Genomic DNA, 70,784 nt, shown 5'->3' with positions numbered 1-70,784 from the left:
CCAAATTCTTTTGGATCTCGACAAACTGCATTCTTTTAGGTCCTTAATCTCTTAACAGCCCTGTTCAGCACCGTATGAAGCCTCCACTTGTTCTTTGAGCACCTGGGTTTAGTCATTACTAACTGCTTATGAACAATGGTACTGCAGCCCACAAGGGAATTGACTCGTTGCATTGCGACCATCAGTGTTGCTTCAGAAATGTTTGCAAAGCACACCCTAAACCAACCGGGTTCAGAACAATGACACGAAGAAGCTCGTTTTCAGCTTCAAAAGTGTTGGACCTCAAAAGGTGCCTCATGTCCACCCAGCAAAATAACCCAGCATTGCTTTCCAAACACCTAAGCCCTGCCCCTCTGAACCCACACACAAGCATCTCCTTCCTCTTTTTAAGACGCTTTTGATTCTCCTCCATGTAATTGGTTCTGAATTTCTTGTCTTTCAGCATCTCACAAAGCATATATTGAGTTTGTGAGGAGATAAGTCCAAAGCTTGACATCTTTGTAGCTGCGGACACAACTGTTAAATTGTTGGAGTAAAGCATACCTACTCGGAAACCTGGCAAACCAAAATCCTTAGAGAGGCTGCATACAATGTGAGATCAATTCCATATTTCGGCGTCTTCTAGGTTTCTTTTGGATAAAGCATCTACGATGCTTACAAAACTGGGGTAGTTGAAAGTGGTTCCTGAGTATATTTCGTCGCTAATTATGTGTACTTCTTTTGCAATGGCAAAATCGATGATGTGGTTGAGCTCAAGTCGAGTCATTGTTGTGCCTAAAGGGTTCGAAGGATTCGTGAACAATACTCCTTTAACTTTTAATTTTAATTTCTGGGCACGTTGGCAGGCCTCCTGCAATGCAGACTCGGTGATTTTGAATCCATTTGCACTTGTGCAATGTATTGGAACGATTTCAACTCCGGTACACCACTTAAGATCTCTATCAAACCTGCCGAAAAGTAGAAGTGATCAATAACAGTTCAGATTAATTGGCAAACAAAAGGTCATCAAGAATACATAACGAGATAAAGAAATGTACGGCATAAATACTAGGGCACACAGATTATGATCAATACCCTGGGTAGTATGGAGTGGGGATGAGGAAGGCTTCGCCAGGATCGGCAAGGCAAAACATAAGAGTCTCATTGGCAGGAGTTGAACCCGCCGTGAGCACAAGCTTGCTCGGATCAAATTTTACTTTGTTTCCTCTCATTTCCGCCAAGAACTCAACCAACGCCTGTATATACAAGTGAATTTTAGTCTGCAATATATATATATACACACACACTTACTTGCACACGTCTAAATATGTTTTCATCCAGATCAAAATTAGAAGTAATTACATTCTTGAAAGCAGGGAAGCCGGTGTAGTCTTGAAAGAGAGCCAGTCTCTGAAAACGGATTCTTCATTTCTTTTCAGCTCCAGAGCATGTGGATTGCTTTCAAGCCATGGCTCAATAAGGTCAAACGAGAGCTGCAAAAATTAATCAGAACTAATCTTAAAATGCATATTCATATAATTAAAGGGAAACTAACCAAAAGAGCTTCAAAATTTTGAATTTTAACCAATGAATGATGAGATGGAATGGATGGATGAAATAAATTAATTTTAAAATGATAAGATGGAATGGATGGATGAAATAAATTATTTTTAAAATATTTCATTGGAAAGGAAAACGTGATAGTGAAGCTTCAATAACTCTTTTTTCTTTTAGAGAGGGAGAGAGAGAAATCTGTTTACGTATAGAAAGAAAGAAAGAAAAGCAAGGTAGTAATTTTCAACAAAAAATCAACAGTGCAAAAGCGGCACCTAAATTACTTTTTAAATATTTCATCGGGAAGGAAGGGAGAGAGTGTGTAAGGAAGAGAGATTGTGAGGGTAGAGCCAACCAAATCCTTTCAAACTGACATCAACAAACTCCAAAAAATTTAAAAAGAGAGAAATTTGAGATAAAAAAATATATTGCTGACATCAATACATGACAGTATTAGTGCTAGTGTTCGATTTTAAGAAATAGTCAGTGTTTAGTTTACGAAATAGTTAGCTTTTTGTTTAAGAAATAGTCAGTACTTAGTTTACGAAATAGTAACAGTACTAGTTTACGAAACAGTGATAATACTAGTGTTTGGTTTGAAAAATAGTCAGTGCTTAGTTTACAAAATGGTGATAGTACTATTACTTGGTTTAATATATATAGTCTATTGTGTTTGGTTTAAGAAATAGTCAGTGTTTAGTTTACGAAATAGTAATAGTACTAGCGTTTAGTTTAAGAAATAGTCAGTATTCAATTTACGAAATAGTCAGTGTTTAGTTCAAGAAGTAATGATAATATTAGTGTTTCGTTTAAGATATGGTTTAGTTTAAGAATACTATTCGGTTTAAGAATTAGTCAATGTTTAGTTTACAAAATAGTGTTTGGTTTAAGAAGTAGTCAATGTTCAGTTTAAGAAATAGTGTTCAGTTTAAGAAGTAATCAATGTTCTGTTTAAGAAATATTCACAGTATTAATGTTCATAAAACTAAATAATGAAAATTTTCTTTATTTTTGATTTTGTAATATTATTACTTAGTTTATTCTAAAACAATTGAAAGAATATTCAAATAAACAAATAATAAAATAAAAATAAAATGTTTATGGAGTGAGGTGAAAGGAGAGAGAAGAGTGAGGAGAGGTGAAAAATTAAAAATTAAAAAATAAAAGAAAAAGTTGATGTGGACAGGTGAGGTGAAAGGAGAAAAAAAAATGGATGTGAACATGCGAAAGAGGGAGAGAGAGAAAGAGGTTGCACGGTTAAGTGAGGAAGAAAGTGTGTGTGTGTGTGTGATGCGACACGCAATCCCGCGCATCAGTATATGTTTTTTATTTGTTTTTTTCTGTTTTGTTGTTATTTAAAACTTTTGTCTTTTTCATTAAAATTTGAATCATTTTTATTAAAGTTTAAGCCTTTTTTATTAAATAAAGTTAGTATATGATTTTTGGTTAATTAAAAGTTTTAAGAAGCCCTTTTCATTAAAGTTCCTTATAATTAATGGCATTACCATAGTTTTCCTAGAAAAAATTGCATACTAAGCAATAATAATCTTATATATGATAGCTATGGACTGTCACCTGGTTCTCTGCAAGTCCCATCTGAATGATGCCGTTTGGATTTTTATCTTGGTCGTAAGGGTTCTTTTTGTATTCTATCCACCCTTGCAATATCGAATACTCCTAACTTTATTAAAAAAAAGTTATTATGTAAAATGGTCTTTGAGATTTGCATGATTAATAGAAATGATCACTGATATTAAAAATCAATAGAAATGGTCCTTGAGATTGTCCACCATCCATAATTTTGGTCATTTCGTTAAAAACAATTTTGAGCAATTTTTAAAGCTTTGTAACTCAATTGTTTATCAACCAAATTCGACCCATAATATATTAAAATGAAGATAGGAAAGTGTAGAATAAAATTATACCTATTTGGAAGCCCAAAGGTTGCCGGAGATGACCGGAAAATAGCTTGAAAGGTGACTGGTCAGTGAGAAAATTGAAAAACTCGCCGAAAACTGGGTAAATTTTAAACATAACTTCTTCAATACTCAACCAAATCGAGTGATTCAAAACGAAAATAATACTTCTTGACGACACGAAGAGAATGGTACCTTTTTCGAAGGCTAACTCACCATGGTTTGGTCGAAAAACAGCTCAAAAGTGGCTAACCATTTTTGAGTTAGCCACTTTCGAGCAGTTTTCTAGCCAAACCACGGCGAGTTGACCTTAAAAAAAGAAACATTCTCTTTATCTCCTCGATAAGTAAGATTTTCATTTTTGAATCACTTGATTTCGTTAAGTATTGAAGAAGTTATGAAAGTTTAAAGTTTACCCAGTTTCTGACGAGTTTTTCCAATTTTCCCACGGACCAGTCACTTTTCAGGCTATTTTCCGGCCATCTCTGGCAACCATTGGACTTCAAAATAGGTATAATTTTATTCTACACTTTCCTATCTTCATTTTGATATATTATGGGTCAAATTTGGTTTAAAAAACGATTGAATTACAAAGCTTTGAAAATTGCTCAAAATTGTTTTTAACGGAAGAACCAAAATTATGGATGGTGGACAATCTCATAGACCATTTCTATTGATTTTCAATCTCAGATACCACTTCTATTGATTATACAAATCTCTTAGACTTTTTGTATAATAACCCTTAAAAAATTAAAATCTGTGAACATCTCAATTGAATGCAACCTGCAGGACTAGACTACACTTTGATTTGTTCGATGAAAAGAAAAACTCATTGTTCATCAAATGGAATGGAGGTTTATCTTTTATTCAGTGAATCACTCTGTAAAAGTAAAACATGCAAATTCACTGAATCTATTTACCACAAAATAACTTGTTTTGGAAACCTCGAAATTGCACTTTGTAGACAAAGCTCCAATTAGGACAAAATTAAAAGACAATTGTTCCAATTTCGTTTTTCATGGATTAAGAGAATAGGGTTACAAAGCAGATAAATGGGTACCAATTTTCTTTTGTTCCGAGCATTAGCTATTTTAATTGGTTCATTTCAGTTTAGTACTAGTTAATCTGAATCTCTCATGATAATTTGTGTTCAACAGACCATATCCTCATGTGGATTTTTTTACTCGACAGAGTGGATGCAAATTCATGAACCTGTATGTTAGCTATTTCGTTGTCGTATTCTTGCACTATTTGTTTAATATCTAAAAAAAATTCATATCACTGTATTGTCGTGCCCGTACTCCGTATGCATGCAACACCGGTTAATTAGACTCTAATTTCCACCGAGGCTAGTTGATAGGATTTTTTACCACATGCAAAAGTAGGGATAAAAATATTTAAAAATACTTGCAAGAGTACAAGGTTATCGAAGTATAACAGCTCAAGCAAGATTGTTTTCCATAGGGATTGAATGAATAATTTGTAATTAAATCAACTCTTAATTAATTATTAAAACAGATTTTATCAAATATTTGAGATTTATGAATTTGAAGAGATTAAATTAACAATAAAAGAAATTTGAAAGTTTGGAAACAGTAGCAGCAAAGAAGAAAAATGTTTTTTAAATTAAAATCAATTTCGAGAAATTCTAAAGTTTAGCCATCACCGTTACAATCTTATGCAACTCTATTATTTACTTATGAATTTCCACATACATGTTTTGAAGGTTAGGTTTTCCTAATGCATATTTTCCTCATGATGTTCAAGCGAAACATATATCTAACATGCAACCCGTCTACGATGTTCAGATCAAAAATAAACATGTAAGACTCATTAAGTTTTGTGAAAACCCTTTGAAAAACCATGCAACCTTTAAGATTGTGATGTTCGTCTTAATTGAACTAACAATTACTAATCGCAAGAAGCCATCTTCAATTTCAGGATGATGTTCCAACATAAATTGCATCAAATTACTTGTCTAAAAACCCTAATGGTCGTGAATCACTAAGACAATTAGATAGTTTAATCGCGGTGATTATAATTCAAATAAAGCATGCATCCATGCATAAACAAATTAATAAAATCAGATATTCATGCTAAGGCTCATGACTTCGCCCTAGCAAAAGGACTAGTTACGAACTTACAAACAATCATAATAAAAACTAAAGAAAATATATTAGCTAGAAAAATGATTGAAAACACCTTATAGGTAAAAAGTCTGAAGTTCTCCAAAATAATGTGTCTTTTCCCAATGTTGCGTCCCCCAAACCTAATGGCTAAAAAGCCTTATTTATACTACTCCAAATTAAAACCCTCATATAAAAAGTTTTCTAAAAACTAGGAAATAAAATAATAAAAGGATAACTATGAATTACATTCGTATTCTGACTAGGAAATCTGCCCAGCATAGAAATAGCCACGTTTTTAGACCTTTAGAATTCCAAAACAGGCCCAAAACAACCAGAATTAAAGATTAGGACCTCCTCTTTAAGTTGCAAGAAGAGCCCAAGTCCAAAATCCTTCATCTTCTAGCCCTAAAGTCGCAAATAAGCTCTGCAACCCAATCTGCCAGCACTGCATGCTGACATAAATTAATTCGCCACAATCAGATGCTTAGGGATAAAATTATGAAATTTTGATGCAACCTTCTTGACAGATTCACGAACCCGCTTCAATTGGAATCACTCAAAAATTCCACCGTTTGAATACTTTATGCTCAAAACAAGTTTGCATGTCCTATATTAAAAATACATAACAAAACATCAAAATCTCATCAAAATAAAATATACCAAAAGTAAAGAATAATATATAGTATAAAATCGGCCCATCACTAGTGAATGGAAGTTGCTGGAAATGCTAAGGGTTTAGAGTTTAGGGAAAATTGTTTTGCATGTATTCGAAGATGCCTTCAAGCAATACAGTGACAAGTTCAATTACTTATACTTCAATACATACCAAAACAAATTGTATGACTAATGACTGGGGTGTTTTTCGGCTGGAATATGACCGGCAAGGCTTTCTTTGTCCAATCGAGCGACAACATCCATCGGGCCTAGGTAAGCCCAAAACAGAGGGTTTTTCTAAGGAAAAAGTACAGTATTCATCTCACATATGTATATGCGCACACGAGACCACAACATTTTTATTTTGTTACAATAATATATGCCATGGACCATCATTCTTACTGGTAAAAATTACCACACAAAATACAATGAATGAATAAATACAATAATTAACTAACATTTTATGGTGATGAAAACATAATCTGCAAGCATCACCCGATTATCTCTACCTTAATCAGCAAAACAAATAAATTCAATATGTCACACAGGATTAGGTAATTAATTAACGGCCTGGTTCACGCTCATATGAAGCCAATTGGAAAACCCACTTGTTCTTTAACCACCTGGATTTAGACAGTCCTGTTTGCTGAGGAACGAGGGTGGATTCAACGAGGGCCTTGATACGTTGCATTGCAACCATTAGGGTTTCTTCTGACATGTTTGCAAAGCACATTCTGAACCAACCGGGTTCAGAGCAATGGCAAGAAGAACCGGGAGAGATATTCAATCCGAATTCACAAACCACTTTCTTCCAAAGCTTCTTTTCAGCTTCAAAAGTGTTGGACTCCAAAAGGTGCCTCATGTCCACCCAGCAAAACAACCCAGCATTGCTTTCCAAACACCTAATACCTGCACCTTTGAGCCCACAAACAAGCATCTCCTTCCTTCTTTTAAGCCTTTTTTGATTCTCCTCCATGTAGTTGGCGGTAAATTTCTTGTCTTTGAGCATTTGGGAAAGCGTGTACTGAGTTTGTGCAGAGACAAGTCCGAAGCTTGACATCTTTGTAGCTGCGGACACAACGGCTTGATTGTTGGAGTAAATCATGCCTACTCGAAAACCTGGCAGCCCCAGATCCTTAGAGAGGCTGTACACAATGTGACAACGATTCCATACTTCGGCATCTTCTAGGTTTCTCTCAGTTAGAGCTTCTGCAATGCTTACGAAACTTGGGGAGTTGAAGACGGTGCCCGAGTATATTTCGTCGCTTATTATGTGTATTTCTTTTTCAATGGCAAAGTCTATGAGGTGATTGAGTTCAAGCCGAGTCATTGTTGTGCCTAAAGGGTTTGAAGGATTTGTGGCCAATACTCCTTTAACTTTTAGGTTGAATTTTTGGGCTTGTTGGTAGGCTTCTTCCAATGCAGTCTCAGTGATTTTGTATCCATTTGCACTTGTGCATTTTATTGGAACAATTTCAACTTCGGTACGCCACTTCAGATCTCTATCAAACCTGCCAAAAAGAAGTGATCAACAACAATAGTTGAGTTATATTGTCAAACAAAATATAAGTACTAATTAAGAATTATATGTGGGGGAAAATCATTGTATGCACCGATTATTTATGCGTGCGAAACTCACATATATCCGTCAGATTGATCACTATTGTGTGGTGAGTTTTACATGCATGCATGTCGTGAGAGAAAAGTTTATATGTAACTGTGCATACAAAAGTCCTCGAGAATAATTAGGAAGAACAATACGTTTGGATGTAAACATAATGTAGCGCACAAAGATTATGATCAATACCCTGGGTAGTATGGAATCGGGAGGAGGAAGGCCTCGCCACGATCAGCAAGGCAAAACATAAGAGTCTCGTTGGCAGAAGTTGAACCGGCGGTGAGCACAAGCTTGTTAGGATCAAATTTTACTTTGTTTCCTCTCATGCTTGCCATGAAATCTACCATCTCCTGTATATACAAGTGCGTATTAGTTCAGAAAATATATATATTCGTATACTTACATACACACATAAGTATATACATGTGTATATATATATATATATATATATATATATCCACGATCAAAAAATTTCTAAATGTTTACATTTAGAAGTAATTACGTACATTCTTGAAAGCAGGGAAGCCGTTGTAGTCTTGAAAGAGAGCCAACTCTTTGAAAACAGATTCTCCATTTCTTTTCAACTCCAGTGCATCGGGATTGCTTGCAAGCCATGACTCAATAAGGTCAAATGAAAGCTGCAAAGGGTAGGTACATATTAATAAGCTTGTCACCGGAAGTAGAGACCAAAGCATGTACAAAATATTAACACTAAACTAATTGTAAAAATTAATTAAAAATTATATAAACAGGTATAAGACCATGCACACGTACGCAAAATCACCAACCAACTTAGAGATTGTCACTTTGAACAACGATGGACCATCTAATTGATTACATTATTATTTCTTATCATGATAGCTTGAGGCTTGACCGCGCCATGAGATCTTTTCAAAATATTTTGTGACAAAGTAAGTTAGGTAGGATTTAGTATCTCTTTCTTTTCGTTACATTAGAGAGTTTCGAACCTTGGACTTAAATCAACTAATCCCGATGGACTTTAGTAGTGATAATAGATTAAATTTTCATGATGACTGATTCTCACCTGATTTTCTGCAAGTCCCATCTGAATGATACCATTTGGATTTTGAACTTGATCATAAGGGTTCTTCTCGTATTCCTGCCATCCCAAGAAGTAGGATGAGTCTTGGCCATGCGAGTCACAACTTGCTTTCTTTGACAACATTTTCAGTTCAACCAAGCTAGCTGGCCTCTGATTAAGTACTTGTGAAATGACAAGAACCTTTTCTTAAAAAGCTTTGAGAGTGAGAGAGAGAGAGAGAGAGAGAGAGAGAGAGAGAGAGAGTAGAGAAGTTGGTCGACTTGGTCCGTAAGGAAGGAGGGTTTGCTCTGTGGAAAATAGAGCGCTGCATGCATATAAATAGGGAGCCTCAAGAGGCTCAGGATACAGGAGGGAACAAACGGGAAAGACACTAGTCCGACACTATGAATAATGAACTGACGGTGATGATTCTTTGACCAGTGTTTACATATTATATACATATTTTTAGATGATAATAATATACAAAATTGTTATTGGCACTCCAAAAATCTCATTCTACACTCCAAACTTTCTATATTTTGAAAGAAAAATACACTTGTGAGGAGTGTAGAATGAGATTTTTGAAATGCCAATAACATTTCTCATAATATAAAACAATTATAATTAGTAATCATACTATAAGTACTAGCATTTTTTGTTAATTAGGTATAATTATAAGTACAAGTCGCTTTATGGATATTGACATTATTATTAAAATTTTGCACGTACGTAATGATATCCACTTATAATTAATTTGTGTATACAACAGCTCCAGCTAAGTGTTAATGTGTCATTTAGAAGTGCTGCTTCCGAGATATAGGCATAGATTCTTATATTATACTAGGGTTTGGTACCGAATCATAATTTCGGGCTTAAAAAAAGTATATAAAATGCACAAGTATTTTCTGTCAAATTAAAACTGCAAAATTTTAATTTTGTAAATTTAATTATCTAATTTACTGTTTCATCCCATATATACCTGAGCATTATAAAATTTTCGTACACTTGCACCCGTAAATATAACATATACAAAATTGTTACAAATCCATCTTATTTAAACGCAAACTAAAATTCTTATCCATCTTTTTGTTAATTATTTCTTTATTTTTTTTTGAACAAGTATTTCATTTTTATTTTTAAGAAAAGTAGAAGAAGATGGGAGATCAAGAAAAATAGCTCATACTAATACATATTCATGCAGCTAAATTACATACAAATGAAGAGAATAATGACTACGCATAAATGGTACCTTTTGCTGCAATTTTTTACATATTGTTTAATTAATTAAATAATATATTTTTAGTTGTTGTTATAGGTGGATAGGGTTATTGGGAGAAATTTTTCATTGTGATTAGAATACGAGTGACACATTATGTGTTTTTATATAAGTAGTGAAAATTTTTATATTTTAAGTTATTAACATTTTAACACACATATCTTATAATTTGTATTATAACATATGGTATATTACTCGTGTTCTCATCACAAAAATCTCTGGGATTATTGGATGTCCAAGAGAGAAGGCACTCAACTCCGACTTCCAGTGAAGCACCGACACGCTACCGTCATCTCTTTTGGTCTGAAAGCGAACATCCCTCTATTTTCAATTACCAATGTCTTTTGCGTCATCGGCTTCTAGTTAACCAAGTTTTTTAGTTTTCAATTTCATAATATACAATCAAGTGTCTTATGGTAGGGATATGTAACCACGTTAAGTTTTGCGGTAGGAGTAAAGTTATGTTTTCAGTTTATACATTCAAAGTTCGTTAAAACAGAAAATATTGCTTGAAATGCAAGATAAATAAGCTAGCTAAATTTTGAATTGTTTACTAACTAAATGAGCAAAATGTTGTAGTAATTCTTGGATATGCTTTTATACTTCAAACTAAATTGCACGAGGGGGGGATTCGAACTCAAATTTGCAATGTTGTGTTGTTTCAAAAACATACTATTTAAATCAATGGCTTATTTATATTTCTTATGAGCAAGATTTGTCTTTTTGGAGTGATAATAAGTATGATTCCATTTTTTTATTAAACTCAAATATCTCCCAAAGATGCAGATGTATGTTTACTGGCTATAATAATGTATGTTACTTTACATCTGAGTTGAATTATCTTATTATAAATCTGAATAGTGTAAAATATCAAATAACATAACTAGCCCTAGAAATTTATGAAAGTAGTGTAGAATATCAAATAACATAATAAAAAAAAAAAATTGTCACGCCCCATGTTACATATAAGTCGGTTTGGTATTTCGTAACCTAGAAAAAGAAAATTGATATATTTGCATGATTGCACCTTTGGAGAAGAGGTTGTGAAATATTACTGTTATTTACAGTGTCCTAAGTAGTTGTAGTCAATCATGGAACCCATGAAGTCTATTCTACTTCTGCAGACCCTCAAATCTGGTAACCCAATTTGGGAACATTTGGGAATTGCTTGTGAGTTCCTCTTTGTTTTCATTTCTCAGAGAGATAGAGAGCACTCTGCAAAGCTTGACATATGATGCCATGCCAGCCACCCCCACGATCAATATTTTCTCCATACAGCGATTCTATCCAAAGGTTAGCACAACCTATCTAGGTGGTCCATAGGTGCACAAATGCTAGAGAAAAGTTTCTGGTTGTGGGCTGTTGCCACGTGTTGGGTTTTCAATTCGGACCTCGGGTGGTCCATGGTCACCTCCTTATTGCCGATCTTGTTGTCTACTTGTCTTGTTGATGAGAATTGAGAATCTCACTAGAAAGTGTGTAGGGTTCGGAAATGGGCTATCAGTATCATGGTCAAATCCAAATGATATATGGGTCCTAGCTTATGGAACATGTTTATTGTAACGTGATATTTAGTCTAATAATGTATCATTGTGTATAAAAAAATTCAAATGACAATGCTTATTAAATTGGGTTTAGTCTAATAAATTTATTTCATATAAGTTGTTCACCTTAGTCACTTAGCCATTTTCGATTGCCTTCTCCCTTCTCAGTTTTAAAGCATTATCTCTCACCTTAAAAATCTCGTGAAGTTAAATTTCTTGTATAATAAATACTTTTTCAATCAATCGCATCGGTATTTTTTTTGTGTGTGTGCATAAAATCAGCCCCACACTTATTGGACTATATAACTGATTAAGTTAACGATAGTATCAGAGTTAGTGTTAATTGGTAACGAATCTTTGACCCTTCTCGGAAACTCCGACACCCATTTAAAAAAAAATACGACTTGCCTTGTATTCTGGATGAGTTTCTGAGAACCAACTGAAGTCTTATCCCATATCTCAACTAAACACTACTAATTAATTTATTTATTTATAGAGCTAGCTAGCTGCCACTGCTTTTGCTTATTCGTTTTAAGGATTGACTTGTATAGCTATTGGTAATGATCATAGAGATTCAAATTCACACGTGCCCGATCCTTCATTAGGAAATCTATTTATTCTTACATTTGCATGATTTCATTTCATCAATCGTCTGTCAATTTTTATGTTCTATTTCTGATACTGGTGATTATACAATGGTGGTTAAGGAGATTGAAATGTCTCTGTAAGTCTTTCCGACCTCTAGAATGGGAAACTGATGTAACGAAACCATCAACTGGTCCCTTTTCAAAAAAAAAAAAAAAAAAAAAAAAAAACAACAACAACAACAACACAAAACAATCTGTTAACATCTTAATGTTAAGTGACTTCCTTACAATAAGATGCTAATTATTTTCCTCTTTTTAAACAATAGCACTTCCTTTGTTCAAAAAAAAAAAAAAAAAAAAAAAAAAAAAAAAAAACCATAGCACTTCCACTCTTCGACTAGTTAGTCTCGTAATTGAATCAACCAAGGGAGGAGATGAACTAGCGAATTAGGAGCAAAAACCAAGTGAATTACTTTATTTGGATCTGTTTTTAGCTATATTTCAACCTTTTCTCCGATGGCTTTTGTTTTAACCTAAATATTTAAGTGCAAATTTAATTTTGACTTGCAGAAAAGTTATACGTCTGATTTTCCGAACACTAATACAACAAAAAGCAGCAGATTAGCTAGATTGATTATTTAAAACAAGTGATTAAAGGGCAGTGACGGAAAGGGGTTGGTGTGTGGTTTATTTTCCATCCAATTAAGCTTGTTTTGTTTAGCATCATCACACGCGTTATAGAGTGATGTACAGCTCAATTGCAAGATTTGTTCTTGATTCTGCAATTATTTTCCACATTCCGTCTTAGCAAAATAATCTAAAACTACAACTCGTGAGTTTAATATTTATATTTTATTTAAATTGACCACACACCTAAAAAAAAAAAAAAAAAATTAATTATTCATCTAAGAAATTAATTTAATTTTTGAAATAGTAACCATCATGCTGAGCTGCCTGAAAACGAACTAGATAGTGATGAATTAACGCGGTTTTGTAAAATGCCAAAAACCCAGTTTCTGCTGGATGAGACCTTGGGAAGTTGATTGTACTTGAATTTTATTTATATTTCTAATTTCTTCAGAAGTGCGTTTTTATCTTGTTTTTCTTGAGAGGCCAAAGTCGTGCTCTCACTTCGCACGACATGGATATGAGTTTGTCTTTGACTACTTGAGAGATTTTTTTTCAATGTGCAATTTACTTTAATTTAGTAATTTAGTTATTTAATACAATTATCATCTCAACGACTAAATGGTGATTGTATAAAATATAGATATTCATATAATTACATCTGATTGTTAGATAGTGATTGAATTATAATTAACGCATTAGTGGCGTAGTTAGGATTTTCAAATAATGAGGTCATAATATCAACCAAAAAGCTTCACTGAATGGCCTTCAAGCACCTACTAGGCACTTATCAATATATACTGAAAGTTTATGCCTAACATATATCAACAACTACTATTACTTGTAGATTCTTGTCCAGGGTTGATGCAGGATACTATGAAGTAATGTTGAAGATTGTTAATGCTTTTCAATTGAAGTATTTCATACAAGAAAAAAGAAAAGGAAGACAAATATGATAGAAGAAAATAGAAGTAGGAAGAGAATGTTATAATTTAGTTTGCCTTAACTGTTTATAAATTCATATACAATAGGGTGAATTTCCAATTTAGTCCTTGAATTATCACCTGAGTGAAAATTAGATCCCTAAACTATCTTTTTTTCTTCAGAAAAATCAGTCTTTAAATTATAAAAATCTACCAATTACATCCCAATATTAGATTCGAAGCTACTATATTCAATTTTTCTTTAATTTAAGTCACGTTACTTGCATATGATACACATTGGATAGTAGATTGGTAATTTTCCATAAAGAAATAGTGTATAAAGTTAACTTTGGAGGGTAAATTAGACGTTATGTTCACAACTCATATTAAATGTTAAGGGTTTATAGGCGAGAAAATAACGTTATTATACTCTAAAGCGTGTCAAGTGACTTAAGTTGATGAAAAATTGGATAAAATAGTTTTGAATATAACAGTATGGATGAAATTAGCAAATTTTAATGACTTTAGGGACTTATTTTACCAAAAAAAATAATTCAGAGACCTAATTTTCACTGAGATGATAGTTCAAGGACTAAATCGATACTTTACCCTATACTATATAGTATATACAAACAAATATACATGGGGTTTTTGAGGTTATTATGGTCAAGGACAACCAATGATCTCATCCTGGCTCTGCCACTGCGCATTGTAGTCACTCTAAAAATATATAAAGTGTTTATATAGTATGTTGAGCAATTTTATTTGTGAATCTCATACATAGGCACGTAGCATTATTGTTTCACTTATATATATATATATATATATAACCATAATTTTTTATTATTAATATAATCTAGAATTAGAACATATTAATTATGTCATTCATCATTATTATAACACAAATATAATAGTACACTGCGTGAGTTGTGCTTGTGATACTTAAACAAAAATTATTACGTACGCACCTTTCGGAATTTGTCAGTTGAATGCTTTCTAATTAACAAAGTTGTTCTTTACCTATTACGATGCTTCTTCCCCATTCCTACCGAACGGCACATTTGATGGTAACAAGTAGTACTTTAGTTTTACCCATTTCAATTTGGGTCTACAGATATAATAGAAAATTTACTTACAGAAGTCACTCTGCTCAATTCCAACCCTGGAAGATTATGTGCCTTGAAAGGTTTGTGGCAAAAGAAGTCATGGATTCATATACACTCACTGTTTTTAATTTGTGTACCAATAAATGTGAGTAATATAAGTTAGTGTCTTAAGTACAATATTTAGCTTATATTGTTACACTGTCACATGATGTTATTAATTTGTCTCTTATATTAACGTTCTTGATATACTATTAATAAAATTATGTACATGCGCATCATAAATAACATAAACAAAATAATAACACTATGTGACAATATGATGGTAACATCGAAAATTCTCTCTAAATAAAGATGGTTTTGTAGAATGCCCGTAGGAATATACTTGGCGAAGCCTGATTGTGACGAGTGCGGTCCAGTGGCCCCTAGTAACAAAGTTTTTTCCATTATTTTGGGCCAGCAACTTGGCTTATCCATTGATAATGTCCTTAAGGTGTTCGATTCAACCACATTAAGGTAGCAACTAGTTTCAAATTATGAGGGACTATAGCATATGTGTGTGAGGGAAACAGAGAAACAGGGATATAATAAGTGGGTAAAAGAGAGAAGTGAAAGGGTAGGGGGCACGTGGTTTTGTAGTACAAGATGATAGAGGTCCTTTGTCTAAAAGCTCTGACCGAAATTTGTGTGACTTTGGACGTATACTCAGAAAAGACCCCAATATATGCTCAGTGACAACCAGCATGTCTACCACGTTACTCTCACTGATATGCCCTCATGCAGATGCAGCATATATATACACACACACACACACACACACTTTCATCTTATATATCTTGTGATCTTTCTCGACCTCTCTCGTAACTCATTTCGTAGATTAAACAAGCCAATTTGTTTATCTTAATTAGCAAGATTTTTCATGCAGTTACGTCTGCTAATTAGTACTTAATTATTAGAAAATTATTAGAAATGAGCCAAATGATTGGTAATATAAGTAGAAAAGGGTCAGGTCATCGACTCATCGTAGACAAGGACTTTATACGTATACTAGTTTTTTAGTTGTTTGATTAAGAGCATACTAGTTTTTTAGTTGTTTGATTAAGAGTATACGAAAGAACATGTACATGATATGTTTTGTAGGTATTCCTACATTTCTCACAATGATAATACAAATGTGCATAGGTTTTTTTTTATATGCTTTTATGAGATTTCTGCATATATGTTAAATTGTAACTTGCAGGAAAGATGAATCACTTATTTCAGAAAATGAGCTATAGCAGTGGGAAGAATGAAATTGTACAAAAGTAGAATATGTTTTCATATTTATATACAAAGATTTGGAGCTTCAAAATACTGAAACTGATGATGATGATCATTTTAGACACATATAGATATGGTGAAAGAATACAAGATGTGTTTTGTACTTATGATCACCATAAGCAAAGACTTTAGACGTATAATAGTACGTAACGTTTGATATTAAAAATATAAGAAAGTATGTAGAAGTTGTATTTCAGTGCGTATATTTCATGTACTAAGTTTATTATCTCAAGAGCACAAAATTATCAACTAGGGTTTGGAATGAAGAACAGAAGCAGTGGAGGTAGCGATTTGGATGTGACTGCACTTGAGCCGTATGGAGTTCGAAGTCAAAAAGTAAAATGCAAACTCCAAGGAGATAACGATTTTAAGCTGCTACTTCTGTGGACATTTTCATATAGTTTGTACCATTGTCGGATGTTTCTGCAAGTAAGCAAGAAAATTATGGGAAGCTTGTCTGATAAATTTTTAGAGAGTTAGAAAACATTTCTCTTTTGACCCACGTGTATTGCAGGCTTTTCTTGCCGAAAATATATAATCATGGAGCATGCGTGTGGTACGTCTCGCCTTGTATGATCAAATTCTACATATGGCTTTTATTACAAGCACTTTTACAGTAAGAAATGTGGACGGTTTTCTACTTGTCCTTAGCCAAATGGGAAAAATTACTAAACTAAGAAGCTATCGAGTGTGGAAATTGCCAACAATCTTTGAGCTACTTTGTACTCTCCTGCCATTTTGTTATAAATTCTAAGGCTACTTGGAGGCTCCGCAAACTTTGAAGCTTACATGGATTAGGTTAGGCTTGGTCGGTTAGTCCTTCATTTATTTGAGAGAGATGCAAAGATGTAGCATGCAGGCAATGAATTGCATGCACACTTGGTCTCCGCTCAAGTCAATGATCTTCTGTCATGGGCAAGCTCTTTGAGTCTTCATCTTTAGTCAAAACCATGCCGGCCGGGCCATGCGTGTTGTGTGTTTTTACCCTAAATGGAAGGAAAGACCATGTATTTCTAAGGCTAGCTCCATTGTGGCAGTGTGTGCTTGGAAAGAGAGTTGTGGAAAAATCACATTTGAGTAACGTACGTACGTTGTGTGCTTGAAAATAGGTTGGAATCAGATGGAGAAATTTTTTTATACGGTACGTTGCGTCTGGTGATGTGATAGTTGAGTGTGAAAAAAAATGACATTTTTCCAAAAAAATAAAAATAAAATAAAATAAAATAAAGAGTCAGAATGAGGTTGGAACCAGATGGAAGGGAAACTTGTATAGGATAGTTTATGACATCTCGTGATAGTACATGTAGAAATGTTGTTAGAGAATAAGATCTCACATCGGTCATATCAAATAATAATATACCAATTAATATTTGGGAATTTTCACTTTTAATATCACTGATGCATTTTGTGATAAAACTCTACACCTAGTAATAGGTGGTTAAGCTTGAAGCAATATCAATAATAATGGTGGACCATGCTTGGGCTTATAAAGTTTATAATGGTATTAGAGTAGATTATTTTCTCGACACGTTCTGAGCTCGAGTTACTAGGGTCGAACATGCTTCGTAGAGTTAGGCTTTTGGAAAGATGTGCTAGCTCCAACTTAAGGCAACTGAATGATTGGCCTTCAAAAACATTGGCGTTGACTCCAAAGACTGAACACCAGCCGACCAGGCTCTCGAAAAGATCGGCTTCAGTTTTGGTATAATTACTTGACCAGTTCCTGATGTGGGAATTGGTTTCCTTGTGACCTTGTGTGGAGCCACTCATGAGGGGTCGCATTGGAGAATAGGATCCCAAATTGGTTATATAACAAAATAATATTAATATACAACTAATATATAAGAGTTTCCACCCTAATATCAACAATACCTTTTGTAATAAAACTCAACACCTAGTAATAGGTGGTTAAGTTAGGATAATATAGTTGATATTAGTGGTGGATGATGCTTGGGCCTACAAAGTTTATCAAATATTACAATTAGGAGTCTAGAGTGGATGGAGAAATTTTCTTGTATAGAGTGGTTTCTATCATGTGATGGTAGTAGGGTGGGTTCGGTACAGTTACCGTACCAATTACCATACCAAACTTTCAGTTTGGCAAAATCTATTACCATTACCATACCAAACTTTCAGTATATTGAAGTTCGGTATTGTCAAATGGTTCAGTTGACATGGTATGACAATGGTAATTGCCACTTTGTTTTGTGACAAAATATGTTTTTGCTTTTTTAACCCAATTCAAGGGAAAAACTTTTTTATTGTACCTTTATCTCATACATTGTAGCCTAAATTCATCCATTATTCATCATTCACAATTCACACACACAATAATTCAAATGATGCATCAAGATTTATGATGAAAATTAAGCTTAAAATCCAAATAGAAGTTACGAACCAAAACAAATAGAAGTTAACAATCCAAATAGAAGTTAAACTTTCAAACCAAATGAAAATTGAAACGAAACTTCCAAAAGTAAAATTCATCGATCAATTCTTCAAGTTTGAGATGTTGAAGCTTTTGGAGGAGGCATTGAACTTGTAGAAGATTGAGCTTGTGTCAAGCCTACATTATAAACAAAGAAAACATATTAGTAGCAAGAAGAATTAAAGTTGAAAACCATTTAACAACAAATTTACTAAAAAAATTCAAGCCTATCTTACTTGTTTCCACATCTTCCATTTCCTTGTAAAATTGAAGTATATCTTCCGTTGGTTCCTTGTAGAAGTTTACTTCATCCGCTCTAAGCCAATCACTAGTACACACTAGTGCCTCTACCATTTTAGGTGTCAAAGATGCCCTAGCCTCTTTTTCATGTAGTCAACCGCAACATTATTGGTGAAAGCATTATCAACCGTAATGCTAAAGATCTTCTGTCACATCCTGGCCCGGGCCCCCACCACAACCCGGGCCCGCTCCACCACCGTACCACGATATTGTCAGCTTTGGGCCCCGACCACGCCCTCACGGTTTTGTTTCTGGGAACTCACACGAGAACTTCCCGATGGGTCACCCATCCTGGGAATGCTCTCGCGCACTACTCGCTTAACTTCGGAGTTCCTACGGAACTCGAAGCCAGTGAGCTCCCAAAAGGCCTCGTGCTAGGTAGGGATGGGAATATATATATATAAGGATCACTCCCCTAGGCGATGTGGGATGTCACAATCCACCCCCCTTAGGGGCCCGACGTCCTCGTCGGCACACCACAGCCAGGGTTAGGCTCTGATACCAAATTGTCACATCCCGGCCCGGGCCCCCACCACAACCCGGGCCCGCTCCACCACCGTAGCACGATATTGTCCGCTTTGGGCCCCGACCACGCCCTCACGGTTTTGTTTCTGGGAACTCACACGAGAACTTCCCGATGGGTCACCCATCCTGGGAATGCTCTCGCGCACTACTCGCTTAACTTCGGAGTTCCTACGGAACTCGAAGCCAGTGAGCTCCCAAAATGCCTCGTGCTAGGTAAGGATGGGAATATATATATAAGGATCACTCCCCTGGGCGATGTAGGATGTCACATCTTCTCTATCCCCCATTGGTTCAAACACACCTCTAAAACTTTCCCAATGTCTTCTCCCTTATGACCCGTGATCTTTATAAAGTTTATGATCCGTTTGTGCAACTTTCATTCACTATCCATGAAGTGAGCAGTAACTACCATGTAGTTAATGTTTTGTACCGATGTCCAAATATCAGTTGTGATACTTATCATTTGATTATGCATTGCTTCAAATAACTTAGACTTCTCCAACACATATAAATCCCACACACCGGCCGCAATTTTCTTCCTATTTGGAATCTTGAACCGAGGTTGAGCCTCTTTCATCATATCAATGTACCCACTACCTTCAACCACCTTAAATGGTTGATCATCCTTAATGACAAACATCACAACCTTTAACTCAAGTTTTTTTTGGTTAAAGGTGTGGGGGACCAATCCACTGCTCATAGACTCATTTGTTAAGATCCGTTGATTATTATCCACTTTCATATAAAGAGATGAGTCTTTACAAGCTTTTCTAAGGTGATTTCCTATGCTTGATGTCCCATTTGTCCCAGGATCGGCCGAAACGTCTTTTTTGCAATATGAGCGTATTTCCCTTTACTTAAGGTTCTTTTCACTCTCTTAGCATGTAACGAACACTCCGATCGCACCCACTTACATCTTCATATTCATCGGGCACATCTCTCTTACCATTTCCCACACTTTCATCCCTTTCTCCTTGATTTTGTTGTTGAGATTGTGTTTCAAGTGTTTGGGGTTAAGGTTGCGGTTGGGTGGTGGAAGGTGTACTAGTAGTACAGCCACACAAAGATTTGCTTGTCCTAGACTTCATCTTTACCTAATACCAAAAATAAAACACAACATTATGTCGTATACACATCATATTCAAATATAGTAGAAGCTAATTCGTATACACATCATACCAAAAACAGTACCCATTCCAATTGTATCAATTAAAAAGCAAACATAAAACAAATCATGATCAAAGTAATTAATTAAAGTTGTTCAAGGTAAGCAAAATCATGCATCACCTTTAAAAAAGTTATTATCAAAGTAAGCAATTGGATTATGGAAAAAGGAAATTCCCTCTCCCTATATTTATCTCACTTTTATATATGAAATGATAGTAGGCATGCTGCATGCATCCCACACAGCTCCAAATTTCACACCTTTTTGTCACACATGGACACACCCAGCTAAAGCTAATCCCTCCGCCCTTCACATTTCACACCCAAAACCTCAAAACTAAACCCAACAAAGCAAATTATACAAACTCAGCAACCCAAAAGCAGAAAAGCATAGAAGAAAAAAAGATATGCATCATTGACAAGTGATAACTCGATCAAAAGGTCATGCAATTCCTAATCGATTGAGTCTAATCCATTTAACAAATTAATTACAAATCCTCAATTTATCAATTTAGGGTTTCTAAATTTTTTTTTTTTTTTTTATCTAACTCTAGAGAACTAACCTTGATAGACAGAGTCGCGGGAGAGACGAAGATGAGATGGATGAGACTGTTCGACAAGAAGTGTTCGATGGGAGAATTTGAGATGAGTGGGTGAGTTTTTGTCTCCAGCATAGAGAATAAAAGTAGAACGGCTAAAATGAGAAAGAGTGAGTGAGTGAGTAGTTTGTAACTCTGTATCTGTAGGGTTTTATTTTCAAATTATTAGAATATTATAAATATGTGTTATATAATTATATATTATATAATTTATAAATTATATATTATATTATATTTTCGGTACGGTATGGTACGGTAATACCGTGGTAATGGTATCCATTACCGATTGGCACAAAATCGGTATGGCACGGCAATTTGGCAAAAAAATCCACCCCTAGATGGTACTAAGCATGAAGAAAAAATGACATTTAATTAAGAGCGAGAACAAGGTCGTAATTTGAGCAGAAAAATATAAATAAAGTTGTTTCCATCGCATAACAGTAACTAGTCACAGTACTAATTGGCAAGACATTCATATTGAGGTATATTAAGCCTCTAAACATTATCACGTAACAAAAAGAAATCCTATTATTTTATCATCCAAACCTACCTCATCTCCCCTCATTCACGTCAAAAGCCCAAGCACCCCATTTTTTTCTTGTCGTCCAAAATAGTTTGGGATGCTCATTCACGAAGACCTACAAACTATCCGGTTAGTAGATGCGATTACGAGACAAATGCTTAGGGTTAAAAGGGTAGGGAAGACCTAGGAAGACTTAGAAAGAGACTTTAAGAAAAGACTTAGAACACTTGCATCTAACAGAAGAAATGACACAAAACCGAACGCAATGACGTTTTAAGATTTATATAGCCGACTGCACTTAGTGGGATAAGACTTTGTTGATGTTGTTGTCCAGAATAGATTGGGAGATGTCATCTCCTCTCATCTCAAATTTTATCGGATTTCCCAAATGGAACTACCACCTCTCTAAATTTTCTAATAAAACGATCAACATAATCAAAGCAAAGGATAGGATGGAAATCGAACATGCGACACATAAGCCTAGGTGTTTTTGTTTCCTCATGTGATGGGGTTGCCCCTGCAGACTCACTCAATGTCTCCCACTGGATTTGGTACACCTTATCTTTGAACACCATTACCATTTACATAACAGCTTCGAAGATATGAAGCTTTGCTGCTTTGGGGTACGCAAGAACGGTATTACATTGGCGTTCGAGTTTCCACTTTGGCTAGCATCAGTAGTTTTTATATTGCAGATTTGAAGCGTAAAAATGAAAAACCGAAAAACAACGAATATGGCGGGATGCGCGTTTCTTTTGACAATTAAGAACAGATGAAATCCTAGATTTGATTCATCTTGAAGAAACTAATGAGGAAGCATGAGTCTGCAAAACTCCATCCCAAATTACATCAATGCATTGGCTCAACAAAAACTTATTTATCCGACGTATCTGAGCACTCACAACTCACCAAACCAATGCATGCTTCACCTCCCAAAACAATTTCAATGAAAGAATAAACATATGAAAGAATAATGTTAGACAGAATGTCGTAAAGATTGTCCAAATATTTGAAATTACTGTACGAAGCAGCTTCAGAACGGCTACTATGTCAAGACGTCTTTTTTAGTCGAATGTCAAGACATCAATTTAATGACCTGAGGTGGAAAACTTGGCAGTTTGAGACATATGACATCTTTGTTGCTGCCTCATTTAACTTCTTGGCGGCATCATCATTCTCTTCTAAGCTAATCTGACCAAAAAACTTAGACCACCAGGATGTGCTCCTTAATTTAGCCTTCAGAAAGAAAACACGACAATATGTCAGTTATTCTGTCTATAAAAACAAGCGATGCAAACCCTGACAAAAATTCAAGACAAGGTAGAATGATAAGAAGAATCGTCTGAAACGTTCGTCCTTCCCTCCCCCAAGAGGAAAGATACATATGGACATTACTCTCGCATAGGTAAACCTTAAGGCCTCGTTTGATAGGCAGGACAAAACTTGGATAGGACTATTAACTACATTAAGGCATTTTGAAGGAAGAAACGGAAACTTTCATATTTTCTCCTAAGTTGAAGGTTACTCATTAAGAAAAGATACCCCTAATAGTCTCCACAAAAATGGTACGATTGAAAGGGACAACTTTATTCATAAGTAATCTTCAACTTAGACAAAATAAGGAAGTTGCCATCCATTTCTCCCTTCAAATGCCTTCAATACAGTGAAGATAGTACTATCCAAGCTAATCCTCTCTATCAAACGAGGCCTAAAAGTTTTGATATCCCAATAAACCAATCAAATAAGAAAACAAAATATTAAAAAGCAGAATGGTGTAAGGACATGGACAATGAAAATAAAATATCTATCCATTTGACATGTTCAAGGTTCATAGAACAGGCAAGATATATATGTACAGCAGTTACTTACCGCCCTCCCAAATTAGGAAACCTCAGCAGCTTTAGCTCTCTGCTTGCGAGGATAGCCTGTATGAGAAATATCAAAAATCTCACTATGTCAGGTGGATTTGTAAGTTCCTCCCACCAAAATGCGAGTTTTGTATTGCTACTTGAGACAGAGAAAATACTATGTTCCTAACAAGAAAGAAGACAAAATATTCTCAAAGAACGAGAAATACATCTTCTACATTGTAAGAGGCAAAACCAGGTGAACGACATGGGAGTCAAAAGACACATTTCATCAAAGATATTAGAGAAACCTTTTGTCCACATTCTAGTTCTTTGTGACATGTTTATTTACCCTTTCGAAGCAAATGATACCATTCAGTATCATAATCCACTATAAAATCTTACAATACATTGTTGCAAATTGTTACAAGACAAGACGGGTCATAGAGCTCTCCAAATCCAAACTTATGTCATATTTGCTGTAAGACGTGGATTCGGAAACATGTAAATTGAGTTATGTTGGAATAATCATTGCTCCAATTGAGTTAAAGTTAAGAGATCATTGATCCAATTGAATTAAAGTTAAGGATCATTTCTCCAGTTGGATTAAAATTGAGGGATCAATGATCATAAACTAAGGAATTATTACTACAATTTACTTTTTTTTCTCTTTTTGGTGCGAATATCTAACGGTCTGGATAGACGAAGAAAATTAGTTTGGGCCTATTGGGCTCGTGAGCCAAACGGCCCATAGTCACCCATGTCATCAAGATTCGGCCTCTTGACTTGCAATTTGATTTTTAGTCTTTATAATCTTTTAAACGTGTTTATTTTAATCGTTCAAATTCTCTTCTTTTTTTTTCTTTTTTTTTTTTTTTTTTGCTAGTTTTATCCACTTGAAATTGTGAAAGCAACTCTGAATTTGGCTATAGCCGTTGGTTCTATCATCGTCTGACGATCAAATATGTTGTAATAAAGTTCAAAGAGTATATCTGATCTAACACTAAGTACTATAATCAATCCCGAAAAAATAAGAATAAAGTACCAATAATATATGCAAGAAAGTAACAAAATAAATAAATAAAAAGGTGGGATGTATGCAAGAAAGTACCAAAAATACATGAACAATAAGGTACCATATCAAGTAAAGAAGGTAGTTTATATCTTAGAAATAACAAGTATCATTTTGATTCATGACTTTCTAATTCCAAGTACGTATAAAACTTTTTTTTCCTTTCTTACTAATAATTAGTTGGGCCTATTGGGCCATGATCCACTAGCCACCAATCAATAGGCCCAATTCGTGAAAAGTCCAATCTTTCTGCTTTTGAAGAGCCAAAAAGAAGGGGAAGAACCCCAACCATGGTTGCTGGGTTTCCTGAACATTTACAATCTGCAAAGAGTAAGAATTGCTGAATTCGATACAGAAAGTTTGAGAATTTCCGGGAAAATGAGCTGCGGCGACGACGACCGTGATCGGAGCAGGAATAGGAATGGACCGTGGACTCCGCCAGGCAGACCGTACGAGGCAAAAGCGGAAGACATGAAGATTTGGGGGATTCTGGTGTTTGGTCTAATTGGCGCCACCGCCACCACTCTCGCCGTAAGTTCACATCTCTTCATTCCTATATGTTGTTTTCTTTTGTCCAATCTGCAGCATTTATAGAGAATTAGAATTGAGAATTGAGAATTGTGTGGGAATTTGGCAGGTTTCCCAGCTTCGTAGGACTGTTGATTGGGTCTACGCTCAGGTAGATATCATACAAGTAATGGGTTTATTGTCGATTTTGTAAATTCGAAACCTTTTCGTTACTCGTGAACCGAAAATTCAAAGCTTGAAATGGAGTTGAAGAAACCATAGTTAATGTAGATGCAATCCTGCAAGTCCTCATTGAAAAGTGATGCTTTTTTTTTTTTATGTAGAAATTAATATCTGGGTATGTTATAATGTTAGTAGTAGTTAATGGAGTTGATCATGTCTGTGATTGCATGAAAAAGTTGTTCAGATCGCCATCAACGGGGAGACGAAGTGGCAGTTCATTCCGGACATCTTTTCAGGAGGAAGCATGGAAAAGATATAACCGTCGCATGCAAGAGGAGTATGAAGAAGAAATGGAGAGGGTGGTGAGTTATAATTCCTCTGTGTTGTTTTTCTATTTTCTTCTCTGCAGCTTTCGGTTAATTTAGCACGCTTGATCGTAAAAAACCTGATTAAAAATAGTGGCTCTACTCTCGTATTTTAACTCTGAGAGTGCAGTTTTCCGACCACTTACTATGATTGCTGTTTTCCCTAGTCACCACATTGCGTCACAAAACCCTGCTCGGTGCTGAATTTGATATTTTCAACTCCAATTCTTGTTCTTAGTGCTTGCCTTAAAATGTGAAGCCTTTATTATAGGAACATTCCTAATTTGACTCAAATGGGGATTTTTGTCATGGATTTTTCTGTCATCTGTAGGAACGTATTAGGCGTATGCAAAGCGTGTTCAATAGAGAGAGGAGCAAATACAAAAGAACCTATGAGAGCTGGAGGGAAAACGGTCAGGGTGGGTATCATCAACAGTTCCAGCGAGAGGATTGGTATTGGAAGACTGATACATCCTTTAAAGACCGGAGGAGTAACTACAGGGAAACTCCCAGAGAGAATGCCAACTATTTGTTATCACATCACTACTCAGTTTTAGGCCTTGACAGGTAATGTTAGTGTTTTCCGAGACCTAATCACATTCATAACTGAAATTGATCTTAAACTATTTCCTCACTTTTGCATTCTTATGGACTTTGTCTAGTTGTCTGGGTCAGATCTGAATTGACATGCCGTCAGCTGAAGTTTTAAGAAAATAAAAATATTGAACTTAATAATTATGTTGGAAGAATAGAATGGGGATGGATCTTCTAAGCTTTCATACTGATTTCCCTCTCTTCTTGTGGCAATTAACAATATGCTGGCTAAATTTTTGTTGATAGTAGCTAGCTCCTAGAAGTAGTAGATTATTCGTACGCATGTTTAGATTCTCTGTTGTTTGTTTGATAAGTTTGAACTTCAGTACACAATTAGGTATCCTGTGTTGGAATAGCACATACTCAAATTCATGGAGGTTTGCAAATATGTTGCGAGAAGCCAAACCTATCTCTGTCAATGATATTTTTTAGATTCAAGCAATTTAAGTGAAGCAAGATTTACACATTCTGTAAGAGATAAAAGTTTCACGCCGTAAAGTTGGATTAACCCTGTGATCTCCTTTTCTGTACGTCTTTTATAGTGAATATCTTGCTGACCTGCCAAGTCGGATATCTTTTGTTTTAAGATGTAATGGTCATTCTTGATGTTGATGGATTCTCTTTGCAATTTTGCTTGTGTCCTCAAGATCAGGTCTGCTGGACATGTGTTTGCATGAGCACTCAATCCGATCAGTAACAATGAACTTGACGTTTTCACTTCTTTTTTAACAGGTTTAGAAAGGCACCTTACACGGACGCAGAGATTAAGGTATTTCCCTGCAATCTTTGCATACTGTTCAGATCTAATATGTTTTTCCCTCAGTATTTTCCCCTCTTAATCCAACGACCTCGACAATCACTATGTTGGTAGTTTAGAGTTTGATGGGATGTATTATGTTATATTCTCCCATCGCCAATAGTAATAGCTTCCTTCTTGCAGACAGCATTTAGGACCAGGGCGAAGCAGTTTCACCCAGATCAGAACCAAAACAATAAGGGTGAGTATCATTGACACATTGCCGATTCCAGTAAGCCGATGCCATTGCTTTGCATTGAAGTTTGGTTTTCAAATTTTGTTGCAGAGGCTGCTGAAGCTAAGTTTAAAGAGGTAATGACGTCGTATGAGGCAATAAAGAAAGAGAGGGGGAACACGAGTTTGTGAACCGGCTGATAAAGCTGATATTTTGGAGAAGTTGAAGCACGCTAAGGTTGCGGTAATCAACCGGGCACTTCCACATTCCTCTGCACTACACTAGTAACGGCAAAACATAATCCCGAATAGGTTAGTCTTCGCCTTTCGCCATAGATTTTTTTTTTCTTTTTTTGAATAAACGATATTATCTACATTAAGAGGGAAGAGGTAGGCTTAGCCTCACAGTGAGCTAGAAATAATGTGGTCCAAATTTGCCATTGGCGAGAATCGAACCTAAAACCTCTCACTTACAAGTGAAGAGGAATACCACTAGATCGTAGTACTAAGTGACGATAGAATTTGAAAGTTTGTTTTTTAATGTTGTATCATGCGGAAATAAATGGCTTTTTTTTTTTTAATACCGTCATAAACAGAGGGCTATGTATTTGGCTTAACAATTTTTCACATTATGTAATGTATATAATTCAGTTCTATTTCATGTGTTCAGTGATACCATTAAGTTGATTTGTCGCATTTATCTTTTTTTTAATGGGATTTTTCTTGTGATAAAAGCAATATCGAGGAAGGGAAAATTCGAACTTGGGGCTACAAGCGTAAGAAAAAAATAAACGAGTCATATGTAGGAGATTCGTATTTTTTCTTTCTATTATCTATGTGAAAAGATAAGGTATGAATCTGTGTTTAAAATATCGATATGTAAATTTATGAAAATTATAGAAATTTGTAATGGGATGAGTATATAAACTCATTCAGATTTAGTCGAAATTAAAGAAAAATATCTCATAAAAAAATATAAAGTTTGAAATCTAGAATAGATTTCGGCAAAATTTTTGTAATGAAATCAATAAATATTTTCGATACACATTGATTTTGCTATATCTCGTCGATATAGAATGTCACCCCAATTTTCATATCAATCCTTGTCTCTTCGAAATATCCCCAATTTCATGCTGTTTTAAACACTGAACACAAAGAAAGAAGAGTCCTAAAAAGCAAAATCTGCGGTTACCACAATAAATCTTTCTGTTTTTGGCATTAACCTCCCCCTCGACTTTTAATGAGGAATGGCCGGGGGCAGTCCGCATCGGAAAATCCTCTCCCGACAGTGCTGTTTTCTCGGTACCATCAATTTACGCAATCTACTGGTCTTCTTCATCTGCTTCTCGCTTAAGACAGGCGCTCTGTAATATGCCGGAACAGTTGCAGGGAAAAACATTTGTCTAACTCCTTCTGCCTTGATTATGGGGAAGATGATTCCTGAGGCACTCTGCAGCAGAGACAATCGTATAAACAGAAACCAAACAAGAAGCAAACCCCCCAGATAAGTCTATTACGACGAAGGGGGAAAGAAACAATTTTTGCTTACCGAAATTAATCTGGCTCCAATCCAGGCACGTTTAGGTGATGGAAATGGCAGCAAAAGACGACCAACACCATACACTGCGACAGCGAAGAAATGGAGAACCAAACTCGAAGGGCGAGGGTTCAAGCCCGAGAGTAGAGAGACTGGTCCCATAGAGAATACACCTCCGAGACTTAGATAGTCAAAGCATGCCTGGCGCATTTCCTTCCTTGCTTGATCAGGTGAAGAAGAAAAGACCTTGTAAAGGGCACCAGCCAATGTATTTATCGTGGATGCCACTGGCTGCAAATTGGAAGATTATACAGACAGTGAGCTAAAGTTTATATTACAATGAGACACAAAACCGCAGCACATCCTGTTTTTATACACCGGAAAATTATTACGACTTACCTTGCGGAGAGTGTAGAAGGATTCAAGATATTTGGACAGTGTAGATGGATCATTTAGGTTGCCCAAAGGCCTAAGAAGATTCCGCAGCACAACAATATCAGACAAGGCCACAGTCATTCCTCCGCCTGTTAGAGGGTGGCGCATGTTGAATGCATCCCCCATCAGTAGAGCTCCAGGAGTAGGGTAGGGAGCGGCAGGCATGCTTCTGTTCGGCATTGTCCTTATGGTACCCTTATCCACTGCAGCTATGAAGGAATCATAAATTTGAGGGGGAATCTGCAATAAGAGAGGAGAAAACTTGAATCAAAATCCTGAATTTAACAGGTAAACAAAGTACGGAGAAAATGAATGTTAAATAACTAAACTGCAGAGCATAATATACGTACCTGGGGAGCCACCACAGTCTTCAAATACTTTGCCATTTCACCATTTGAAATGGAGGGAACTTTTTGTCCCGGTACATCAACCAGACAGCGAACCTCCGTGCTACTGATTTGATAGAACAAAATAGGAGAAGGGTCTGCTAATATAACATGTCCGTGATTAGCATGTGGAAGATTGCAATTCTCCAGGATCAACCCAACAAAACAAGAAGGCACATCCACCTGCAGAACACAAAATTAATAAATAAGAAGTTGATCGGAGATGCTACGCATAAACACGAGTTGAATGTTAATTCTTCTTTTAGTTTCTTTGCCGACATATATAATGCTATCAAAATCTTACAATCCAAACCTCACCTTAGGATCACAAAGAGAGCGACGCAAGTTGGAGAAACAGCCATCACAAACAATAGTAAGAGGTGCATATGCGGTCATCTCTTCGCCAGTTTTAGTCTTGTATTGCACACCTTTAATTGTTCCCTTTTCTTCAAGTAGCGAAGTAACTGTTCCTTGCTCCAATCGAACACTATAGAATATAAAAGACAAAGGAAAGAATAACTACAAGTGAACAGAAAGTCTTCAAAGAAAGAAATGCACTGAACATTAGCGCATGAATCTCGCAACCGAGTCAACAGGCAGAAACAAACACTATAAAAGAAACCAACATTTAATACGTATCAAGTTATCACCAAGGGAGAAAGGACATACTTGGGAAGAGTTGCAGCCTTCTCCCGCATCCTCTGTATGAAACGGCCATTGTGAAAGCTCCTTCCAGACACATCTGAGTGAAATTTCTCCAAGGGGTAAGAAAGTTTAGTATTTTTCCCATCCTTGAAAAGAGCATATCCAAAAACCCGCTGAGCATCAATTTGCTCCACACAATCTGCAGTCAGATATAATTCAAAGCTTATTAACTAATGATTTCTTCTGTAATTTGAAGCAAACAAAACTAATCATTTAATCAGTTCCAACGAATTCATTAACGACAAGAAACTCGCTGCATAACATATACATCTGCATGGTAAGAAGTTCGAACAAGCTTACCTTCTAGTCCCAGCTCAATTAATTTGAGGTAGCCTCCAGGTTGTAGCAGCTCGCCAACAATTCGGTCAGGCTCTGTCAAGTCTCGTTCAATCACATGCACCCGACGTCCATCCTGCACTTCGAAGTACTTTAATCAATTTCCAAAAGGAAAAGAACTGGCACTAGAATCTAACCAAGTAGACGAAAACAAGCCAATTTCCTTTGCCCAAAATGGCATCTCCCATTCTCCCTCAGGGCATCTCTTCAGCTTTAATGAGTTTTCGCATCTCCCTTAAAAGTAAGGATACAATATTCTTTTAGATCTAAAAATACAAACACGAAAATGTAAGTGCAATGCGCGTCAAAGCTTAATTTCAATCTACGACCCACGATTGTAAGCTTGAATCCGGTCAGTAAGACAAATCTCGAAAACTGCAGGCTTTCGTAATTACATGACCTGGAAATGGCACCAAACGGATCATTGAGTCAACGTTTTTTTCTTTTTGGTCGGAACACTATGTCCCGTTATACCCAGGAGGATTCTCGCCAGATCCTCTTAGGATCTGGAATCCTCTAATCACATCCGCTCATTGTATATCTGCGGTAAAATATTATTATAAAATTTTAATTTAAAATTGAATATAAACAATATCTGACCAAAACTGACGGTACAATGTACAACGAACAGATATAATTGGAGGATTTTCAAGATTCTCACAAAATAGATCTGGCGAGAGAATCCTCTCCCCCGTTATACACCCATCGTAATGTTTAAAATAATCTAAACAAGAAATATAAAAGCTTGTCAAAAGATATATTCTTTAGGTTGGTACCTGTACGAATTCGACTTGAACAGGCTTGATCCAATCAAAAGGTCATACGATTATCAATTGAAACTGTAAAATACTAATAGTAACTTCAAACAAGAAAATCGCTCGATCGGATGTGTTTTAAATTAACAACCACTTACAATTTCACAAATGTAGCATAAAAATTTCACAACCAATATGTTCATAACATAACGTGTTGAACGTAACTGTTCGAGTGATGCAATACCCTCAGCAGAGACTCGAAAATTATTCGACACCATGACTTCAAATCGAACACGGTATCTTCATTCATAATTCAGCTTGATTAAGAAACTCATCAGGATTTTTGTTTGTTAAAGCTTAATTAACAAGGTCATTAGAGTAATTCTGTATAATGATTCCATATGAATATGCATGTGTACGTCGATGTCGCTGTATAATTAACCTTTAATATATTAATTCAAAAAACCGCAACTTTTTCAAGAGCGTTTCCTTTTTTGTTTTCCCTTCGAATTCAGGCGAATTCAAGCGCGTGCTTGGCAATCACAAATCCACATTGATTCAAACAATTAACAACAAAAGTCGAATAAAATGTGTTTGTTTCCCGAGAAAATGCAAGGAAAACAGAGATTCAATTCAATATAAGCATTTTAATTTCCCCTCACCTTGCCGAGAGTGTGAGCGAGAGCGGCGCCGGCAACACCAGCTCCGACGATGATGACGTCGACGTCGCCGTCAGTGGATCTGCATTCTCCGTTGGAGACCATCACGCTCTTCACGCACTCGCTCCTCTCCTCCTCCACCAAAGCTCTCCCTCTCTCGCCGTTCCTCCTCGCCAGCGCTCTGCACAGAAACATGGCGCCCAGCACGGTGGCGAAGATCCATCCGAGCAAGTACTGATCCGCCATTCTTCCTCCTCCGAAACAACGACGCTTCTGTTTCTCTGCGCGCGGCCTTTTGTGGATGCCAAGGCCTCACACACACACACACACTCTCTCTCTCTCTCTCTCTCTCTCTCTCTCTCTCTCTCTCTCTCTGTGTATTTCTGGAATATTCGGCGGACTCTGCGCTGGCGAACAGCGTTTTAATTTTTGAATCTGTTTCGAGTCCGTTACAACAAGGTCACGAGGTGACCACGTTTTATAGGGCATCCCCACAGGTCACCACGACGACGTCAAATATACACACACGCACAGCTACGCCGATGCTCTTTGCGAAATACGAATCCGGACCCTAGTCAGGATTTCGAGGATCCGTAATCATATTCGTTCAACGTATATTGTACGGTTAAAATTTATTTTAAATATTTTTATTTAAAATTAATTAAAAATAGTACCTGATAAAACTAATCATATAATATACAATGAACAGACATAATTTAAGGATATATTCTCGCCAAAAGGATCCGAAGAGTATCCTGTTGGGCGAAATACATCCGTTTTGGTTGGATTCTGATGTAAGTCCTAACGTGAGCCACGGCCTATGTGAATGGTTTATAGCTTAAACTGCGAGCATTAGGACCCAGTAATGTTGACTGGTGGTAACCAAGAAAAGAAAAACAACTTCAGCGGTTGGGATGATTCATGATTATTCAATGTTTTAATCGGAAGAAGAACTTACGTGTTAAGGTATTCTTATTCAATGTCTTAATTGGAAGAAGAACTTACGTGTTAAGGTGACATACTGTTCTAATAAAACGATCGATCTAATGGTATTTTTTTTCACCTGTAAGAGAGAGGTTATAAGTTCGATTTTTATCAAAAACGAATTTGAATCACATTATTGCTAGCTCATTGTGAGATTAACTTCACTTCATCCCGTTAGTGTAGATAATATCTTTTGTTAAAAAAATGATGAAATGTATAAGTTTTTCAACACATGTCGTTATTTTGGCTCAGAACGCTACGCAATGGTCAAATCATTTCCCGTAAGTTGCTTTTCTTAATTTGAGTGATTTATTATGACAGTCATCTTTATGGCTAAAATTTAAAACCAAAACAACTTAGCCTAAACTTTATTATGACAATCAAGCCAAACTAAACCGAAATGAATCAATTTTTTACTGAACTAACAATCGAACCAAACCAACTTGAATATGTTTGGTTCACAGTTTTCATATGTTAAACCAACAGTTCAACTGAACTGCATACAGCTGATGTACACAAGTAACCCTCCAGCCTCCGGCCCAGGGCTATTAGCCAAATGGTCATGAATTTTTATAGTTACTCAATATTTCTCCATAGTGTTCTACTTCTACTTGCGTTTATTTTTCGGCCTGCTATTCTCTTAATTTTTTTTTAAAGTTAACCGAACAAAATTAAACTAAATCATTCTTTAATAATCTGTAGCTTAAATCTTAAGCTATTAAAAAATATATAAATAAAAATAAAAATATTATGTTTCTGAGTGATAGCTTAAAAGAATTAAAATCCTTCAAATTTTCAATTGAATACATCCTCCTAAAATTTTGTAACTTAGATTTTTAAGTTTTGCACATGACTTTATAAATCAATTTAAACATTCTTTCTACTTGTTTCGGTCAATGTGAACAATTCGATCAAGATTTGTTAATTAATTCAAATAATTCTACAAATTACGTCAAACAAATAAAATATTTTAGGGGGAGACTGGATTAATAAAATAATTTCAGGAAAGAAACATTAAAATATCCATAGGACCATAGCCCTCGTGAATCTGATTTGAAACAATAGTTATACATTTGTTGTTCCGGGTTATCTCGGACTGGACTAGCCTTATAGACTAAACTGAACTGACTTAAAATAGACTAAGGTAGACTAAATTGACCTCGTTTGACACACAGTATTAAGCATCGGATAGGATTAATAATACGGGAGCGGGTGTTTGGAGACTTACGTACTAAATAGTCGCCGGACTAACGAATCCGGTCCAAGTTAATTAATACGCCTCACACCCGCTAGTTAGTACGCTCAAAAAGCTTGGTATAAATTAGTCAGCCTCACCCCTCTCGCATCTGCTCCGTCATCTCGTGTCTGTTGCTGGAGATTCAGAGCTAAATCAGCGGAACCACTCCCGCTCACACCTGATCACATCATCTTCCTCATGGGTGTTTTCTCGTTTCATCTTCATCGTCTTCCTCTTTCTGCAATTTTCCATTTTTTTCTTCTTTCTTTTTCTCGTTTTCTCTCTATCTTGTTTCCTCTAGTTTGTGATCTTTTCTATTTGATGGATTTGTGATTCTTGATAATTTGTGATTTTTTTCTGTTTGATGGATTAGTTTGTGATTTTCGTTTTGGTATGCGTTTCAAAGGGATCTCGAATCTCTGAGCACTTCTCCCCTGTTCGTCCTTCACTGGGTTTCTTTTGATTTTTTGATTTTTTTGATTTTTTGTGATTTTTTTTGTCGAATTTATTTTAATTTGAATTATCATTCCTAAAATACTATTAACAAGTAATTAAAAAAATATAACATAATCGATCCTATTAATACAGTGATTAGTCCGATGTTGCATCAAACATCCGATTAATTTAGTCAATACTATACGACGATTATTTATCATATCCGATTAAAATAGTCAATACAATCCGAAGTGCCAAATCGTTTAGTGTGATGTCAAATTAAAAAATTGGATAGTTAACACTAAATAATATTATATTATTTAATACATATTTAATAATATTTTATAACAACCTTTTTCCTTTTTTCTTAAAACCTACTCTCTGTAATATTCTCTCCCTCGTTGGCTCCATCCAATTCCCTCATCTCCTTATCTCCTTCTTCGTCTCTCTGTCACTCTTGCTCCCCGAAGTTACTTTCTCTCCCCTTCTCTATCCATTTCCCTCATTTCCCAAAGCAATGAGATGATATGGATTGTGATTCATGCGTCGGCTTCAAGCAAACAGCTCCCAGATTTCAAAGAAACCCAAACTCTCCTGCAACGCTTTGATTCTCCATCTTAAATTCCAGAACAAAATAATCATCTCGGAATTTTCTAAGAAAAAGGTGAAATTATCCGATTGGGGATTGTTGTTGTTATCTTTTGCTTCTTCTTTTTTTACTTTCGAATTTTGGTGGTTAGCTTTTGAGATCTACACAGTGGTGTGGCCGCGTCGGCTGTGGGCTGTAGCTAACGGAGCCGCATAAGAAAGAAGGCAAAGCCCTGGGAAAACGAAAGCTCGGGTTTGATCTTGTTTCCTAGTCCCGCTTAATACCAAGCGAAAGCTTGGGACTCGTTAACGAGGTTTAGTGCCAAATGCAAGATTATAGTTCTACTTAAGTTACTCCAAGCCAATCCCACTTACGAAATAATCGAACTCGAATTAAATACTCAAATACATATTAATTTTTTTCAGTTATTTTGATATACGAGATAAACTTACGTACAATTGAGACACTAACGCGACGATAAAGTATTTAAAACTACCGCTTGCGTACTTATAGCTTATTTACACGCAATAAAGTTATTTTACACGCGCTACTCTATATTTTAACTTGAGATACAACCATGTGAAAGTTTTAGTTACAGATGAGTTCTTCTCCAAATATATAAACCTCATATTTTCGACAACGACAAGTAAAATTGATGTATCTCATTAAAAATGGAAATTAATTATCCTAAACCATCTTGTCCCCACCCTGGCAAAGGTTAATTACATAGGAAGTGATTTTCCGCACAAAAATGATACTCTTCCCGCATGTTCCATATCACATTTGTATCATCTTTCTAATACAGATGAGACTCATATGTGTTGGCGAGTTCTATCTCTATTAGAGAGATGATATAAATGTGGTATGAAAAATGTGATAAGTGTATCATTACTCTTACTCTTTTCACAACACCGTTTTTAACTTCTCATACACTCTTCTTTATTTATGTTCATCGAATCAAATGGATCAAACAGAACAATTAAGATAAAACAGAAATATGTAAGAGAGTAAAAAGGTGTACAAATCACTCCTCAATTACTTATTGTTTCAACACTTGTTTATTGAATGAATGATCATACATGCGCAAAACCTTTTTTCAAAAAAAAATTTGTCAGTATGTCATTTTTTCCTTAAATTATCAGCGTAACAGCGTAAAATCATGCATTATTAAGCATGGACCATGCAGCAGTTGGACCACCATGTAGCAGTTAGTATTAAGCCAATTAAATTTTGCTGACAGAAACAAAAAAAAAATTGGACATAACTGGATGCTTGCTAGTAATAATATGGAAGAAGAAATGCACGAGAGGATGACTGCGATAATTACATTAATATATAATAATATTAATATGTGATAAGTGAGAGTGACCAAGTACAAAAAGAGGAACCACATCAAGTGGTCCAATGGTAAGAGCGCGGATTGTAACTCCCCAATAAATAAATAAATAAATATAGGAGGTCTCAAGTTCAATGCTTTGAGCTGGTGAGTTTGCCCAATAAATAAATAAATGTGGGAGGTCTTAAGTTCGATGCTTCGAGCTGGCGAGTCTGCTTGATTATGGTCACAAACAAGGTAAAATTTCCTATAGCCTCTCTGGTCCGGAAGGAGTGGATAATCGTGGTTTGCCACCAGTTGTCCCCCTTAAAAAAAAGTACAAAAAGTGTACATAAGCGTTGAAGAAGGGATGTTTTTGGGGTCCTTAATAGTTAAATTTTGGTTAAAAATACAAAAATTAAGATTTAACGGTAAAAACCAAGGTTCTAAAAAACGCTAGACGCTAGTCGGGCGGTGGGTTGGAGCCTAGCGCCTAGGCACCTAGACGGACTAGGCGGATTTAAGTAAATATATTGTATTTTGTGTAAATAAGTGTTTGTTTATATTTAAAATATATATAATTTCATCATAGACTAGAAAATAAAATGACATATATATTATGAAGTATTGGACAATAATAAAAATATGAGGAGCAAACATATAATGTATGTTTATTTAAGTGTTAAATAAGTTTCTTATTGACGTGTTTAAAACTAGTGAAGGTTCTTGAAATATAGTTAAAGTTTTGATCTCTATATATAAATCTTCCAAATAATTACACAATATATTATTTAACAGTGGAGTGGGTAATTATTTTTATTATAATTTATAACTTATAAGCCCAAGTAGTAATTACATAATATATTATCTAATAGTGAAGTGAGTAATTGTTTTTTTTATAATTTATAACATGTGGAAATCAATTAGATAAGATAAGGGGAGTTGGTAGTGGAAATCAATCAGATAAGAGGAGTTTGGTTTCGACGCCTTGGAAATCAGGAGGCTTTTACTTTTAGTTGTTTTGTTTCCTCTTCCAGTCTTCCTCCACTTCTTCGATTGCTCTGCCTATTTCTCCATCGTCTTCTCCGCCTAATTCCCTATCTTCTTGCCCTGCAAAATTTCCCAAAACCTAGTCTAGCGCATCAAAGATCCTCGAAAACGTTACCGGCTCCGGCGAAGAAATCCGAAGAGTCCAGGTCAAATTTTTCGTTTTTTTTTTCCACACAATTGCACTGTTATTCCTTCTACTGGTCTATCTCTCGCTTTCTCTTCCCTCACACTCTTCCGCTCTCTCTCTCTCTCTCAGATTTTATGTTGTCGGCCTCCTCTTCTATGCTGTGTGGTGAAACATCGACGTGTAATTTTTTGACAGAACCGCCTAGCCCGCCCAGTTGGCCGCCTAGACACCGCCTAATACCCTTGCCGATTTATTGAACGTTTTTGGAAAAATTGTGGCGGCAGTTCGACGCCCAGCACCTAGGCGGCCGCCTTGCCCGCGTTTTAGAACACTGGTAAAAACACAAAAATATCGAATATTCCACAACATTTAAAAAATTTTGGCTAAAGAATTCAGCAAGGTAGTTGCATAAGAGGATCTCCAATGGTTGGCAGTGGAGTTGTTTGTCACTTGCATAATGCATTGCATGCCATGACATGTTGGTGATGTTTTATATTTGAGTAATGTTAGGGAGACCAAATTTGTAGACTAAATTTTGTAAACTAAATGCCATGAAATTGATAAGTGGATTATTAATTAAACATTGATAAACGTGCTCATTTTCTATTGGTGACACATCATTTAGTTTGCAATTTTAGTCGACAAATAGTTTCCCTAACATTACTCTTTATATTTTGCCAAAAGATTGAGTCATTATTTATTTAATGACGATATAGATCATTTTATTGTACATTTTTCATAATCATAATTTTTTTTTTCTTTATCATGATCTAAATATTATATCTAGAAAATTCATTTAATTTGGAGACCGTTTAGTATATGTGTTGACATATAAACAAGTAGTTCATTTTTCATAAACATTTATTAAAACAAGTAGTTTCCTCTGATTAATCGTCAATTTATTTGATTAACATGGATGACTAAATGGTATCCAAATCGAATGAATTTATTTTATATAAATAATGTTTAAATGATAATAATGATGATGATAAAGAAAATGAATTGTTCAGATAATGATATTTATACAATAAAATAATGTCAAGTCGTGGTTGAATAGTCAAGCATTTGTGATTTGAGTGTCATCGTGTAAAGACCAAGCCAAGACTAAGGTTTTTGAGTCCGACAACAAAGGCAAGAATATGTAATCCTGTGGCTCTAATTTTCCTTAAAATAAGATCAAATTACCATGTCATTCAATTTCACACTCTATAATAATATGACGTCGTATGTAAGAAGTGATATTCTTTTTTAATTCTTAGCATTAGTCTCTTGCCACATGCCTACACGTGCGACAATTGACTCTTTTTTGTTGTTTTACATTTTTGTTTATTTTAATTTTACTTATTTTACCCTTTTATATAACATTATTTTATAAAATATGTATGTGGTTTTTTCTTGTGAATTTTTATTTCTATTTTTTGAAAATTTAATGAGAAACGTAATTTAGTATTATGAAAGCATACCCTTTTTACATCGGTCCGGTGTGTTACCAAAACTAAGTTTTTATCTCTGGGCCTAATACAAAATGGGTCAAATTGGCCCAACCCTATGGACCCGTTTGGAAATCCATGAAGATTTAAGGCATAAAAAAAAAATAAATAAATAAATAAACAAGGCAGTAATTAAATTAAAAAGTCAGGCCGTCTAATGATATTTTCTTCACATATAAGTAAGTTCGATTCTCGTAAAAAGTGAATGCGAATTTGAATCATATTATTACTAACATACTGTGAGGTTAAGTTTACCCCCCATTTAGATAGAGAAGGATTCTTGCTGGATCATTTTCTTAGGGATCTCGTAATCGTGATTGTTCATCGTATATCGTGTGGTTAATTTTCAGTAGGTACTCTTTAAATTTAATTTAAAATTTAAAATTTAAAATAATTTATGATAGTACTATGTATGATGAATAATCATAATCACAAAATTCTCCGGATCCTCAAGAAAAAAAATCTGACGATGATCATTTTTCCCAAGATAACAAGGTTTGTTCAAAAATAAAAAATGAAAAGGCGGGTTTACCGGGAACCGTTCCACCGCCCAACCAAACAGGCAAACGCCGCAAGCGACGGAAACAACAGCAGCAAATGGAGGTACCTCCTCCTCTCTCCCTCTCACCCTGTCTCGCTCTCTCTTGATTTCTTCTATGCATATGGTAATGCTGTACTAATTTGGATGTAAAATTGCGGAAATTGAGGCCACGTCTGTTGGATTTCGTTTCGGCCTTGGACTATTCCGTGGTGAAATCGGCCTCCGAAAAGGCGTTCCGGTCACTTCCGGATATCTCGAAGGCCATCTCTGATCTCACGGTTCTCAAGGGCGTGGGTCCGGCCACCGCCTCCGCCGTTGTCGCAGCTTATGCGCCCGAGGTGGCGCCTTTCATGTCCGACGAGGTGATTTAATAATTTGGGGTTGCTGGCTGTTGATTTTTGTGTTAGTTGCTTCTGATTTCAGTAATTTCTGCTGTATAATTTCGAAATTAATGTTTGTGTTCGGAATGGTGAAAGGCTATGGTTGCAGCTCTTGGAAACTCCGTAGACTTAAGCAGTACCTGTTATTCCGCAAATTGTAAATTCTGGAAAAGCACTTAAAAGTGCTTTATGAAAGAAACACATAATTGGTGTTTCTCGTAGAAATCACTTAAATGCTTTTGGAATTCAAAAATATTTTTTCTAAAAGCGCTTTCAGTCATTTTAAAAGCATGTCCAAACGAGTGCAGGAGAAAGCAAAGGTCAGTCAGTTTCTTCCAGATTTGTTTTACATCGAAAATTACTTAGACGATTGTTGTATTGCTAGTACATGAGTTAAACCGTGCGCATACTGTTCGAATAGAACCCTTGATTCCGTATTCTTTTAGGTGATTGTTTCCTGTTGTATATTACGTATTTCATTGTCGTAGTTAGTGTATGTTTCCTACCGTAATGTAATGTGATGCGGTGTGGGGCAAAAGTTCTCTATTGCGGCAGTTGTATACGGTTCCCTTTCCTATTTACCCGTTATGTGCTGCTCGTGCGATGAGATGATTATGAGAGGGCGCATATACAATCTTCTCGATTTGAAGACTTTCTCGGGCCTTATTATTCATCCTCATGACCCGCAAAACTGTCATCACATTAACTGTAGGCATTCGTTATAACGGTTGAGTGTGCGGTGTTCAATTATAATGTTCAATGTAAGAAAATTTGTATGATCTGTTCATTTCATTTAGCATGTTGTTAAGCAGAGTCGACTTTTGGTCATGCAAGTGCCTTGTATTTCAAGTCAATCATACAAGTGATTGAGCTGATGGAGCTTTACATTTACATGGATTTTGCTCCACTTTTAAATATCTGTTGGAAATATCTGCAGGACTTGAGCATAGAAGGTGAGACCTTCACCCCATCAGATGTAGAGAGAGCTCTGTGGAGTTGTGCTGTTGGGGCCAAGTTATCTTCACAAAAAGTACCAGACCCCAAAAGTGATACAAGTAAAAACTCCAAGCGGAAGAGAAAGCGTTGATATAGTGCCATGCCATTTAACTGACAATCCTTGTAAGTTTAACTATATTTTTTTTCTTGTCGAAAAGTTTAACTAACTTTATAACCTAGATTAAAATGCCACCGCTCTTTCAGCTGTTCAAGCCAGCATTTTCATCAACTCATGAACAGCCCCCCTGTGTTCTGAATAATATGTTCCAAGTTCTTAGGCCTAAACCTTGTTGCTTCTACTTTGCATTCTACAAACGATGAATCTTCGACCCCAAAGGTAAACATCCTTATCATCATTACACATTAGTGATTAGGTTTTTCTAAGCCAAAGTCTGAACTTTCAAGGCTAGTGATTGATGCACTCCTCGTTTAGCCTCTTACAATCACAAGAAAAATTGTCAAATATTGAATTTGGAGTGCAGATGATCAGTAGTGAACTGCGAAAATTGCTACCTTGAAATTGATCAAAATAGTGTTCTCGTCTTCCATGCTCTCAGTTGCTGGATTCCAATGCATATTAGAAGGGCTTGTTACATTTTTCATTTGACTTCTGTGTTTGGTCAAAAGTCTGCAATAAGTAAATTGGGCTGCAACTTCGGCAACCCAGGAGAACAAGTGCTGCCGTGTCATCGGTGGATACATTGTGTGACTATTTCTCATTACAGATGTATAGACCTGGTGTTATCTAAGATTCTGCCAAGTACGAAATTCAGTTAGTATACGTGTTTGATTAAACTTTAAAACACCCAAATAGGAAGCAAGTCTGAAATAAAAATCTTTTCGACTTAATCACTTGCGTTAGGTACTATGTAGTCGCCTCATCCCATCCTTGTGCTTTCCTAAGTTCACCCGTTTGTCTTTCTTCAACAACCAATAGCGTTAGTGGATAAATTGTTTGTTGCTAGGGAACTTTTATGAGCACTTTATGTTCGTATGACCCATGTCAGATATCTCCGTTGATAAATGCATTTTTGATGATTTGAAAGCACCTGCTTCCTTCTGTTGTGCAGGAACAGTAGTGGAATCGTGACGAAGAAAGACAAACTAGTCTCGTGGGTGATCATAATTCTTTAGCAGTCTCCTCGAGCACGGCAGCCATCTCCAGTGACATTTAAGCGTTTTCAGCCGGATTAAAGTCGCTGGAAGCTGACATACAAGGTCACCAAAGTTCTACAATCTTTTCATACAGAATTTAAGAGTTGATTTTTTTTTCCTTAAACTTTTTTTTAAGAAAAATTAAAGCACCACCAATTAAAACTGTTATAACGGGAAGCTTCACAAAAGCTCTCTCAAGGATTAATGATTCCATTAGTGTGGAAAGACTTCCCTTTTGATGTGGATAATGACATTACTTAACGATGATTTGCTGTCATTAACTTAGCCAAAGCTGTTTCGAATCTCATGATACCTACTGGCCCTCACAAAGATGTTTTTATCTTTTTCCACATCGTATACGACTCTTTCGCTTTTGCATTGTGGTGGGCTTGCGGGGTTTATTCAAGTTTCTTTTTCGTTTGACAAGGTAATTTGACGTAGCGTGACACGAACTTTCGCAGCACCTGACTAGTACGTCGCTCTCTCAAAGTGCTTAACTTGGCATCTCGGACTAATACGTTACCCCTGTCAAGCACTCACATTACCCGTTTTAAGCGTACGCATTATTATTGTTCGCACTTAGTGTTGAAAAACACTGCTCCCCAACAATGCTACATGTTGAAAAGTGCTTACGCTACATGTTGGAAAGCACTTTCGGGTCGTCCGACTGGTACATTGCTCTTTGGTAATGAACGATCGAGTCTCTGAGCGCGTACGTTGCCACACCAAGCATAAACACAACCTCTTCAAGCACACAAACTCATGAAAAAAAAACTATACGTGAGAGTTTCCCTTCCTACGGCTCGAATCATTCTCAGCTGCCCCGACAGGAATTCTTTCCTTGTTTGTTGGTCTTCTTCCAATTATCAACTCAAATCCCAATTGGTCTTCTTACAACTAAAATATATGTTTTCTGATGATTTTATCCACGCGAATGACTGATAAAAATATCAAATAACCCCATCATGGAGCGTCTAAGTTTGAAAAAAACTTTGTGATTTATCGATCGAAGAAGTCGCATGTGGTCTAATATGTGGATAGAGTGTTAGGTTTCTATTCATGTATTCCGGGCTTGAAACTCCTTCATTTTCTAAATTATTATAATAGTTTTAAATCATCTCCCTCCCCTTAATAATAAGAAGAAATTGTAGCAATGGTCCCTCAATTTTAACCAATTGGAGCAATGGTTTCTCAACTAAAAATTCATAACTATTGGTCTCTTAACTCAAAACGTGCAGCTATGGTTCTTTTCGTCAATTTCGTCAGACATTTCGTCAAAATGATCATGTTGGAAGAATCCTTGCTACAATTTGGTTCAAGTTGAGGGACCACTGCTCCAATTGATTTAAAATTGAGGGATCATTTCTCTAATTGAGTTAAAATTGAGGGTCATTTCTACAATTTTCTCATTTAGTTTTCCATATTTACCTCTTGATTCAGCGTCACGTGCGTGACATGTGACTCATTTTGACAAAAGTTTTAATGGAGTTGATGAAAATGATCATAACTGCACGTTTTGATGAGTTAAAAGACCAATGATCATAGATTTTTGGTTAATGGATCATTACTCCAATTTGATTAGAAGTTGATGAACCATTGCTGTAATTTTCTTTAATAATAATAAATTTTAAAAAATAAAAATCGATCCACGAAGTAAAACCAAAGGAGAGTAAAATCCCATGCTCTTTTTTGTTCTTGAAAACGACAGTCGTTTCCATTGTTCCTTCTCCGAAGAGCAACTAATTTGATGGAATAATACTAATATTCCAGAACAAATGGTCCTGATTCCTGAGAGGACGAAGACGTTGTTTGAACGATTCAGAATGGAAAAAGTCACCTAATTCAGACAACAGAATGGGGCAACAAAAGTTGTTAAACCATTTGTGGACCCGCTCCAATTTCGTCATCGCTCAACTCTTTCACTGCAACTTTGACGTGGTAGTTTCTTGCATGATTCATTATCTTGACGTAAAATGATTTATTAACATGTCAGGTTATTATCGGTTTACCTATTAAGGACCTGTTAAGATAATAAGTTTCACACGATACTATCCATTAAGATAACGAGTATAATACAAAAACACACACGAACACACAAAACATAACTCATTTGCCAAGTCTACGACAACTCTTTCAACAATTTACATGCATCCATCACTAAGCTAAGTCAAATAAATTTATTTTAATCGTTAAATTTTTGTTTAAAAATATATAAATTATAATTTTACAGTTAAAACATTTGAAATATATTTTTTTTTTATTATTGGAAAATTGAAATATATATTTTTTATATACCATCCATTTATGTTTTAGATTATGTTTTGAGCTTGACATTGGCCATCACCCAATAATTTTGGCAAAAGAAACCAAGTTTACTTGACCTAGCTTGGTATCTTCAATCTTGGCACCATGTACCTTCAGCCAAAATGCCAAAAAGGAGGACATTTAACTTTTGGGGTGTGATATCCACACACCTCATTTTACTTCTCACACACCTTTCTAAATTTCGGCCGTAGGATTGGATAAATTGAAGAAGATCAATGGACAGAAATTATCAAAGGGTGTGTGAGAAGTAAAATGAGGTGTGTGAATAGCATATCCCTAACTTTTTAGATTATGATATTTTCGTCTAACGATATCTAGGCTTTAATTTGTTGAGAAAGCTTTTACTACAAATTTTATGAACAACGAAATCATTTTTTGCACTCCTACAAGATTATACCCGCACTCGTACACTAACAACACAAAAATTATAGTCGCACTCTTGTTTATGTTCTAACGAAAGGGTAGTGTTTGGTGACTTGATTAAAACAGTAATTAAAATTTTAAACGATATTATATAAACTCTACATATTATAGTTGTCCAGTTTCCATCAGCAAACAAGAACTACAATGAACTTGGACTGTTTGAATCCTCAGAAAGTTATTAGCAGGAATAGAAAAAAAAAAATAGGATTGTGGAAAATATGCACAGCATAAATCCCCACCAGAAAATGCTCAAGGGCTGCACGTTTACAGTGCATAATTGGATGGTTTAGACCAATCAGAAACTTGACCAAAAAACTGAAATATTCATCAGAAAATGACATGTCAATTTTTGATTCACACTGCTCTAATTTTTCAATTTTTTCAATTCAACCACCATTTTCCATTTCAACCTTTCTCCCTTTTCCTTCTTATATTTTATGCAATTGTGCTTTTCATTTTGCTTTTCCTTTTAAGTGGGTCAGCTAAGAATTCGTTCGGAAGTGTTTTTAAAATGACTAAAAATGTTTTTTTGTTTTCCAAATCATTGGAAGTGCTTCCTCGTTAGTGCTTCTTCCAGATAACACTTAAAGTGTTTTTTTTTTCTTAATTTATTTGCGTTTTTACTAAGGATTGGTTTCAAAAACGCTTTCAATCATTTTAAAAGCGCTTCCAAACGGTCTCTTAATATTTTTCTATTTTTCTTAGATTAAAAATATAAGAACCTTTTGAATATAAAATAATTTGACGAAATAGTCCAAATTTAAAATAAAAATTTATGTTTCTTGCAATCGTAAGAGTACACCTAGTTTGATTTTGCCGAACTAATGGGTTTATAATAATTAGTAATTAATCATTGATTAGGGATTCGACAAAGCAGTCTCAGTTGTTTTCTTGCGCTGACGCAGATGATATCAAACTCATTGACAAAATTAAGTTCCACATAATTGTGATATAACTATTAGGATTAATATTAAATTAAATACTAAATATATAGTTAGTATAATTATTTCAAAATTGCAGTAAACTGTCCACTTCGACTGTAATTATGATATGGGGGAGGAATGGGGTGGGGAGGACCTTAGACTATTTCTAAAGGAAATGTTGAATTTAAATATATAAAATTTAAATTTGACGACTTAAGTGATACTTTGATATTTTGTTTTTTAATTTTGTCTCCAATATGTCAAATTTAAACTATTATTTATTTTTATAATTGTAATAAGTTTTTTTTAGAACAAAAAATAATAATACAAATGATAATAAAAACATTTATTAATCACGAAAAATAGATTTGAAGTTATAGTCAGATTTGACAACAACCACTCTTGGTGCGGTGATGAAGTCTAAATTTCATCTCATATTAGAGAAACTCTAAAGTTTAAGCTAAAATTGCCAGATTTCATCGATATTTCCGATAAATCTGTTAAATATCGAAAAATCTTTTATGTTTAGTCCAAACTAGTGTTTGACATTCTCTAAAGTTTCATTTTAAATTTTCATCATTTTCATCAAAAGAAACCGATAGTATCGATATATCTGTCGATATTTCCACAAATTTATATATTGATATTTCCAATAATACTTATATATTAAACACTGTTTTGATGTCAATTTACATCATGCCACATAAAAATTGACATTTAGATTAGAAAATATTTTTTTTACTGTTGTTGCTGATATGAGCTTTTCTACAACTCCTTTAGAGATGCTCTTAAACCTTAATTATGGATTAAGGGCAGTGCTCTATGATTGCACCCATCACCTAATCGTGATTAGATAATTAAAGATACCAGGTCGAGGTCCTACATGTCCTCCAACTTTAGGACTTACTACTTGGCTTACTTCTCTACATAATTAATTAACTTGTACAATTCTGTGCGCGACTTAAAAAATGAAGGAGAAAATCAAAATCAAAAGCTAAGGCATGATCACAAAGTAGAGCTGTAATCCACAAAGTTAAATTATCATTGCTAATCCAGAGCCAAATCCACTGTATAATACAATACTAATTCGGTCATTAGTGCCCTGTTGCATGGCATCTTCTCTGAAATTGCTTAATTACGAAGGAACCAGATTCCTCTGGATCCTTTAAAACTGAGCCCACTAATTAATGAATCTGGACCGTTGAAATTTGATTCAACGGTTACAAACAAGAAGCCCCTCTAAAAGTTATAATAATTGTAGCCGTTGGATCAAATTTCAATGGTTTGAATTCATTGATTAGTGAACTTAGTTTTGATGGATCCGAAGGAGATCCAGTTCCAATTATGAATGTTAGAGTAAATGTAGAACTATGGAAAATAATTCGAATGATGACTTTGAGATACGACTTGAATTGTTTCTTTAAAGTGTTATTTGCCCCCACTCGAATGAGTTTGCTAAAGGGTTATTGGCAAATCGCTTACAGGATACAACAAAATATGGAATATTCGATTAGCAAAATCAAATTATATTATCTTATAATTAACTAGAAAGAAATTGTATGAATATGATAGATAGAGAAAATAGAGCAAGAAATTGTGTGTACAACAGATTTCTTAATGATTCATTTTCTACTAATGTCACCAATATATATAAAGAGAATTACACCCGTTCAACACATCATTTGATTTGAGTATGTTTTACAACACATTGCAACAGTACGTCCAATGAATATATCGATGCATAACACCTCTTAGCTAAAGGATCATGAAACATGTCTTTTCGGCAATAATAAAAAATGCATGTTGAAATTGAAGAGATTTGCTTTTTTGGATCAATAATCCAATCAATCCCATCCCTTGTCAGTCAAACAGCCGCGTATATATATATATATATATATTATATTTTTAAAATATTCAACAATGAAATCATTCCATCATTAATCCACGTGTACATGACAAATTAATTATATTTTCGTACGTAAATCTAAACAATATTACCTTAATCACCAAGAGAAGTATGTGTGTGTGTGTAACATGTAAAACAATCTGCTGATAACTGATAAGAGAACACATATGGCGATGACATTTGGTAAATAAATTTTACGCCTCAGCGTTATTCTAAAGAATAATTTTCTAATCAAATTTGCTCGTAAAATGAAATGAAAATATTTTACTGATGTAAATGTGAAGTGTCCCCCATTTTACTTTTGTAAAATGATAAGACAATGTGTTATATATGTAGGTATAAATTAGGACAATTAGCAAGAATGATATTTTTTGACATTTGGTTAAAGCAATAATTATTTTTAATAACGGTCAGATATTGATCATATATTGATGGCATAATGATCATACAACGATGATATAACAACTCCTAATCATTGATGCTAATAGCAATATAAGTTATCACCCATTCTTCTATAAGAAAGTTTAGTAAATAAACTTGTGACCCTAAGTATGTGTATCATTGAATTTGTATATAATTACAAAGTAACATATTGACACACCCCTGACCTGGAATGTCCACTAGGACTCTGAATCGAGCTGTACTGGCCAACACATGGAGGGTGACAAAGCCATAAAGTGTGATAACGTGTGAAATGGGTCCAAAACCGCTCACCACGTACTCGTGTTTATAGGCACTTTTAGGTTTAAATTTATTCACATTATCACACTTTATGGCTTCGTCACCTTTCAGGTGTCGCCCATCACAACTCGATTTGGAGTCCTAGTGGACATTCCGTGTCGGGGTGTGTCACATATGTTCTCTATTGAATAACGAACCACAAACATGTTAGAGAGATTACGTTTTTGTATTACATTTGTGTATCATCTAATTTGACAAGTAAATATTACGTCGATTAATTAATTGAGCTCACTAGATGTTGAAAACATTTGTTACTTGACTTGAGATAGTATGCTAATTTAGTATAAATATATGGAAAATGATTCTCGCCGGATCCTTTTCTTAGGGACCCTATGAATCTCTTGATCATTCATCGTACATCATGTAGTTAGTTTTCATTAAGTACTATTATATTAAATTTTAAATTTTGAAATAATTTCTGACCGCACGACATACGATGAACGGTCACAATCACGATCACCGAATCCCGAAGATTCTGCGAGAATTTTTTTTCTAAATATATAATTCTTTTAATTATATATTACTCAACGAACCATCAATAAAATGTCAATATCTATGGATAACATATTTAAGTAAAGCATATCGTTATATTATCGATACAACATCCGTCCCCTATGCAAGGATAATTACCAATAAAACAGAGTAAACTACCTAGGGTTGAGTTTTAGTCTTATGATCCTTAACTATTCACTTAAGTGGTTGAGGACGAGTTTCACGCTCGTATTTTATATGATACGTCCCGAGTTTGATACATAGTGTTGGTGAATCATAAGATGGTAGCTGATGATGCTAAAATATCTCAGTGAGTCTTCTCTAGCTCTGAAAAGTTGAACTGTCGTAGCAAAATCGTCAATTGATTCCCTTTTTAAGAGGGAGAGGGAGAGAGAGAGAAAAAAAAAAGAAAAAAGAAAGAAACTATTCACTTAACTTACGTAGTAACTACGTGCATGTTGCATAGCTTATTTGTTTTTATTTTCCTGAAAAAGACAAGACACATGGAACGTGTTTCATATAAAGTGGGTGACCTGGCATTTGGCAAGGAGGCGAGAATTACGCTCAGAAAGCTGTGGGCCACCGCCGGCTGGGGGGTCGGCACCCAGTTTATGACCAACGCACCACCGCCGTTCCACGTGTCTCACCCTCCGGTCATCGTGCCACACACGCTAGATAAAAACCTGGACATCACGTGCGGTTTGTGATCTTATCTAATCGATCGATCTTACGTGTCAAGATCAACGGCCCGTGTAGCATGTTTGATGGCCTTTTTACAGTTTTACCCCTTATCCTGTACGAATGCACTGTGTCCCAGTCATCTCTTTGCCAGAACATTTTAAAATATTATTTTTTTAAAATTTTGAATTTTGAAAATGGCTCGCTGAAGAAGTTTGTTAGGGTTTTATAACCCATCTGCAACCGTACACGTGTTCAGCACTTCAGATCGTAGATTTCGTCGTCGTCCGCTGAAGTATCACCTAACATCCTGGAACTGCGTTTAATTTCCATAACTATCCTCGTTCACCAACTGATAATTGTCGGTGGGAAACGTGGACGCAAGGGTAACTTGGTCATTTCCATTCGTCTAATCTTGTCTACGGAGTGCGGACTGCTGTTCAAGTACGGGGCGCGTCTCATCACTTAACAAGTACGGGGCCAAACTATATATATGCACGCGATATTATGGGGGTGATATTAATTTTTAGAGTAAATTGCAGGAGTGGTTCTTTAATTTTAAATTAATTAGAGCAATAATTTTTTAATTAAAAATTTATTATCATTGTTTTCTCAACTCATTAAAACGTGCAGCTATAGTCCCTCAACTAAAAATCTCTTACCAATGGTTCCTCAACTTTAATCCAACTGGATAAATAGTTCTTTAACCTTAACCCAATTAGAGAAATGGTCCCTTAACTTTAACTGAATTGTAGCAATGGTCCTTCTAACATAACTTATTTTGACAAAATTCTGATGAAGTTAACGAAAATGACGATAGCTACACGTTTTAATGATTAAGGACCAATGGTAATTAATTTTTAGTTGAGGGACAATTGCTTCAATTTGATTAAAGTTGAGAGGACCATTGCTACAATTTACTCTAATTTTTATTTGTAAGTGAAAATTTTATTTCTGAACAAATAATATTATTTATACTAAACGAGATGGGTGAGTTTAGCTTCATAATGAGCTGGCAATAATGTAATTCAAATTCGCTTTTGATGAGAATCGAACTTAAAACCTCTCACTTACAAGTGAAGAGGAATACCATTAGACCATAGTATTAATGGCGTAAATGAAAATTTTGAATTCAAATATTATGAATAACGTATTTAAAACTAACTTCTTTTCTGGTTATTTGGTATATTATATTTAAAATAACCAAAATCACCTCTTAATGATCAATTTATTTTCTTAATATTTTATTTTTCTATATATAATTATAAATATTTTTATTATTAAAGTAATTAGCTATAAGGATAAAGTTCTCTGTTTATTAGCATAATTTTGACCAAAGGGTTATATGAAAGTTAATTAAAATCTAAAAGATTGTTAGTATTATGTCTCAAACGTGAAAGAATTTTATGAAAAATCAATAAATGTTGAAGGGTTTACTTAACCCAACTAATTATATTTTTTGTGTTTTCTTATGAATAAATAAGTGAATTTTTTTTGGGGAACAAATTTGAAAAGTCATGCCCAATGTCTAATACGTTAGAGTACGCTTAATTACAATGTGCATGCATCGTAATGGTCATACACGTGCCCTTATAATTAATACAACTATATTTACAATAAATTTTGGATTACTTCAATAAACGAGGAGCAGAATTTGAACTTTATTAGAAGAGAACATTAACGTTGTCATAGCCAATCGATCTAGCACTTCAAAAATCTCATTCTAAACTTTTTATAAGTGTATTTTTTTTTCTAATTGTAGAATGTTTGGAATGCCAAGTAAGATTTTTAGAATGCTAATAATAATTCCCTTACTTAATTACTGAAATAATTACGTTATACGATATTTCTAATGGTACCATTAAGCTGGGCTAATATTTAAGATATTTTTCTTTGAAATTTACGTACTTTTTAATGTTTCTACTTATCACTATAATTCATAATTTACTTGATTTGAACCTCAATAATTTATCTTTTCAACTTATACCTCGTTAAATATCTAGCCGCTTTTGCAGCTTCTGTATTCAAAATTTTACATGATTATATACATCTGGTGATTGTGATTATCACTATTCTTAATCCTAGGTTTCTTTTAAGACTTGGTAAAACGGCACACGCTCTCGTTGGGGGCGTGGTTGTTGTCCTCCCTAAACAAGCCCGTATGAAGCTTCCAATTACTAATCCTCCATTAATCATTAAATTAAATTTTAGAAAATACTAATTAACAAAAATATTAAAAAAAAAGTAAAACAATAAAAATAAAAAATATCATAAAAAACCCAAAATACCATTCACTCTTTGTCGCATCCAGAAGCATTTGGTGGTTCTATGATCTGGTCACCCTGTCCTTCTCGTGAATATTTATTATTATTATTATCAACAAATATAATTCCTTTTTCCTTTTTGCTTTTTTTTTTCTCAGATTAAAATGTAAAATGGTAAAACACCTTTCATTTCTTTAAAAATTAAGAGCTTTGAATTCACACGAGGAGGAGGAGGAGCAGCCACCCAGATGGAATTTCAATCGGATTTGGAAGGAGGAGTGAAGCATCTCCTATCTTTCGCTACGCCAGAACAACTTTGTAAATTCTCATTCCTTTTTTTTCTCAATTCTTAAATTGTAACGAAAACAAAAATTCTCCAAAAACAAAAAGATGGTTCTTTTATTTGTTCGAAGAAAACTTCTAGGGTTAGAACTTTTGTCGTCAGTTGTTGCTGATTTTATTATTACTTGAAGATATTATGTAAAAAAAAAAAAAAAAAAAAAAAAAGCCCTGAAAAATCAAGAAAAGAAAAGTAAAAACATTGTTTGTCTTTGTCGAAAATCCGGTTAATAATTGCATCTTTTTCTGAATTTTTGTACTGTTTGATTGACTGGGTTTTTTTTGGCGTACGAATCACAAATTATCGTTTTAGTACACGATTTATATGATTTTCTTTTCAAATTAATCAATTTTTTATGAATTGGTGGAAAATTTAGAAAGAAAATCTGGGGAAGTTGTTACTTGTTATTGTTTAAAAAATCAATTCAGACATTAACATTTGAGAACGTGGGTTCTGTGAATCAATTTAAATAAATTAATTATCTTATTTCGTCAAGTTTTTTATTTTTCTTCTCCCTCTTTTAATCATTTAATTAGTTAATTAATTAATTTCCCTAATCAAATTCAAAGACGTGTTGAGCTGTTTCCATTTCCATTGCCATCTCTTTCATTTCTCAAATCTCTCTCTCTCTCTCTCTCTCTCTCTCTCTCTCTCTCTCTCCATTCGTATTGCTTCCCAGAGGCCTCATTTGCAAGCTGTAAATTGATGGTAGCACATTTGGCCTCAGCCCCCACAGACAAAGTCACAACCTTTGTAGTTCTTGCTGTTTCTCTCTCCTCAATCTCTCTTTCTCTCTCTAGAATTCCCCAGTCCTCTCTCTCTCTCTCTCTCTTATTACACTCGGCAGCACCGAATGTCGCATTGATTTAGAGACGCCTCGCTCGCTCTGCTTTCTCTCCACCACGCGTCCTTCTTCTCCTTCGCCATCTCCCTCTCTCCCCTCTGTCTCACTTTCTCTCTCTACATTTCCTGACAATGAGATCAAAGTCGTAGCCTTTTTCTGCATTTGGGGTCTCTTCGTCTTCAAGCGGTCGAGAAGGGGTTTTGCCTCGGACCGAAAAATCGAATAGATTACAAAATAAGAAACGTTTCAGTTCGTTTGGGTCGCTTCTGAGCTTGGTTTCGTGAGATCAGACACCCAGAAGAATTCGCACCCATAAAAATGGCGCCCTCTTTCAGCTGGTGGAATAATACTAAAGACACCCACCGCGGCACACCCGTCGTCATCAAGATGGAGAACCCCAACTGGTCCATGGTCGAGCTCGAAGGCCCCTCCGACGAGGACTTCCTCATCTCCGAGTCGCCGGGTCGTGTCCGTGGCAAAAACGCCAAGCAGTTCACTTGGGTCCTCCTCCTCAAAGCCCACAGAGCCGCGGGCTGCCTCACCTCCATCGGCTCCGCAATGCTGGGCCTCGCATCGGCAATCCGCCGTCGCGTCGCCTCCGGCCGGATGGACACCGACGCCGACGTCGAGCCCCACGGCGTCAGGGAAGTCGAGAACCCTGCCGTCCGCAGCCGGTTCTATTTCTGTATCAAGATGTTCCTGTGTCTGTCGGTTCTTCTTCTGGGTTTTGAGGTGGCGGCGTATTTCAAAGGCTGGCACTTTGGGCCGGCGCATCTGCAGCTGGAGTACTTGTGGGCGTCGCCATTTGGGGTTAAGGGCGCGTTTGGTTGGGTTTATTCGAAATGGGTTTTGTTCCGGGTGGAGTATTTAGCTCCGCCGCTACAGTTCCTGGCCAGTTCCTGCATTGTTCTTTTCATGATTCAGAGCTTGGATAGGCTAATCCTCTGCCTGGGTTGCTTCTGGATCCGGTTCAAGAAGATCAAACCGGTCCCGAAGGAAGGCTCTTTCGACCCCGAAACAGGGGAAACCGGTTACTTCCCCATGGTTCTTGTTCAGATTCCCATGTGCAATGAAAAGAGGTAAATTTACTGAATTTACGAATTTTTTTAGCTCAGTAACTTTTAATTTTACGATTTCTGTGCATTTTGTTCTTGGCTGATTGTAGATTGTTTGGAAAATCAGGTTTATCAGACGTCAATTGCTGCAGTGTGCAATCTGGACTGGCCGAAATCGAAGATGTTGATTCAAATTCTCGACGATTCGGATGATCCAACGACGCAGTTTCTGATCAAGGAGGAAGTCCATAAGTGGCAGCAGGAGGGAGCCAACATTGTGTACCGGCATCGCGTGATTAGAGATGGGTACAAGGCTGGTAATCTCAAGTCTGCAATGAATTGTAGCTATGTCAAGGACTATGAATTCGTCGCGATTTTCGACGCAGATTTTCAGCCCACCCCTGATTTCCTCAAGAGAACGGTCCCTCACTTCAAGGTAAACCTTACTTGCTGCTAATTCTGTTGTTAATCATAATCTGTGAGACTCTGATTGAGACTGATCGAACTGCATTATTGTAAAGATTGTTGCTTTTAATGCGAAGATGCGGATAATTATTGCGATTAAGATAGCCTTAATTGCTAAAATCGGTTAATTATTTTAATTTCAGGGCAATGATGAACTAGGGCTGGTTCAGGCTAGGTGGTCCTTTGTGAACAAGGATGAGAACCTGCTCACAAGGCTGCAGAACATTAACTTGTCATTCCACTTTGAGGTTGAGCAACAAGTGAACAGCGTGTTCATTAATTTCTTCGGTTTCAATGGGACAGCTGGTGTGTGGAGGATAAAGGCGTTGGAAGAAGCCGGTGGGTGGTTAGAGAGGACCACTGTTGAGGACATGGATATTGCTGTTCGTGCCCATCTCCACGGATGGAAATTTATTTTCCTCAATGACGTCGAGGTACTATTTTGTCCCGAATTATCCTCTGTTAAAACTAGTTTACTTGCTCTGTTTCAACGGTTGGCTAATGGTTGTTAGTGCTATATGTTTTATGTGCTCAGTGCCAGTGTGAATTACCGGAATCTTATGAAGCTTATCGGAAGCAACAACACCGATGGCACTCGGGGCCTATGCAATTGTTTCGCCTCTGTTTGCCCGCTATTATCAAATCGAAGGTATATATCCTTTTGGTGGTACTTGTCCCTTTGTTCAAATTAAGGTTGTTTTGCTTGCCAAGGAATTGTTGTGAATTGTGGTTCACTAATTATATCTTGTTCTTTGCTTGTCACAGATCAGCATTGGCAAGAAATTCAATTTAATCTTTCTCTTCTTTCTGCTTCGGAAACTTATATTACCCTTCTATTCGTTTACCCTTTTTTGCATAATTCTCCCCATGACAATGTTCATCCCAGAGGCTGAGCTACCAGCGTGGGTTGTATGTTACATCCCCGCCACCATGTCGTTTCTCAACATTCTCCCAGCCCCAAAAGCCTTCCCTTTCATTGTTCCTTACCTTCTCTTTGAGAACACCATGTCAGTGACCAAGTTCAACGCTATGATCTCCGGCCTGTTCCAGCTTGGCAGCGCATATGAGTGGGTTGTCACTAAGAAATCTGGCCGTTCCTCAGAGGGCGATCTCACCTCCTTAGTTGAAAAGCCAAAGCATCAAAGGGGGGTCTCAGTGCCGGACCTTGATGAAATGAAGGAAGAAATTAGACAGCAGGAGCAAAAGGTTTCCCGGAAGAAGAAGCACAACAGAATATACACAAAGGAGTTGGCATTGGCTTTCCTTCTCCTAACTGCCGCGGCGAGGAGCCTTCTGTCTGCTCAGGGTATCCACTTCTACTTCTTGTTGTTTCAGGGAGTATCGTTCCTGTTGGTCGGTCTAGACCTAATCGGTGAGCAGGTGGAGTGAAAAGAGAGAGCAATAAACTTACGTAGCGATAAATGGACGATAGAAACACAGACAAGCCGGGGTGGTACAAATCGTATCTAAGTAGAACAGCCCGGAGAGAGGACTACTTGGGAGAAGGTCGTCGAGAGGGCCGAGAGTGTTGCTCTCTCTCTTGCTTGTCCTCCGCCCTCCAGACTCCGGCCACCCTGAAGAAGAAAAGTAGTTGTGCTATAAATGGAGAAAGGATGGCATCTATGAGGAAAACACAGATGAGAAATAGTGATGCATGTTCAATGTTTGTTTTTTTTTTTTTTAATTTATTTTTCATTCTTTTGTTTTTAGTCATTCTTTTTGTAAGAAAATCTGTTTCTTCAAACATCAAAACACACGCTACTTCACAATTTCAAAGGCAATCTTCTTGATGCTTTTATTCTTCTCATCAATTATAAATGGTATATAGTTTCTCTTCTTTTTTTTTTTTTTTTTTTTTTTTTTTCAAGAGGAAAAAATACTCCTTAGAAGGGGCCTATGTTTATATAATAGTAGTGATTGAGGATGAATTCTATATTCTGTATTATACACGACACATTCAAGATTCGATTGTCGGTGATGGTGAATGACATGATGGTGGTTAGAAGAAGTTGAAATGCTTCTGTAAGTCTTTCCGACTCCCAAATAGGGAGACTGTTGTGGTGAAATCACCACCTAGTTATGCAAGAAAAGATCGCTGTTTATTCTTTGATTCTCATTTTATTATTCAATGCAAGTGCCATAAATATAAGCAGTCGTCAAGAAAAAAAAAGATGCGAATCACTAGTGAATTATCCAATTTAATCCTAAAATACACGCTTACAAATACATAAGAATATACTAGACCGTGGTGCTAGTGACGAGGCCATATCACTCTCTTGAATCCTCACGTTTTATGACAGAAAGCAAACCCAATTTGATTGGAAGGGAAATAAAAAACCAACCCCCCACAGAAAGTAAGCTTCTTCTTCAAGTCGGTATAAATGCCAGATTGGTGATCCCTAATGACTCAGACGATAAGATAAGGTGAGCAGAAGTGACGTATTAATCAGATGGTGTTTGGTTTCTTTACCTTGAAATTGCTACACCTAAATTTGCTGGTATCGCATCAGAAACCAAGAAGCCAGCACCGATGAGATTGACATCTTGTTGTAGGAGCAGCAGAAGAAGAAAGAAGCATCAAATCTGTTACTTTTATGGAAAAAGAAGCTTGACTTGTTTTCCTTAATTTGATCTAGGAAAACGATTTTCGCAACCTCCGTTTTTCTCCTTCGGCACTCCTCTTTGTTTCTGTGTCGCTTAATTCTCCTTTCATTCATTCAATCTGACGCGTGGAAGAAAAGGAATCCAAAGGAAGAATAAAGGATGCATGGCAAACACTGGGAAGAAGTTTCACTTTTTTCATCCTGGATCACAAGGGCCAGTGGCAGAAATGCGCACAAATAAACCGGTTACAAACTTTTAATCGAAAATAGAGCCAGGGGTATTAAAACCCTAATTCTATTGGTGCATTAAATTAACAACCGCGACTTTCAGAAACATAACTCATAATTTATTGCAAAAGAAATGGAGATTTTTCAGAGGAAGTTACATGAACATCAGAACAAATCTGTTACTCCTTTCATGATGCAGCAATCTACAAAAACAATTCTTCCACAGATTCCCCTAAAACCCTAGAAAGCTTCAAGCAAAGTCCTATTTCTACAAACACCCAACAAACAGAGTTCTTCTTCTTCTTCACCAATCAAACCTCTTGCCTTGTTGTCTCATTATACACATTTTTTTTTGTAATATAACAAAGTCATCTTCTTCTGCTAAAAATTCGAAGAACAAACAATTAGGAACCGAGAGAGACTATACAACCGGAATAAGCTTCTATTTTTTTTTCGTTTTCTTTCCACTTTTTCTTCTTCTCTAGCTGAGTCAAGTAGAGTTAACCGAAAATTTGAGTTGTCTGTCGGGTGGAAGTAGCCCCTAATATCCGTCTGAATCTTATAACTCCGGCTTCAAGCGGCCTGCTGAACATTATAGCGTGTCAAGGTTAGAAGAAAGCTAAAGACGTAAGAACTTTGAAAGCGATTTGCAAACATGAATGAATTTGTGTTATTTACCATTTTGTCCCATATTGTCAATAGCTGAACTAGAATCAAAACCCATATGGAAAAGACCTTGGAACTCATTGTCTAATACATTCTGCAAAATCACATGCGTTAAATCAGCCGCTGTTTCGTCAAGCTAAAAAGACGATTATATCTTATGATTTGAAGTCTCTCAATTCTAATTACCTGAGGCAAGGAAGGAAATTGTGGAGCTGAAGTTGGCATACTTGGCAAGTTTCCAGGGAACATACCGGGAGGGTATGGTTGAGAAGAGCCGATTCCAGTACTAAACCCGAAGATAGCTCCACTGCCACTCCGCGAGTTAAGAATCTACATAGAAGGCAATCCAAGATGAAGTTCAATACATTCACTAATATTTTGTTGTAATTGACAAAATTATTGAGTAATACTTGCGTTTGGACGGACTTACATCTTTGGACAGAATCCGTTCAATATCAATGTTGAGTTCTGGATTGACCGTCGCAAGTTTCATTGATAAAAACTGAATCATTAAAGAAAGTAAACCTTTACTGAATCATAAAACATATCGGAGCTAGACAACCACGGTACTAACATTTCACAATTATGGACATGGTTCTCTAGTTTCAGCTTACAACTAGCAGAAATTGCAGTACAACTATAAACATAGCGGATATATTTTTCTCTACAAAACATGGAAGTAGTTCCTCATTTTATACTGCAGAATTTCTTACCTCAACTTGCTGTTGCAGAGACTGCACATAATTGATAATCTCATCAAGCATTACAGCCTTCCCAGTAATCTAGAAACGTGATTGTTTAACAAATTGATCAGTATTCTATATAACATAAGAGATTACTCCGAAAACTGACCAACTCCAACATTTATGAATACCTTATTGCATCCCGGAACAAGTTCTTGAAGCAATCTCATCCGCTCGCTAATCTTTTCTCTCCTTACCTGCAAGCAGAAAGTTATATTGCTTCAATAAACTAATTGAAAAGGAAATTTTCATGAAATTTTGATACATGGATATATCGTAATGAGAACGCACCCTTTCTGCGAGGCTATGACTATTTGTAGCCTGGCCCCTTCGGGCTCTAATATGAATGTAACTGTCTTTTGGATCTCCGCTTTGAGAATTTTCTTTAGTCTGTTTGCCCATCTGCTTGCCACGCAAATTTGCAGCTGCATTTTCTTCAGTTTTTGCTTTCTTCTCATCTTGCTCTTTCAGATAATCAGAGCTCTCCCCAGACATATCCTTGTTAAGTTCCCCATCAACATTCTATTACAGATAACAAAGAAATTAACATCACCGGAATAAATAATCAACAAAAAAAAAAAAAACTGATACCAATTCAGCATAGCTCAATTTACCTTATTTGGACTGAATGCAGAGTTGGATTTGGAAGCTCGTTTCCTTCTCTTTCCATTCGGCGAAGATCCTAAAGCACCCTCTTCAGAAATTTGGCGATCATCGTGAGATTGGGCACCGATTGTTGAAGTCCTCTCAGTGCCCCCCTCCCTGTTGGGGTTATAGTTCGGAGGACACCCAGGGTTAGCAATCTGGCCACACTCAGAGAGACCATAAGAACCAACCATTTCTGAGAAGCTTCCACTTCCAAAACATTGAGGAAGCTTTGGCACCATCCCAACATAGCTTGAATCAGATGGATATTGAACAAGGTGGGAGGTGCTACTCATTCCCTGATTCTCCATCGCAACGGGGTAAGGTGGATTGGGAAATTCGCCATGGGAAACACCCGAAGGACCGCCAAAATTATCATTCTGACTCAATGAAACAATTGGATCCCAACCAGAAGCAAAGAAAGGGTCAGCCCCATTTGAAGGCTTAAACATGGACACAGAACTCATTGCCGTTCTGGAAACCTTTTCGGGCAGCGGATTAATGCTCATCCCGGAAGATGGACAGTTCCGGCTCCCATCAATTCTATGCTGAAACCCTACATCCTCACTGTCATGACCTCCCATTTTATGAACTCAGAAGTCCTAATCCTCCAAAACTATGGAGTCCTCCTCCACCAACCTATATATTATTCAAACGACAAAAGAAATCTAAGACACTAAAGGGAAAGTGGGTGGCTTTGACCAAAGTTGACTGGTGATATCTTGCAGACTCAACAAGGAACAGGTAACCTCTGCAGCTTTATAGACCTGAGAGGGTGCTAAAGCAACAGATGCCTCTTGTTGCAGCATCCCATGGACACAAAGTGAGAGGATAAATCCAGTGTATCAGGCATAAAATCTTATACTGCACCACCCTAAAGACCTCAAAAACCCTAGGATCAAGCTTCTAGTGCAGGGAAGGGAAAATAAACAAAAGAAAATGCTCCCCACAGACAAGAAAAAGTGAACCTTTCAGAGCATAAAGTTAGACATGGACAAACATAGACATTAGCTAAGCAACAGCTCACCAGACTAACAAAAAGAAAGCAGATTCCCTTTTTCTCTTTGGAGAGAGCTAAATTTCAAATTTTTTATTTTCAATCCTCAGCTCAATCAAACATCAATCTGGTTGAAGGAACCAGATGGAAAAAGGGGGTTTTGAATCTCTCCAAACTATGACCAAAATTAGTGAGAAGGAGAATCACTCCAAGCTTCAAGCAATTGAATATTATAATAATAATTAATAAAAATGGCTGCCAATTACCTATCAGGAAATAACAACTAGCTCTTGCAAGTTTTGAATCAAAAGAGCTAGAAGCCTAGAAACTGGGAAAAAGGAAAGTTGCAGAACCCCTTTTGAGATATTCTTAGATGGGTACTCCAAGAAAGACCAGAAGGCATCAAATTTATGCTTGAATTGTGACAGAAGAGAAAATGGGCAGGGTTTTAGCTCAGTCCCTGAATTGGGATTTTGATTTTACCTCCAAAGGAATCCAATTTGACAGGAAAATCCCAATTCACAAGTTGGGTATTTGCACCAACAGCAAAAGAAGCATCAAGTTCTAACCTTTTTCTTATGCATCACACACAAAATGCAGCAGAGCTATGGAGCTACAAAAAGAGTGAGGGTTTGCTTACCTGCCCAAGTTAACAGATGACATGTATGATTTAAAAGACCCAGAAATAACCACTGCCAACTGCTCTGGTTGGAAAAATTATTACAGAACCTAATCCCTCTCTCTCCTTCCACACTTCACCCTTTGTAATTCTCTCTCTCTCTCTCTCTCTCTCTCTCTCTCTCTCTCTACTTTGAGCATTCACTTCTCTGCAATTTTCCAATATAATAATGCTTTCCCTCTGTTTTTTTATTTTATTTTTAACTTTGTTTTGGGAATTAAAAAATTGGAGAGGTTCTTCTCTTCAAGGCCAAGCTTGCTTGCTTGACATCTTTGACATACTTTAAAATTTTTAATTTAATTATTTTTTACTGACACATTTGCCAACTATTGTAACAGACCTCTCTTTGCTGTTACACACTCATTTTTCTCAGTGCCAACTAACCCATTCACCCTCTTTCATTTCTTTTGAGAATAAAAACTCATTATGCTCCTAACCTCCATCATCCTTCCATCTGCATCATTGCACACCAACTCTCTGGGCCCCACTTCCCAATCCCCCCCTTCTCCACCCTTGGATTTCTTATTTCATTTTGTTTAATAAGTTCCATAGAGAAATATTATGAGAGATTAGCTCTTCGGCAATGATCGAGTACGAGATACTTACCTTTTTTCTATAGAGATGAGGATCATTACACCTAGAAACCCCTGCACGTTCCTCCTCCGCCATTTTTATTAAGAAATATTAGGAAATTAAAAAACAACAATACAAGCGCGAGGACTAAGCCAAGACCTGCCTGTGACCAAATAATCAACGAAATCGATAATAAGGGCAAAATGAAATATCATGAGTATTGGTTGAGGCAATAAAATCCGGAACCATAGACCACCATCTATAAGCATAACTATCTGCCCAAATGAAGCTAAAGAATTAGTGACCTGATTTCATTCTTTGATAAATATGTTATAGACAATTTGTCCAATTCACCATAAAGAACTAAGGGACCTTATGACCTCGCACTTTTTTTTTTTTCTTGAACAAACTATTTTATTTACATTAAAAGGGATGAGGTGGGCTTAGCTTCACAATGTGCTAACAGTAATATGGTTCAAATTCACCTTTGATGAGAATCGAATTTAAGATCTCTCACTTACAAATGAAGATGAATACTACTAAACCATAATATTAAATGGAAAGACCTCGCACTTAAACACTTAATAGAGAGAAATATTGTTATATCGTAGTATCGACCAATATAATTTGTGATTACTTTTATATTTTTTTTATTGCTAAAGATTTCTGGTGGGCCCCTGCTTGACAGGTGTGTGCTTCTCAGGGGACCACACTGAGAGTATTAGGCTGGGGAGGCATAACAGAGGCTAATATCTAAAAAAAGTCTTTAAATTAATTAAATTAAATTAATCTAATATTAGTTGGTAGTAGAACTTGTAAATTGTAAAAATTTATTTATTTATTTATTTATTTTTTGTTTTTTTAACTTGGGAGGGTTTTGAGTCTCTGTGTGCTGAGGAACATAAGGAATAATGGAATCTAATCATCAATTGACCTCCTTGTCCTGGTACGGTTATCCAGCTGTAGTATTACTCTCTTAATCCAAGTACCCAACAAACCTGGTCAAACCAAATTATCTGGTCAAACCTCCACCTCCTAGGCCTGGTTGTGATCTTGCTGGCAAAAACTCAAAATTTATTCCGAATTTAGCGGCTAATTTGATGCCAAGTCATCATCAGGTGTGACACACAACACCCTAGAAATGGGAACAGGATCCTCGTCGGATCCTTTTTCTGAAGATCTTGTAATCGTGACCGTTCATCGTATATCGCACGTTCAGTTTTTATTAGGTATTATTTATATTTAATTTTATATTTTAAATTTAAAATGATTTCTGACCGCACTATATATGATAAACGATTATAATCACGGCATCCCAGGATCCTTAAGAAAAGGATCTGTCGAGGATCCTTTTCCCTGGAAATGAGTCCCAAAGTATTCATTAATTGAAAATTAGGTTTGAATCGCTATTCTTAAATTAGACTGGAACATTGGTGAATTAGGGAACCGTTGAATGAGGTCATTTGGGTAGTTCTCTCCGTATCATTTTGATGCTTTTTCGCCTGAGTCGTAATACTTTTTTGATAGGTTTGGTGATTGATGACATGAAACAACTACTGAATGAGATATATGATGATTATGAAGTCCATACTTGTCGTCAAGGTAACAATGTGACTGATCGGCTAACTCGTTTTTTCTTTATATATCGATATGGATCGCTACTTAGTTTGAATAACAGCCGAATTTCATTTTGGACATGTTATATGTTGATATGTAAGTTATTATGTCATTTTCAAAATGTGTTCAGTGGAGGGGGACCTACAATAAGTACTTTAAAGCAAATATAAATAGTTAGATACGATGATAGTGATGGTACACCAAACTGATCAATGTGGGGACTTACATTGAATCATAGCTCTCAGTTCATTTCAAGTTGGAGGCTTGGAATGGGACTCGAGGAGAAGAACAAGGTCTTGGGTTTTTTTTTCAATTTCTTAAAAGATGAAAACAACAATCAATAATTGGGTTTGATTGTTTGAGAAAGTGATTAATTATCTAACATACATATAGTCTAAGCAGATGTCGCTTTACCCCAGTTAAAAACAATTATGTATATGTATCATGGTGCGAGTTCGATTTCACTGATCTCCCTTCTTTTAACAACTAACAGTTTAACTCACTTAACACTTTCGTTTGTTAAAAAAAAAAAAAAAAAAAAATTATAACCTAAAGGTCAATCTCATTGCTTAGTACAAATTTATTGTTGTATCAAAAATCTTCCGTGAATGAATTCATCTGAAACCATGAGCATGAGACATTGTAATAAGAGATACTAAGGAGATTCTCTTAACGTAGGATTTTTCATAAACTCTTTGTCATCTCACAGTTTAACATCAATTTTCGTGCCAATGTTAAAAACATTATTCCAAAAATATGAGGTGACTGAGAATCTATGGAAAGTTTTATTTTTGAAAGTCTCCTTAGCATTTCTCTTGTAATTTATTCCACCCCATCTTATTTTAAGATCAGTAGAGCTTTCATTTAATCTAATCAATGTTTCCCTCTGACAAAAGAAATAAAAAGAGCTTTAATTTAGTTTTGCCAGCTCTGCTTGAAGCTAAACCAAAGCCACAGATTTGATTCAATTCATCCAACTTCCTCATAAAAATGTTTCAAATTCCAGAACCCCACAAATAAATGTATTGCTTTTTCTGAAAGTAGAATTGATTATGAAATAATCACAATAATTCACCTTGGCTCATCTCGACAAAGCAGCTCGGATATGTGAATTAGGCCAGTTAATCACGATAGTCTACTTAACCCCTTGCAACCACGCTTAAATCCTTTTAGGGAAATCTTAAAGTCTGTTGCACATGCATATGTGAATTAATCATGTCCATTGATGAATATGAAACACACAATGTATCAACGGACACAATCAACCATTAATAGTAGACGATTGTCCGAGCTACACTAATGATCCCACCTTTGAGAGTGTGAGAGGGCATATCATCCCAACAATGTTTGCATATGGTTGGGGAAGAACTTCAAGACTATATTCCACACGGTAAGTTCGGGGTTCGATTTGTGGCACTGATGAATCACACAACGGTTGACAGGAGAGGATGAAATGCTTTTGTGAGTCTTCCTGACCCCTCAAAAAGTAGACTGCCGTGATAAAGCCACTAGTTGGTCTCCTTTAAAAATAAAAAGTGAGAACTGTAGCAAGAATTGTTCATGAAACAAGTAAACAGCTAACATTATTATTAAGTTAATGATAAATTAAATTAAAGAACCACCAAAAAGTGTTTTTATTGAAGACTAATTAGAGAGAGAAATTGGTCCTAATAAGCTATCACGCGTGCAGCAGCATGCATTGAAGGTTCATGTGGGCCTTAATCTTATTAGAAGAAGCAGCAGCACAGATGTGGATTTGTGGTGGTCCTGCCCTTCCCTGCCCTGATTAGCAATGATGGGGTTGATATCTTACAAGATTTAGCCTCCATTGATTAGAATTTTCTAAACCCCAAATTATCACTCTAATTAAAAACTCTAATCTTTGCTTTAACTTAGTTCACAGCCCATGCTTGAAAGGTTTATGCTTTTAAAGAAGCTTTTTCCTTCTTTACCAAACAAAAAATTATGTTGTCACCCCTCCTTTTCCAAATTGCATAAAGCTATGCTAATTGCAGATAGGAACTCAAAAAGAAAAATACTTATTTAGTGCCTGTTTCGAGTTGCTTATTTGGGACAACAACTGTTCTTTTGTAAAGTTTTGAAGTGCTAAGGTGTTTGCTAAATGACCAAACTTCTGCTTTTAAAAAGAAGCTGTGGTGGGGAAAGCTGGTTTAAAGCTAAGTTCAAGAAGTGCATGAATTGTGAAATTAATACGGTAGAAATTAGTTTGGGTAAATTACACTTTACCATCTTAGGTTTGGGGTCGATTTCAATTCCTTACAATATCTTTAAAATATTTCACTTTCATACCTCAAATACTATTTTATTTCAATATAATACATTTGTTATGTAACATCCCACATTGCCCAGGAGAGTGGATCTTGTAAGCCTTATATGTATATTCTCATATCTACCTATCACGAAGCTTTTTGGGAGCTCACTAGCTTCAGAGTTCATTGGAACTCTGAAGTTAAGCAAGTTCACGCGAGAGCAATCCCATGATGGGTGACCCATGTGAAGTTCTCGTGTGAGTTCCCAGAAACAAAACTGTGAGGGTGTGGTAGGGGCCCAAAGCATCTAGCCTGGATGTGGTGGGGGCCCGAGCCGGGATGTGATACGTTTCATTTTCCATCCATTGGTCGGTTAAGAGATGACGTGGTTGCCACATTTGTGTCCCGTGGCTAAACACTTAATAAAAATTTTAAAATATTAAAATAATTATTTAAAGAAAAGTTATATATATATATATATATATATATATATATAACCAGATCCCCTTCCCTAGAATCCCCACCCATGCCCACCTTCCCACCCCCCATTACCCATCACTCGTAACCACTTCCCTCCCCACTACGCCTCCATCTCCGACGAGAACCTCCTCGCCGAGCTCTTCCCCCAATACTTACTAGCCCACGGGCCCGCCACCTCCCTACTACAATCCCTAGCCCGATGGGCCCTTCAGGCGCAAACCCATCATCCTCTACCGCATCATGATGGTCGTCGTTGCCGTCTTCACCATCATGTCCATCATCTTCTTCATTTCCTGGCTCGCCTTCCTCCCTTAACTCCCCAAGTTTCAGATCGAATCGCCCAACGTCTCCCTGCTCAATGCGACAGGCTCCGAGCTCATTGCCACTTGGGACTTCACCCTCCTCGCTGCCAACCCCAACCACAAGCTCACTGCGGCGGGGAGGTTCTTGTCAGAGATGGAGGCGCAGTGGGGAGGGAAGTGGTTGCAGATGATGGAGGATGGGGGAAGGGGTGGGTGATGAGGGGTGGGAGGGTGGTGAGGATTTTGGGGAAGGGGATCTGGTTTCTTTTTTTTTTTTTTTTGATATTTTTTTTAACTTTTCTTTAAATAATTATTTAATATCTTAAATTTTTTATTAAGTGTTTAGCCACATGTCACAAATGTGATAGCCACATTAACTCTTAACGGACCAATGGATGAAAAATGTAATGAATGTATTATATTGAAATAAAATAGTACTTGAGGTATGAAAGTGAAATGTTTTAAAAATGTTGTAAGGAATTGAAATCGATCACAAACCTGAGATGATAAAGTGTAATTTACCCAATTAGTTTTTACGAATCTAAAATCAATATGAAGTTTAGTTTTTATAGTGTTTGGACAAGCTTATTGGGTTTTCGTTTGCTTGTTTTTGGGCTAGGTTTATTAGAGTTTGCACTTTTGTCTCTTCTTGAAATGATTCAAAACTAGTCGAGTTCCAAGAAATGTATTTTATGTTTTTATCTTTATAAGTAAAGCTCCCATATTTATATGTAATTATAAATTATTAGTTTTTCTCTTTCTTTTTTCTTGTTTCTATTCTCAAAATATTAGAGTGTTCCAACAAAAAATAATAATTTTAGAGTGTTTTTATTAATTGAAACATGATTTCAAATATTCAGTTAAGTAAATTAACAAATATATGTTGTGAAATTTAGTATCTTTTTGACAAACAAACACTTTGGACATTATGTTTTTTTTGTTTTTTTTTTTGTTCTTAATTTATTATACACGTTCAAAGCACCTTTATACAAATTTATCACTCACTTAAAACAACTGATTATACTCAAAGTAGATTTACAATTTAATTTACTAAATGTCAGACTGCTTTTTATTTTTCACAACTGATTTCTCACATACTACTTCTAAAAGTGATTTTTCTCACAACACAACAATGTCAAACTAAGCCTTACTGTAAATAACCTATTTGACAATTGGTGATGTTAGAGAAACTCTTTATGAGTCAAAACATAGAGAAAACTCATAATCTATGAACTATTTAGGTCCGATAAAATAATAATATGGTGCGTGGGAGATTATAACATATAACTGATTGAGATCTCATTAGTATATCTCTCATCCCATATCACGCATTGACAGACCAAAAATTTTGTCCTTAAAAGGGCATGGTGGGTTCAAAGTAGGCTTTTAAATAGACGCGTGTGGAGGGTTTAGATGATCAACTAATAATTTAATACCAATAGTAGCCCATTCATTAATAGGGATTACTAATTTAAGCTTAAATAAAAATATGTTGTGGGGAAAATATCCATATTTAGTTTTATGTAAGACCGATTAAGATGACATATCAGGTAATGAGAGATATTTTATGTAAGACCGATTAAGATGGCATATCAGGTAATGAGAGATATTTTATTATTTTAGAGAAGAGATACATGCCTCCTACCTTAGTACTCAAGAATTTCCAAATTCAAATTTTGTTTTTCTTAATTAAGTTGCTTTAAGTGTTTTTTTTTTTACTAAGAAACATAGTTTTGAATAATCTTAATTCTTGTATTATATTAATGGGTGTTTGGAGTTTTTAAAACAAAGTACAACTATAACTCATCAAGAACACATTAAACAAATAGAGGAACTAGTAGTAAAATTCAGTGCATGATGAAGATTAAAGAAATTAAATCCACACATTAAAATATAATTAAGAATCTTCAAAACCCCGTAATCTTCCAATGAAAATTATCAAAGCATGCGCAGCAAGAGAAGAAATCATCATCCTGATTTAGCTTATGATGCATGCATGCCTTGCTCTTTACAATCATTATAAATGTTTCTTCAAACAAAGAAAAACAGTTTTCTGCAGGCAGCCAGGCACTGCTCACTCAGAACTTGGTACATCTTCGGGAAATTACTAAAACTAGACCATTTGATGGCCAAACTAAACATGCTTTTAGGTCCTACTACAACTACAATGATATGATGAGTTTACTTTATTTTGTACCGCCTCAAAATTTTAAGAATAATTTGGAAACGAGAAAAGACCTCTAGTTCGTTATTTTTCTGATACGATCTGATGCAATTTAAAGTATGACACATATATGAATGAACAAAGACATAAAAAGAAGTCTTTTTAATACATGTTTCAAATTAAAACAATAAGACAATAAGAATGGTTACGTTTAAAGCACGCTTGACTCAAAGTATAGTTTAATGCATGCACATACCTAAGTGATTATTTTTTACGCACATGTCGAACTGATTGTAATTGACATGTAAGTGAGAATGGCTGACTAGTTAGATTTTGGTTATTAGATCTTTGGTCAAGAATTTAACCGAAAAAAAAAAATCATGGCGTACCGAATACATCAGAGCATACTAAAAAACCCTGGGCTACTGATAATGAAATGAGGCAAGTGTTTTTCGAAAAGAAATGAAGGAGCTAGCATATGAAACTTGTATTGACCCTGATGGAAAAGAATCATGTATTGAACATAATGATGAACTCAGAAGCTATAAGTTGCAGCAGCAGCAGAACAGGTACTTCATTTGTTCTCTCAGCTTCTGCAGGTTACTGGAACACAAAGACTTGCAGCAGATTTTATTCTTCTGAAAAGGAGGAAGTGTCTGCTATCAAAATCTATAGAGTCAGTCCATAAGAACATAATTTCATGTTGCAGATAAGCTTTATCTCTGTAGTCCATGATCTCTCCCAATCTTTATACTACTACCATTCCCCCATGTGAATATATGTTGGAATATATATATATATATATATCATAGTTCTTGACAAATGAACAGAGAGAGAATATATCCCTATGTCATCGCCATTTGATTTGGCTCCTTTTTACTTCATTTGGTTAAACCACAACGGAAATTTTCTGTCACAAATTCATCTTCTTCTTTGCTAGAGACTGTCGTAGATGGCCTTTTGTTTTGTTTTCAAGGATTTGTTGTAATATAGAGTTACTATCATGAACAATGTTATTTGTGCACATGAAACTAAAATACTGGTTAACACACTTTTTAATACAGACAAGCGCATACAATTTTAAGGCTTACTTTTATTTGAGACTGCGTTAGCAAGTTTGTTACATTTATGTGTATTAGATAATATTATTGTTCTAACATTGATGAGTGATTTTTGCTACCAAGAGTCTTGTAATTTCACATATTAGTAAAAAAGGTGTACCGTGAAACATTATGATTTCATATACTAATCCAACATTTATGTTGTTTCTTACCAGTTACCCCCAAACAGAGGGTAGAGTTTCCAAAGTGGTATTATGTGATGCGGCTCCTCTACGTTTTCTTTTTATACTGATTAAACCTTAATTTTAGTCCGAAACGTGCATGCATGTGTTTGTATCGTACTTATGTCCAAAACTACGTCGTACGAATGTGGATCGAACTGTAGTCCAATTTTGTCCAACGACGATAAAGTCATAGCCCATTACAACAGTGCCTGACCCATAAAAGGGGGAAGAAAGTAAGCAGGCTCAAGATTTTTAGCCCACCACAATCCATTGCGGACCTTCATTTTATTGGGCTTAATGGGCCTCATGGTTAAACTCCGATAGAAAGCAAGTGATGAAGCTCATCCGCGTCGTCTCAGTAATTGATTTTCACTTTGTGGCGGAGCAAGAATTTTAGCCTAGAAGGGACTTAAAAATCTCAATCGGAAACACTCGCCTGATTTTATAAAAATTATTGTGTTGGGTGGTGAGAAACTGATCAATGGCGTTTGGGTCAGGTATGGTGTCATCTTCATCATCCTCTTCCTTAAACCTAAATTCAGGCATCTTTGACTTTCTTCCTCTCTCCCTCCACTGATCCATAGAGCAAAGCACTTCTCAAAGCTCACAAACAAC

The 70,784-nt window shown here is 35.9% G+C and overlaps 6 protein-coding genes and 1 pseudogene across 10 annotated transcripts; 3 read left to right on the top strand and 4 right to left on the bottom strand.

Annotated features, from left to right (window-relative positions):
- LOC103929659 overlaps nt 1–3,129 on the bottom strand; it is a 3,792-nt pseudogene extending 663 nt beyond the window's left edge.
- Nucleotides 3,130–6,567: 3,438 nt separating this feature from the next.
- On the bottom strand, nt 6,568–9,143 carry LOC103929658 (1-aminocyclopropane-1-carboxylate synthase 8-like). Its single transcript, XM_009338884.2, has 4 exons — nt 8,896–9,143; nt 8,357–8,488; nt 8,040–8,200; nt 6,568–7,743 (listed from the first exon to the last, which is right to left on the bottom strand). The coding sequence occupies exons 1-4, from the start codon at nt 9,034–9,036 to the stop codon at nt 6,795–6,797; spliced, it is 1,383 nt and encodes a 460-aa protein (XP_009337159.2). The 5' UTR covers nt 9,037–9,143; the 3' UTR covers nt 6,568–6,794.
- Nucleotides 9,144–24,960: 15,817 nt separating this feature from the next.
- LOC125479238 (dnaJ homolog subfamily C member 7 homolog) lies at nt 24,961–28,010 on the top strand. Its single transcript, XM_048588374.1, has 7 exons — nt 24,961–25,261; nt 25,368–25,409; nt 25,657–25,782; nt 26,117–26,352; nt 27,112–27,148; nt 27,320–27,377; nt 27,462–28,010. The coding sequence occupies exons 1-7, from the start codon at nt 25,109–25,111 to the stop codon at nt 27,539–27,541; spliced, it is 732 nt and encodes a 243-aa protein (XP_048444331.1). The 5' UTR covers nt 24,961–25,108; the 3' UTR covers nt 27,542–28,010.
- A 315-nt stretch (nt 28,011–28,325) lies between these two features.
- Nucleotides 28,326–32,622, bottom strand: LOC125479237 (squalene monooxygenase SE1-like). Its single transcript, XM_048588373.1, has 8 exons — nt 32,166–32,622; nt 30,713–30,824; nt 30,377–30,551; nt 30,026–30,194; nt 29,672–29,890; nt 29,286–29,561; nt 28,899–29,177; nt 28,326–28,799 (listed from the first exon to the last, which is right to left on the bottom strand). The coding sequence occupies exons 1-8, from the start codon at nt 32,406–32,408 to the stop codon at nt 28,587–28,589; spliced, it is 1,686 nt and encodes a 561-aa protein (XP_048444330.1). The 5' UTR covers nt 32,409–32,622; the 3' UTR covers nt 28,326–28,586.
- Nucleotides 32,623–39,835: 7,213 nt separating this feature from the next.
- On the top strand, nt 39,836–42,746 carry LOC125479175. Of its 4 annotated transcripts, XR_007259840.1 has the most exons (5): nt 39,836–39,992; nt 40,097–40,292; nt 41,248–41,429; nt 41,511–41,643; nt 42,377–42,746. XR_007259840.1 is itself a non-coding variant. In XM_048588247.1 (4 exons), the coding sequence occupies exons 1-3, from the start codon at nt 39,904–39,906 to the stop codon at nt 41,395–41,397; spliced, it is 435 nt and encodes a 144-aa protein (XP_048444204.1). In that variant the 5' UTR covers nt 39,836–39,903; the 3' UTR covers nt 41,398–41,429; nt 42,377–42,746. The 4 variants fall into 4 exon arrangements, 2 of the variants coding, with proteins under 2 accessions (XP_048444204.1, XP_048444205.1); XR_007259841.1 differs by lacking the exons at nt 41,511–41,643; nt 42,377–42,746 and adding an exon at nt 40,407–40,630 and having other exon boundaries at nt 41,248–41,385; XM_048588247.1 differs by lacking the exon at nt 41,511–41,643.
- A 10,768-nt stretch (nt 42,747–53,514) lies between these two features.
- On the top strand, nt 53,515–56,754 carry LOC125479362 (probable xyloglucan glycosyltransferase 12). The gene is made up of 5 exons (XM_048588590.1): nt 53,515–54,474; nt 54,577–54,888; nt 55,061–55,351; nt 55,453–55,566; nt 55,683–56,754. The coding sequence occupies exons 1-5, from the start codon at nt 53,716–53,718 to the stop codon at nt 56,304–56,306; spliced, it is 2,100 nt and encodes a 699-aa protein (XP_048444547.1). The 5' UTR covers nt 53,515–53,715; the 3' UTR covers nt 56,307–56,754.
- Nucleotides 56,755–57,913: 1,159 nt separating this feature from the next.
- Nucleotides 57,914–61,775, bottom strand: LOC125479361 (transcription factor bHLH74-like). 2 transcript variants are annotated; one of them, XM_048588588.1, is made up of 8 exons: nt 59,772–61,775; nt 59,449–59,679; nt 59,289–59,354; nt 59,128–59,196; nt 58,845–58,916; nt 58,601–58,744; nt 58,427–58,508; nt 57,914–58,333 (listed from the first exon to the last, which is right to left on the bottom strand). In XM_048588588.1, the coding sequence occupies exons 1-8, from the start codon at nt 60,384–60,386 to the stop codon at nt 58,308–58,310; spliced, it is 1,305 nt and encodes a 434-aa protein (XP_048444545.1). In that variant the 5' UTR covers nt 60,387–61,775; the 3' UTR covers nt 57,914–58,307. The 2 variants fall into 2 exon arrangements, with proteins under 2 accessions (XP_048444545.1, XP_048444546.1); XM_048588589.1 differs by having other exon boundaries at nt 57,914–58,330; nt 59,772–61,774.
- Nucleotides 61,776–70,784: the final 9,009 nt, after the last annotated feature.

The sequence above is a fragment of a genome, unplaced genomic scaffold (assembly GCF_019419815.1).
Source record: "Pyrus x bretschneideri cultivar Hongxiangsu unplaced genomic scaffold, Pyrus_bretschneideri_v1 Contig28, whole genome shotgun sequence".
Classification (NCBI taxonomy): Eukaryota; Viridiplantae; Streptophyta; class Magnoliopsida; order Rosales; family Rosaceae; genus Pyrus; species Pyrus x bretschneideri.
The sequence above is the reverse complement of the archived record's forward strand: the minus strand, read 5'-3'. Positions and strand labels throughout refer to the sequence as shown.

Bases quoted from the DNA above. Each gene is read 5' to 3' on its own strand.
- LOC103929658 (XM_009338884.2), bottom strand. From the start codon at position 9,036: ATGTTGTCAAAGAAAGCAAGTTGTGACTCGCATGGCCAAGACTCATCC. The intron at 8,489-8,895 runs GTGAGAATCAGT...TACCCTTTGCAG, and splicing joins TGGGACTTGCAGAAAATCAG to CTTTCATTTGACCTTATTGA. The intron at 7,744-8,039 runs GTATTGATCATA...TCTTTTTGGCAG, and splicing joins CCGATTCCATACTACCCAGG to GTTTGATAGAGATCTGAAGT.
- LOC125479238 (XM_048588374.1), top strand. From the start codon at position 25,109: ATGAGCTGCGGCGACGACGACCGTGATCGGAGCAGGAATAGGAATGGA. The intron at 26,353-27,111 runs GTAATGTTAGTG...CTTTTTTAACAG, and splicing joins TCAGTTTTAGGCCTTGACAG to GTTTAGAAAGGCACCTTACA. The intron at 27,149-27,319 runs GTATTTCCCTGC...TCCTTCTTGCAG, and splicing joins ACACGGACGCAGAGATTAAG to ACAGCATTTAGGACCAGGGC.
- LOC125479237 (XM_048588373.1), bottom strand. From the start codon at position 32,408: ATGGCGGATCAGTACTTGCTCGGATGGATCTTCGCCACCGTGCTGGGC. The intron at 30,825-32,165 runs GTGAGGGGAAAT...TTCGAAGTGCAG, and splicing joins TCGCTCACACTCTCGGCAAG to GATGGACGTCGGGTGCATGT. The intron at 30,552-30,712 runs GTAAGCTTGTTC...ATCTGACTGCAG, and splicing joins AATTGAGCTGGGACTAGAAG to ATTGTGTGGAGCAAATTGAT.
- LOC125479175 (XM_048588247.1), top strand. From the start codon at position 39,904: ATGAAAAGGCGGGTTTACCGGGAACCGTTCCACCGCCCAACCAAACAG. The intron at 39,993-40,096 runs GTACCTCCTCCT...GCGGAAATTGAG, and splicing joins AACAACAGCAGCAAATGGAG to GCCACGTCTGTTGGATTTCG. The intron at 40,293-41,247 runs GTGATTTAATAA...AAATATCTGCAG, and splicing joins CGCCTTTCATGTCCGACGAG to GACTTGAGCATAGAAGGTGA.
- LOC125479362 (XM_048588590.1), top strand. From the start codon at position 53,716: ATGGCGCCCTCTTTCAGCTGGTGGAATAATACTAAAGACACCCACCGC. The intron at 54,889-55,060 runs GTAAACCTTACT...TTTTAATTTCAG, and splicing joins GAACGGTCCCTCACTTCAAG to GGCAATGATGAACTAGGGCT. The intron at 55,567-55,682 runs GTATATATCCTT...TGCTTGTCACAG, and splicing joins CCGCTATTATCAAATCGAAG to ATCAGCATTGGCAAGAAATT.
- LOC125479361 (XM_048588588.1), bottom strand. From the start codon at position 60,386: ATGGGAGGTCATGACAGTGAGGATGTAGGGTTTCAGCATAGAATTGAT. The intron at 59,197-59,288 runs GTATTCATAAAT...TCACGTTTCTAG, and splicing joins TTGTTCCGGGATGCAATAAG to ATTACTGGGAAGGCTGTAAT. The intron at 58,334-58,426 runs GTAAATAACACA...TATAATGTTCAG, and splicing joins TGACAATATGGGACAAAATG to CAGGCCGCTTGAAGCCGGAG.